At 38.8% G+C, this 72,089-nt stretch overlaps 1 protein-coding gene, 1 non-coding gene and 1 pseudogene across 2 annotated transcripts; 2 read left to right on the top strand and 1 right to left on the bottom strand.

Annotated features, from left to right (window-relative positions):
- Positions 1-22,400: 22,400 nt before the first annotated feature.
- Positions 22,401-22,507, bottom strand: LOC117275542 (small nucleolar RNA R71). The gene has a single exon (XR_004505716.1). It is a non-coding gene; the product is annotated as a small nucleolar RNA R71 (small nucleolar RNA).
- Positions 22,508-52,870: 30,363 nt separating this feature from the next.
- Positions 52,871-52,969, top strand: LOC117275543 (small nucleolar RNA R71; annotated as a pseudogene).
- A 3,852-nt stretch (positions 52,970-56,821) lies between these two features.
- On the top strand, positions 56,822-68,154 carry LOC104091321 (calcium-dependent protein kinase 13-like). The gene is made up of 7 exons (XM_009596638.4): positions 56,822-57,950; positions 64,564-64,707; positions 64,841-64,993; positions 65,908-66,023; positions 66,108-66,275; positions 67,462-67,692; positions 67,785-68,154. The coding sequence occupies exons 1-7, from the start codon at positions 57,320-57,322 to the stop codon at positions 67,932-67,934; spliced, it is 1,593 nt and encodes a 530-aa protein (XP_009594933.1). The 5' UTR covers positions 56,822-57,319; the 3' UTR covers positions 67,935-68,154.
- The last annotated feature ends 3,935 nt before the right edge of the window (positions 68,155-72,089 follow it).

The following is a 72,089-nucleotide window of genomic DNA, read 5'->3' as shown; positions in this document are numbered from 1 at the left end:
TTCGAAAGAATTATATTAGAAAGATATTTATTTAAAATAATTATATTTTAAAGATATTTACTTGAGAGAAGTATATTTGAAACATATTTATTCGAAAGAATTATATTAGAAATATATTTATTTGAAATAATTATACTATAAAGATATTTACTTGAAAGAAGTATATTTGAAAGATATTTACTTGAAAGAATTATATTCGAAAGATATTTACTTGAAAGAATTATATTCGGAAATATATTTATTGAAAAGGATTATATTCGAGAGATTTTTATTGAATAACTTAGATAAAAGATGTATATTCTGAATGACCTAATTAATTGGTTGTACCTGTGTTTATTACTCGTTTGAGCAATATTTATGGTGTTCCTGTTACCTTGCTGTTTAGATCACTAGTTGATTGATGTTGTTATTACTGTTATTTGTTTTCTATTATTTTTGCATGCTATATTGCACATGTTATTAGACTAGTGAGTGTCTTGACCGTACCTCGTCTCTACTCCATTGAGATTAGTCTTGATACTTACTGGGTACCGACCGTGGTGTACTCATACTACACTTTTGCACATTTTTGTGCAGAACCAGGTATTGGAGATATCGGACTTGAGCAGAGTTAAAGCGGGATCGTAAGGATTTAAGTTAGAGCTACTTGGTCGTCGCAGTCCTTTGGAGTCTTTTCATTTCATTGTACTGTTAATTTTTAATCAAACAGTATTGTATATTCGGTCCTCGTGATCATTCCATGTATTCAGTTAGAGTTCGTGACTCAGTACTACCAGTCTTGGGAGGTTGTATATTCATATTTATTCCGCTGTTAGTTTTGGTTACTTATTTAATTCAAAAAAAAGGCTTCAAAATGTGATAGAAATCGGCTTACCTAGTCTTAGAGACTATGTGCCATCACGACGCCTGTGGTGGGATTTTGGATCGTGACAATTTCTAGACAGCTTTATTTTATTCACACCTTTATTTGTATTTATTCTAGAAGCTCGTGCACTTGTGACACCAATTCTGGGATGATATTTAGACACCGTTATTTTTATGGATTATTCACTATATTTCAAACTTTGCTTCTGCATTTGTTTCTTTAATTATTAATAATTTAAAAATTATTTAAAAATTAGTTAATATTATTCTAACGTTGTCTTACCTAGCAAGTGAAATATTAGGCACCATCACGGTCCGAAGGTGGAAATTTCGGGTCGTGACATTAATATTTCTATATAATAGTAGATATTATCCCTCAATTTCACATGTTTGAGCTGAAGTTTTTTCTATTTAAATTTTATCTGCTTTATAGTTATGTGTTATTTAATTTGTTAACATCTATCTATTTCGTACTACATATTAATTGTTACTAATTCTATAATCGAAAGAGGCGGAAGAGTAATATAGTTAATTTTGATATTGATATATGTTAATTTTTATTTAGTGACATCTAACTCTTATATGTTAAAATTAATTCTACACTTATTTGTAATCGAAAGAGGCGAATATTGTAGTAATCAGTTATAACAAGTAGGGTAACCGAAAGGGACTTACTAAAAAGAGCAAGTTTTATTTTAAGCATATATTTCTGGCTCTTTAATATTACTATTTTGATGATTAATTTGTATAACCGAGAGGATTGCAATTTATTGTTCAACTTAAGTAATAATATATAAATGTAATCGTGAGGTATTTATACATCTGTGAGAAATAGAAATTGAAGGATAATTTTGTCTATTATATAATAGAAATATTAAGTGAATTATGATCCCAACACCTTTTTATTATATTTGTGAAAAATAAAATATTTTCTATTGCTCTATTCATGCTTTTTTAGTTAGTTAATTCACAACTCAATTTTTCCTGGTTTTCTCAAATAGTAATTAAAACAAGAAACGTCTATAGAATTGCTAAACCAATCTCTATGGCTTCGACATCTTTCTATACTATAACTTAACAGAGTACGTGTTTAAATTTTATACACGCCAGACACTCGTTAAATTTTTGGCACTGTTGCCGGGGATTGGCAACATCTACTTCAGATTAATTATTTTATTATTAATTTGAGTATTATTTTTATTATTATTATTATTATCTTTGTTTTTTTTACTACTGTAACTATTGCTACTAGTAATGTCTTTCTAGTTTTTTCTTATTAACAATCTTACTACTTACTGTTTTCATATCGTTTACTTTCTTCATCTTTTAAATTTTTATTTTACTCTACAGTATCGTACATTGTTTCTAGGATCAGCTAGCTGTTTTTATTAAAATAAAATAAGGAAAATTACTTTAAGGATTCTAGGTAGTTTATGACCCACTCTTCTACAAAAGAGTTAGCAAGTTACGACCCAGAAATTAAAAAATCTCTTTGATTGTGCAGGAAAGGACAAACATCATCCCCTCAAAGCATTGCTTGTGAAGAAATGGAGAACGAATAACATAACAACAATCAAGTCACGCCACATCAAGTAGAAGAACAGTTTGATGAGGTAGCTCTACGACGTGATAGAATACTCAGAGATTATATAAGGCCAGATCATTTTGAAGGAGAATCAAGTGTGAGAAGACCGCCAATTGCAGTAAACTTTGAAATTTGCACATGCTTGATTCAAACCATTCAACAGTCATGTCAGTTTACCTGTGACGCAAGTGAAGATCCTCACACCCATCAAATTGATTTTCTTGAATTAGTTGAAACTTGCAGGTATAATGGTATCACAACCCAAAATCTCACCTGTCGTGATGGTGCCTATTTCAATATTAGGCAAGTCGACAATCTCAATAAAACACCATATCTTTTAAATTTGAAAACATAATATTTAAATTCAGCGGAAGAAATCTCACAAATATAGATATAAAGACTTAAGACTCTCAAAATCCGGTGTCACTAGGTACATGAGCATCTAATATGAATACCAAATCTGACTGATAAAACACTGTCTGAAAGTATAAAACAGTATAATAACTTAAGAAAAGAGAGTTAAGGTCAGCGGACGCCAGGCAGCTACCTTGATAGTCTCCAACTGATAGCACTCTGAGACTAACCTCTGGGCTGAAAGTAGTGACGAGCTAAAAGTAGTGACGAGCTTCGCAGGTACAGTCCAGTATATAAATACCGGTACAGAAATGTAGGCATGCTTTCAAGTTCAATAGATAAATCAATATTGCATGATATGAGGGATATGACATCTTAGTGGAAAAACCTCATGTACTACTGGTCACTAATTATTCGGTCACTCGGTACTGTTTATGGTCAATCCAGCCCAGGGATATTCCATTCCATATATATACACATCGACTAATAGTCAATCACTCAGTACCGTATAAGGTCAATCCAGCCCTGGGGTAATTTATCCCCAAATGTAAATGATACGGACAAGATCTATATCCAGAAAAAATTCATCACATTATAAATAAGTAAGGCAAGTCCATGCCATGGGAAGTCCATCCCGAATATATAGTCATTTACGCTCATTAGGGGTGTGTACAGACTCCGGAGGGGCTCCTTCAGCCCAAGCATGATATAAAGCCGATATGGCCTACTGCATGCGGGCAGTCCCGATCCGTATAATAATAAAACCTATAAGGCCTACTGCAGGTGGGTAATCCCGTTCCATATATTAATAATATATATAAAGCCAATATGGCATGCTGCAGGCGGGCAACCCCGATCCCATAAATATACTCACAATGGATGAACATGACTGAGTATGAAATATATATTTTAAAAAAAATTAAATTCAACAGTAACACGACCCTGTGGGTCCCAAAATATCGGCACGTAGCCCAATCATGATCTTTAATTCGAGTCTCAGTTCAATTTTTCTAACACGTGAAAAATGTTCGGATAATAATATGATTCCTTAATTTTACAACTTCACAAAATTTGTTCAAGTTACAATTTCTATGGTGCACGTCCACACGCTCGTCAACTATCGTGTGCATCACCTCCAAATAATTTATTTAATACAAAATTCGGGGATTCATATCCTCAGAACCAAGTTTAGAAGTATTACTTACCTCAAAACCACATAATTCTTTATTCCGCTATGTCTTTGCCTCGAGAATTGATCTCCGAAAGCCTCGTATCTATTCATAATTAATTCTATTTAGTCAATATAAATCATAGGAATTTATTCCATATAAAAATACTAATTTTCCAACAAAATCCGAAATTTAACTCAAAAATCGCCCGTAGGGCCCATGTCTTTGAACCCGACAAAGGTTACAAAATATGAACGCCCGTTCAACCACGAGTCTAACCCTACAAATTTTGCCAAATTCCGACATCAACTCGACCTCCAAATCATCAAATCTTATTTCCAAATCCCTAGGTCCAAATTCCCGATTTACACCTCAAATACACGTAATCTAGCCGGATTATTTGATGACAATTCAATATTATGGAGTAGAAATGATCACAAATGACTTACCTCAAGTATCCCATGAATTCTCTCTGAAAATCGTCCCAAAAACCGTGCTTGAAAATCCAAAAATGGCAAAAACTCGGAACGCCTTCGAATATATTCTGTCCAGGGCTTTTCGCACCTGCGACTCACTTAGCCACATCTCCTGTAACGACCCGATTAGTCGTTTTGAGTATTTGCACTTTACTTGGTAGTTTGGGGGCATGAGTAGCTCTGTATGATGTATTAGGACTTGTGTGCAAAATTTGAGTTCATTCTGAGTTGATTAGATATGTTTTAGCGCGAGTTTTTGGAAGTCGAAAGTTCGAAAGTTCATTAAGTTTGATTTGAGGTGTGTTTCATCATTTCGATGTTGTTATGCATGATTTGAGGCCTCGACTAAGTCCATGTTATGTTATGAGACTTTTTGGTATGTTCGTAAGGGGTCCCGAGGGGCTCGGGTGAGTTTTGGATAGAATTGGGTGGTGTTGCGCTCGTTTTTCTTATATTTCGACGTCGTTCTTCAATCATAAATGGTACCATATTGAACAAATGAGCTCCGATTTCTGTTTTGGTTTAAGCATTAGATCCGTATCGTAATTAAGGATCCGTAGCAAAAAGAATCATCGAATTTGGACATCGTATGAGAATTTTATGGTCATTTTACTAAGAATTGGGTTGCTAGATTTTTCAGATTAATTACGCAATTGCCACTCACTTCGTATTTAAAAATCTGCACTATTTTCAAATATTGAAACTAACATATCTCCTTCATTATAAGGTCAAATGGAATGATTCAAAAGCCTATCTTGGCTGACATTTCATAGGGAATCCATTGGAGGCATCAAAAGCAAGTTTTGGTATCGTTTGGCATGCAAAACGAGGTAGAACAACTGGGCAAAAGTACTTAATATCGAAGGTTTGTTCATTTGGTCATATTTTGAGTTGGGGAGCTCGGATTTGGACAATATTTGGAGTAGATTTTCACCATAAGGATTAGGGTAAGTGTTATATACTTGATTTTGGTTATATTTCATGAATGCATCTACATTTTTAACATTTGATTGATGATTTCAAAGTGAAATTTGGGGATTTTGTTTAAAATTTCATAATGTAAATTTTGAGTTTTGAACATCGATTCGGAGTCGGATTTGAGTGAAACTAGTATGGTTGGACTCATAATTAAATGAGTTGTCAGATTTTATGAGTTTTGTCGGGTTCTGAGGCGCGGACCCGGGTTGGGTTTTTTGGCCGATTTTGGGCTCTTGATTAAAGATTCGACCTTTTTCGATTTGGATTTTTTCCTTTGGCATTGTTTAATGTACTTGAGTTGTTTTTGGTTAGTTTCGATCCGTTCGGAGGTCGGAACAAGTGGGATGGCATTTTTGAAGCATCGCTTGGCTTGCTCGGTATTGGAATTGGCTTGTTCGAGGTAAGTAACTCTTCTTAACTTAGTGTTGAGGGTATGAAACCCCGAGTTGCATGCTATGTGATTGATGATAAGGTGACGCACATGTTAGGTGACGGGTGTGTGGACGTACACCAGGTGAATTGTGACTCCTTTGTTTTCATGGCACTGTTTAGTGGCCCTATTTTGTTGATATATGTGTTTTCACCACGTGATTAAGTAACTGAACTGTGAATTATGCTAGCTATGCTGTTTAGGACTTATTCTTATATTGTTAGGACCCATAGTGGTCGCTTCTTACTGTCATCGCACTGATTTCATTGATATTTCGTACTCAGTCATATTCATGCATCCATATCATATCTCAGTCTCAGTTGTTGTGTATTGATATGTCATATCATTGTTGTCGGGCTAGCTTCATGACATTGTGAGCCCGTGAGTGAGTTTGGAGAGAGTGATGACTGAGAGAGGCTGAGAGTCTGTTTATGAATAACAATTATGGGATCGGGTTGCACGCCGCAGTAGTTATATTGATGATTATGATAGCGCTTGGGTTGTAGGAGCCCCTCCGGAGTTTGTACACACCCCCAGTGAGCACGGATGATATTATTGAGGGATGGATTTCCTTGGACATGGATTTGTCTGAAGTACTTGATACCTGGAGATGGATTTCTCCATAGGGTTGGATTGCCCTTTTTCCTCGGTACTGGGTGAGTGACTTATAGTCAGTGTTGTATATGTTCTGGGATGGATTTTCCTGGGCCGTATGGGCCATATACAATGCCGAGTGGTTGAGCATGATGAGTGGAAAGTGTGAGACAGTGAGATTGAGTACTCTGAGAGTGTGAGTACATGATTCATCGATGAGATACATGGCATTGGCATGCACACATAACATATAGGCATAGAGATGCATTTTTCCTCATGTTGTACGATATCACGTCATTCATGAATTTTTATACATATTGATATGTGGGCATAGAGAGGTATTTCACACTTGCTATCTGGAAAGAAAACGAAACATCTAATTTATTGTGGAAAGGATTTTTGGAAAAATTTACGATTTTCAAATTATCTCATATTTTACGACGATTTCGGTAAAGGATTTAAGTTTTCACTGATATTCTTGAAAAGTGGAACTATTTTCAAAAAACTGTGAAAATCCTGAGCATTTTTATCGTTGAGTTACTTTCTTATTTATATGCTCTACGTTGTTATGAACTGCTATTGGTTATTGGTGTTGGACCCGACCTATGTTCCAGCTCGTCACTGCTTTCAACCTAATGTTAGGTTTGTTACTTACTCAGTACATGGGGTCGGTTGTACTGATACTACACTTCTGCACATTGCGTGCAGATATTGGCTGATGATGTTGATGTGATCGATGGTCGCCGGATTTGAAGATGTACCTGCGTTCCTATTGTAACTGCCTCTTGTTCATGGTAGCCTTAGATTTATAGAAACTCTGTTTATGTACTTTTCAATGTATTTACTTCATATCAGCTTTGTAAAATCTATTCTTAAAAGCTTATGATTTGTACTACCAGTCCTTGGGAAAGGTTTATGATTCAGAAAACTCCTTTGTTTAATTGTCTTATCACTATTATTGAAATTGGACAGTTATTAGTTGGCTTACCTAGTGGGTTGGGTTAGGTGCCATCGCAACTAGCGAATTTTTGGTCATGACAGATTGGTATCTTAGCTCTAGGTTCATAGGTTCTACAAGTCATGAGCAAGTGTCTAGTAGAGTCTTGCGGATCGGTATGATGATGTCCATACCTATCTTCGAGAGGCTACAGGACATTTAGGATATACTTCCCATCTTTCTCTCCTTATCGTGCGATATTGATTCAGCTTGAAGTGTAACTCTTTGAATTCCTTCCACGCATTCGTATGCGCATGTGAGTGCTTAGTATCAGCTGTGCATCGACGACTTGTGATTCCATGGTTGAGGTGCAAAATATGATTTTGGTGTGCTGATGATGGGCCAGTTTGGAGGAATTGAGGCCGAGTTTTGAGTGTAGCTTGAGCACGGAGATTTCGATTGTGTGAGCACGTGCTTTTGGGAGTTATATGTCTGGTGGTGTCCCTATTAGTGGGATTTGTGATTGGATGACTATGTGGCGAGTATGATGCGACTGTGGAAAGTGTTCAGATCGTTCGAATATGACAAAAAGAGTTTGATTGAGATGTAAATTTAGTGCTTGATTTTCGTCTTGATTTGACGTATAGTCTCGAGATATGGGTGTGTAGAAGGATCCTTTCATGTTTTTTAGTTGAGGAGTGAAGTAGATTTTCATGTGGTGATATGAGTTCAGACTCATAAAAATTAAGTGATTGCGTAATAGTTATGACTATGGAAGGGTATAAAGAGATGTTAGTTTGAGGCGAAGCAGGTGGTTATCTCCTGCGGGGTGTCCTGATGTTTGAGTGATCCCTATGTTGTTTTATAGCAAGTTCGCTTTTACCAGTGAATTATATATTGAGCATTTTGAGTTTGGATCGCTTATGGACGTTGGCTTGGCTATTACGAGAATGAATGCGAGATTTACAGATGATTTGAGATATTAGATGGTTTGTTGTTACATGAACTTATGAAGAATTTAGTTGAAGTTCAGTGCGAAATTTTTGCAGTAACAGAGTATGGGCATTATGAGTTATTTTGTGCTTTGATCTATGGCTTGGAGCCAAGTGGGGGAATCTGCTATGGATAAGTTGATTGCATGGTTATGTGCTGTATTGGTTTCAATTTGAGGTATATTGGTGAATCAGTTATGACTGGCAGAGGTTGAGTTCGAAGAGGACTCGAGTAAAGAAATTTCTGGATACGAGTTGTATTATGTTTGTAGGTATATGGGAAACACTGAATGATTGAGTTGTTATCCGTAAAGAATGTACTGTGCATGGAGTAGGGAATTCACTCAGCTGCTTAGAAGTATGGATTACTTCTTAGGGTGTTGGTGTGCAAATGGGGCACAGGTCGTTTAGTCTGTTTGATCAGTTTAATTGAGATTTGAGTAGAGTGGATGACTCTCGAGAATGGTTCTAATGGATTCTAGATTTATATGTAACAATTGGGAATCTTCAGGATGTGTATTTGGTTAGAAACTGAGATTTATATTGGAGGGTGTCAAGACTTGTGGCACTTCTATATCATTATGGATTCTACATTTCAGTATCAGGAAAGGGGAAAGAATCGACTTTAGATTCACGAAAGGTCTCTTCAGAGTAGGTATCTTAGTTGTGGTACTTTTGGGGTGCTTAAGAGGAAATTCAGCGGCTTATGAGCCTTAGGGCGGTGTGGTTCCATGCTAGAGTTTGTAGGGCATGTTTGGTTAAGGATCGTAGTGTTCTAGCAAGGAGAAGTATCAATTTGAAAGGCAATTCGGGAAGGACTCGAAGAATTAGGACAACTTGTTAGTAGGTTGTATCAGCACAGTAATGGATATAATCGGTTCTTTGGGTGCTTATGATATGGTGGGTTTCTACAGGTGCTTCATGGCAATGCTTTTGGGTTTTGGCAGCCTGTGTGGCTTGGTTGAGATAGAGAGATTTAGTTCTGATGGCTTGATTATGTGCAAATGAGTTTTGAAGAGCTTTCAATGGTTACTACCATGGTTCGAGGTGTATATTTCATACCGGTGTGTGGAACATGCTGCGAATAGGGATTTTCTCCTAGATGAGATCAAATGGAAGGTTTCTAACTAGTTGAGTATATAGTTTACTGTGACTCGGAGTGGATTATGAGATTTTCGTACTTTTCATACGATGGCATGGTATATGCGGTGTGTTGTGTGGGATTGAGATTTGCATGAGCAAGGTCACGGTGTATTCTTAGGCAGCATGGACGGTTTCATATGACTAGGTGAATGATATTACTATTTGGTATGGCTGGATGAAATTATACATTTTAGAAGGGGCAATGTGTTTTGATTTATGGATACTTCATTGGTATTGCGGAACTCCTAGTTGATCGACTGTTGATATTCAAATTTTGCTATGTGGCACGGAAGAATTATAGAAGTATTCCTCGTGGGATGATCGTGTATGAGAGATGTGTTAGACATTCAGGCGGTGGAGATGGGATTATGGTGATTCGTGTGTTCTATGGATTTGGAGACTGGGAGTTCTCAGGAGCATATTGTATCATGGTTGTGGACTGTGAAGTCATGGCCGAAGCTAGCTAGATGATAGTATGTGTTATGATTCAGTCATTGTGGAACATTAGGGGGTTATTTATCTATTTGTGGGTGACTAAAGCTGATTTGGGGTCTATTAGTAGGCCCAATTAGGATGTGTATTCTACACCGAGTCGGATTGGTTGGCTCCATACTGCTATTATTGAGGGATGTGCCATTCGGTTGTTATTGAGCTTATTCGTGTTCTGAAATGATCTGTAGGTTACTCTTCTATACTACGAGGAGTTGTGAATTGTGGGTTATAAGCACACATGGTGCGGTTCTATTGGGGCCTTATAACGGAATTTGAGCGAGATGAGTATTTGAGTATTGCATGATTGATGTCGTATTGGTTATGTTCTTTTGGGGTTTGTATGGCACTGTGTCATTTGCCTCTCCGTGATTATGGTAATGCACTTTGAGTACTTGATGCCGAATTGCGTGTGGTTATTGATTTTGAGCAGGGTTGCTTGAGGTATATGTCATGGATCAGTGTTTGGATGGGGCACGCATTGCAGCGAAATTATGTTGAGGTATGAACCTTTGTGTTAGATTCGTATGATGGTCCTACGGGGTGTGATGGATTTTCAGTATTTCGTTGTGGTAGTACTTGTTAAGCTAGCAGGACAGTTCTCTCGTTTGAGTCATTTTTTCATGATTTGAGTACATTTCGATTGTTGCTTATTGGTGCACGGATTGCGCGGTTTGTGGCTTTATATTATGTTGATGTGGCATGTCACTAGAATGATTGTGTTGGATGAGATGAGATCATTGGACCTAGAATAGATACTATCGTAATTGATTACAGCATAGTTAGAAGGATAATATCAGAAGTCGGCTTAGAAATCGGCTATAGTTCTTGTCAAAGGAGGGAGAGTTCCATGACTTGTTGGTTTGATAAGTGGTTACGAGTTTCTGCGTGTTTCTTTCATCATTGGCTATGTACAAAGGTTTAGAATATGATTTTAGTTGATATGAGGTTCGTTACCGGTGTCGAGTTGGTTATCGAGCAGCTATTGCGGTCGAAAGTTATCGCTATGAGTATTTGAGTTGTGTGGTATATCCTGTGATTGTGTCGTGGGTCGGTTATGGCTTGATACAGCTTGTTCAGACTTATACAGTGTGTATATGCAAAGTTCGGGTCTTGTAGTAATTCTGAATGTTGGAAATTGGATATTGCGGTTTACAGACTAAGGATGGAGTAATGATATTCAGTTGTATGGTGTGGTCGGGCCTAGTTGAAATAGGGTGACGTGGGATCAGTCCCGAGTATGTGCATGGTAAAGTTATACGGCGGTTTGATGGCCGTGGGAACAACTCTTGGCACGTTCAAGGACGAACGTATATTTAAGTGGGGGAGAATGTAACGACCTGAACGGTCGTTTTAAGCATTTGCACTTTGCTTGGTAGTTTGGGGGCATGAGTAGCTCCGTATAAAGTATTAGGACTTGTGTTCAAATTTTGAGTTCATTCTGAGTTGATTTGATATGTTTCGGCGCGAGTTTTTGGAAGTCGAAAGTTCGAAAGTTCATTAAGTTTGATATGAGGTGTGTTTAATCGTTTCGATATTGTTATGCATGATTTGAGGCCTCGAGTAAGTCCGTGTTATGTTATGTGACTTTTTGGTATGCTCGTACGGGGTCCCGAGGGGCTCGGGTGAGTTTTGGATAGAATTGGGTTGTGTTGCGCTCGTTTGTCTTATGTTTCGACGTCGTTTCTTCAAGCATAAATGGTACCACATTGAACAAATGAGCTTCGATTTCTGTTTTGGTTTAAGCATTAGATCCGTATTGTAATTACAGATCCGTAGCAAAAAGAATCGTCAAATTTGGACATCGTATGAGGATTTTATGGTCATTTTACTAAGAATTAGGTTGCCAGATTTTTCAGATTAATTACGCAATTGCCACTCACTTCGTATTTAAAAATCTGCACTATTTCTAAATATTGAAACCAACATATCTCCTTCATTATAAGGTCAAATGGAGTGATTCAAAAGCCTATCTTGACTGAAATTTCCCAAAACATCTATTGGAGGCATCAAAAGCAAGTTTTGGGATCATTTGGCATGCAAAACGAGGTAGAACAACTGGGCAAAAGTACTTAATATCGAAGGTTTGTTCATTTGTTCATATTTTGAGTTGGGGAGCTCGGATTTGGCCAATTTTTGGAGGATATTTTCATCATATAGATTGGGGTAAGTGTTATATACTTGATTTTGGTTATATTTCATGAATTCATTTTCGTTTTTAGCATTTGATTGCTGATTTCAAAGTGAAATTTGGGGATTTTGTTTAAAATTTCATAAAGTGAATTTTGAGTTTTGAACATCGATTCGGAGTCGGATTTGAGTGAAACTAGTATGGTAGGACTCGTAATTAAATAAATTATCGGATTTTATGAGTTTTGTTGGGTTCCGAGGTGCGGGCCCGGGTTGGGCTTTTTGGCTGATTTTGGGCTTTTGTTTAAAGATTCGACCTTTTTCGATTGGAATTGGTTCCTTTAGCATTATTTGATGTATTTGAGTTGTTTTTGGTTAGTTTCGAGCCGTTCGGAGGTCGGAACGCGCAGGATGGCATTTTTGGAGCATTACTTGGCTTGCTCTGTATTGGAATTGGCTTGTTCGAGGTAAGTAACTCTTCTAAACTTAGTGCTGAGGGTATCAAACCCCGAGTTACGTGCTATGTGATTGATGATGAGGTGACGCACATGCTAGGTGACGGGCGTGTGGGCGTGCACCCCATGAATTGTGACTCCTTTGTTTTCATGGCACTATTTAGTGGCCCTATTTTGTTGATATCTGTGTTTTCACCACGTGATTAAGTAACTGAACTGTGAATCATGCTAGCTATCCTGTTTAGGCCTTATGCTTATATTGTTACAACCCATAGTGGTCGCTTCTTACTATCATCTCACTGATTTTATTGATATTTCGTACTCATTCATATTCATGCATTCATATCATATCTCATTCTCAGTTGTTGTGTATTGATACATCATATCATTGTTGTTGGGCTAGTTTCATGACATTGTGAGCCCGTGAGTGAGACTGGAGAGAGTGATGATTGAGAAAGGCTGAGAGCCTGTTTATGAGTGACAATTATGGGATCGGGCTGCACGCCGCAACGGTTATATTGATGATTATCATAGCGCTTGGGTTGTAGGAGCCCCTCCGGAGTCTGTACACACCCCTAGTGAGCGCGAATGATATTACTGAGGGATGGATTTCACTGGACATGGATTTGTCCAAAGTACTTGATACCTGGAGATGGGTTTTTTCCACAGGGTTGGATTGCCCTTTTTCCTCGGTACTGGGTGACTTACAGTCAGTGTTGTATATATTCTTGGATGGATTTCCCTGGGCCATATACAGTACCGAGTGGTTGAGCATGATGAGTAGAAAGTGTGAGACAGTGAGATTGAGTACTCTAAGAGTGTGAATACTTGATTCATCTCTAAGATACATGGCATTGGCATGCACACATGACATACATGCATAGAGATGCATTTTTTCTCATGTTTTACGGTATCACGTCATTCATGAATTTTTACACACATTGATATGTCGGCATAGAGAGGTATTTCACACTTGCTATCTGAAAAGAAAATGAAACATCTAATTTATTGTGGAAAGGAGTTTTGGAAAAATTTACGGTTTTCAAATTATTTCATATTTTATGACGATTTAGGTAAAGTATTTAAGTTTTCATTGATATTCTTCAGAAGTGGAACTATTTTCAGAAAACTGTGAAAAGGCTGAGCATTTGTATCGTTGAGTTACTTTCTTATTTATATGCTCTACGTTGTTATGAACTATTATTGGTTATTGGTGTTGGACCTGACTTATGTTCCAGCTCGTCACTGCTTTCAACCTAAGGTTAGGTTTGTTACTTACTCAATACATGGGGTCGGTTGTACTGATACTACACTTTTCCACATTGCGTGCAGATGTTGGTTGTTGTTGTTGCTGTGCTCGATGGTTGCCGGATTTGAAGATGTACCTGCGTTCCTATTGTAGCTGCCTTTTGTTCATGGTAGCCTTAGATTTATAAAAACTCTGTTTATGTACTTTTCAAACAGAAGATGTATTTACTTCATATCAGCTTTGTTAATTCTATTCTTAGAAGCTCATGATTTATACTACCAGTCTTTGGGAAAGGTTTATGATTCAGAAAATTCCTTTGTTTGATTGACTTATCACTATTATTGAAATTGGACAGTTATTAGTTGGCTTACCTAGCGGGTTGGGTTAGGTGCATTCGCGACTAGCAAATTTTGGGCTGTGACATCTGCGGTCTCGCAAGTGCGGCCCAAAACTCCGCTTCTGCGGCTTCCTATGTGGTTGCCTTCGCTTCTGCACTGAGCCAAGCGCAGATGTGACTCCGCATCTGCGGATAAACATTTGCACCTCCGTTGCCCGGCTTCCTTACCATTTTCCGCTTATGCGCCCCTCCCTTCGCACGTGCGGGCAAATTCATCGCACCTGCGAGCACTGCCCAGTTCCACTCTTGGCCGCTTCTGCGATGGCTTGTGTGCATATGCGGCTTCACAACTGCGATCAAAAGCTTCACAGGTGCGGTCACACCAGTAGGCACCAGTTCCAGCAATGCTTCAAGTTGAATTTTTTTGATCCGTTAACCATCCGGAACTCACTCAAGGCCCTGCGGATGTCAACCAAATACACCAACAAGTCCTAAAACATCATACAAACTTAGTCGAAACTTCAAATCACATCAAACAATGCTAAAACCATGAATCATACCCCAATTCAAGCCTAATGAAACTAAGAATTTTCAACTTTTATATTCAACGCCAAAACCTATCAAATCAAGTCCGATTGATCTCAAATTTTGCACACAAGTCATAAATGACATAACGGGCCTATTCCAATTTCCAAAATCGGATTCCGGCCTCGATATCAAAAAGTCAACTCCCCGGTTAAACTTCCAAACTTAAATTTCTATTTTAGCTATTTCAAACCTAATTTAACTACGGACTTCCAAATAATTTTTCGGACATGCTCCTAAGTCCAAAATCACCGTACGGAGCTATTGGAATCATTAAAATTCTATTCTGGAGTCGTTTACACATAGTCAATATCCGGTTAACTATTTTAACTTAAATTTTAAAACTTGAAACTAAGTGTTCCAATTCATTCCAAAACCTTACCGGACCCAAACCAATTACCCTGAAAAGTCATATAACAACTGTAAGGCACAAATTGAGCCGTAAATGGGGGAACGGGGTTGTAACACTCAAAATGACCAGCCGGGTTGTTACATTATCCCCCACTTAAACATACGTTCATCCTCGAACGTACCAAGAGTTGTTTCCAAGCCATCAAATCACTATTCCATATTGCCACGCACGTACCCGGGGGTGATCCCACGCCACCCTATTCCATATAGGCCTGACAATACAGCATAATTGAAGATTATTACTTTAACTTTAGTCCGTAAAACTTAGAACCCAAATTTCCAACATCCAAAATTCTTTTTAAGACACGAATCTCACATCTACACACTGTATGAGTCTGATCAAGCTGTATCAAGCCATAACCATTACCCCAGATATAATGACGTAACATACTACACAACTCGCATACTCGCAGCAGCATTCTCGATCACAGTAACTACTCCAAACTAACCCAGTACTAGTATTAAACCCCATATCAAGCCAAACCTCGTTCCAAAACCTTCGTACACTGCTGATAACAAAAGAAACACGCGGAGTCTCATAACCCCTTATCAGATCAACAAGTCATGGAGCTCTCTCGCCCCAACCAGAACCATAATCTCTTTCTAAGACAACTTTCAATATTATCCTCCCAATATACCATAATAAAATCTGATAGTACCTATTCTTGGTCCAATGACCATATATATTATTAAACACAACTATCCCACTGACATGCCACACCAATACAACTCAAGCCACAACTACGCAACCTTGTACCCAAAATGGAAGATGCATCAAAGTAGAGAACCGTATTGCAAGTTCAACAAGCACCGCCATAACTGCAATGCTATAAGCTCATATATATATTAGAACCAAGACACACGAATTTAATAACAGTAACCAGTTGTGCTAGAGCTCACATTAACATCACTCACATGGACAACTCACGAGCTATAGTATCAATATCTGGACCCGCACGGACAACTCACGTGCTAATAATATTAGTATATGGATCCGCACGGACAACTCACGTGCCAATAATATAATCCGCCTGGCATGGTCAAAGGCCTCCAGTCCAAACATATCATACATGAGCAATCAAATAAGTACACATGTATATGATAAATGAATTAAGATTCTCATGCTCCTGGACTGGTATAAATAACACGACATAGAGTAGACAGGTGCAAAGTGTGCTATCACCACTCAAATTGGCAAGTTAACGCAGAAATAGTAACTACCCAATTTATTCATGGAATTAGCCTCTTTGTAACCTCAAGTGTAGCCCAGATAGTTCTCGACAAAGGTATGAATATGAGAAACGTTATAACTTTACGCTTAACAGTCAACTCTAGGCATATCTTTGCCTAAGCATTCTTTCGAGTATGAATACTTGCCCCGATGCCCGCACGTGGCTCAAACCTCACATAAGTACGCACTCGTAGCGCGCAGCTATCACAAATAATTAACGCAATTTGTGCCTCCACTGAGTTTAAATAAAATACTCACCTCAAACAGGCCGCAACCCTGAAACAATTTGCTTCTGAGAACTCCCAGTCCCCCAAATTCATAGAACACATGAACCATTGTAACTGATCACAACTCCAGCACTCGAATGACTATCACATCCTTCATGTACGATCATCCCACTAGGAATACTTCCATAATTCTTTCGTGCCACATAGAAATAATTTAAATATCAGCAGTCTATCAACTAGGTGAGTACCACAAAACCAATGAACATCCGTAAGTCAAAACACAATGCGCTTTCTGGCATGCGCACACTTCTCAGGAATTACCGAGAAGTTATAACATTCATCTAAATATCTGAAACTGAACATGTTGTCCAAAATTCGGGACCTTCCCTTCAAGACTGAACTGCCACCTTGTACATGTAAATTTTAATCCCGCACAACACACCGCATCTATCATGCAATCACGTGAAAAGCACGAGAATCTCATTATCAACTCTGAGTCACCAGCAAGTTACATACCCGGTTAGTTAGAAACCTTCCATTTGCTCTCATCCAGGAGGAAATCACGATACACAACATGTCCCCCACACCGGTAGAAAATATCTAGTTCGAACCATGGTAGAAACCATCAAGAACACTTTAAAATCCATTTGAACATAATCAATCTATCAGAACTGAATTCCTCTAACTCGACCAAGCCACGCAAGTCACCAAACCCAAGAATATTTCCACCAAAGCATTTGTAAAGTCTCCACATCATAATTACCCAAAAGAACTGAGCATACCATTACCATACTGGTCTATCCTACTACCAGTTGTCCTATTTACTTCGAGTTTCTTCTGAATTACCCTCAAGTTGACACTTCTCCTTGTCAGAACTCCACGATCCTTACCCAAAGCTCACTACAAGACATCCTAACATAAAACCACGCCGCCCTAAAGCCCATAAGCCATTGTATTCTTCTTAAGCACCTCCATAAATACCACAACTGTAACACTCACTCTGAAAATACCTTATGTGAATTTAAAATTGATCCTCTTACCTTTCTTATACTAAAATGTAGAATCCATAGTCATACAGAATTACCGCAAGTCCTGGCACCATTAAATATAAATCTCAGATTCTATCCATACACAAATCCGGAAAAATTCTCGACTGCTATATATAAATCTCAAACCCATTAGAACTTTCTCGGGAGTCACCCACTTTGCTCAAATCTAAATTGCACCGCCCAAACGGGCTGAAAGAGACGTGACCCATTAGCACAATAACACTCAAAGAGGTAACCCTGCCTTAACACCACCGATCAAATTCATACTCCGTGCACACTATATCCTTCACAAATAACAACTCACTCATCCCATGATTTTCATATACTCATAAAGTGCAATATAACCTGTATTAAGGAATTTCAATACTCGAGTCATCCTCGATCTCAACCTCTACAAGTCATAACTAATCCACAAGTATGCCTCAGACCAAAACTAAAATTTAACATATAACCATGAAATTGAATTGTCAATAGCAGGCTCCCCCACTTGGCACAAAGCCATATATTAAAACACTCGATAACTCACAATACTCATACTCTATTACTGCCATAATACCGCAGTCAGTTCAACGAAAATTCTTCTCAAGCTTATGCAACGCCAACCATAAAAATACCTCAATCATCCGCTAAGCTCGCATTCATTCTCTTGACACTCAAGTCAACTTTATCAACTAGATTCAAATTCAAATCTCAACACCTACACCCCACTGGCAGAAAAGAAACTCTCAACTAAACATTATAAGGAACACACCTACGTAGATTACTCCGCAGGGGATAACCCACCTACTTAGCCTCAAATTGGCATCTTGTTATACCCTTTCGCAGTCACAATTACTATGCAATCACTTAATCTTTCTGAGTTTGAACTCATTAACACGACATGAAAATCTACTCCGCTTCACAATTAAACAGCATGACAGATCCCTCAATGCACTTAAAACTCAAGACTGTACGTCACATTAAAACATGAATCAAGTACCCCAATACAAACTCTTAAGTCACAAGTAAACTTTATTCGTCTCATTCAACCCACCTGAACACATCCCGCATTCACATCATACTCATCATATAGTCATTCAACCGCCCATCGACCCACAAATTCCACTCATAGGGATATTACTGATGCATAAGTCCAAACGCACAAGTTCTCACATCCGAAACTACCGAGCTTAAGCTGCGGTCTAACCTTGGCCTCAAGTTCTCCAGACTGGCCCATCACCAAAACACAGAATACTCATCTCGAACCTCGTTCATGGAATCACAATGGGCACAAAGGGTGCCTGAGCTGGCCCCGCCGGCTCAACTATATCTGGAATTCGCTCCTGCACTGGAGCAACTGGTGGTGCTACAAGTGCTACTCCAACTGTTGTACGAGCTACACCTCGACCTCTACCACAGCCCCGGCCTCTCGCGGCCCTAATTGGTGGCAATGGTGCCGACCGTCCAATCCGGTAGTACATGTCCTCACCATTTTAAGAGAATAGAATCACAGAAATTTAGTTTCCAGAACCAAAAATTTCATATGACAGCCTCTCGAAGATAAGTACAGACGTCTCCGTACCGATCCGCAAGACTCTACTAAACCTGCTTATGACTCGTGAGACCTATGTAACCTAGGCTCTGATACCAACTTGTCACGACCCAAAATCTCACCTATCGTGATGGCACCTATCTCAATACTAGGTAAGCCGTCAATCTCAATAAAACACCATATCTTTTAAATTTGAAAGCATAATATTTAAATTCAGCGAAAAAATCTCACAAATATAGATATAAACACTCCCAAAACCCGGTGTCACTGAGTACATGAGCATCTAATATGAATACCAAGTCTGACTGATAAAACACTGTCTGAAAGTATAGAACAGTACAATAACTGAAGGAAAGAGAGTCAAGGTCAGCGGACGCCAGGCAGCTACCTTGATAGTCTCATCCTGATAGCACTCTGAGATCTAACAGTCACCGTGTCCGGAAGCACCTGGATCTGCACACGAGGTGCAGAGTGAAGTATGAGTACAACCAACTCAATAAGTAACAAGACTAACCTCTGGGATAAAAGTAGTGACAAGCTCCGCAGGTACAGTCCAGTATATAAATAACGATACATAAATGTAGGCATGCTTTCAAGTTCAACAGTTAAACTCAGTACAAGTAAGATAGATCAATATTGCATGATATGAGGGATATGACATCTCAGTGGAAAAACCTTATGTACTACTGGTCACTAATCATTGGGTCACTCGGTACTGTTTATGACCAATCCAGCCCAGGGATATTCCATCTCGTATATATATATACATCGACTGACAGTCAGTCACTCAGTACCGTATAAGACCAATCCAGCCCTGGATAATTTATCCCCAAATGTAAATAATACGGACAAGATCCATGTCCAGGGAAAATTCATCACAATATAAATAAGTAAGGCAAGTACATGCCCTGGGAAGTACATCCCGAATATATAGTCATCTACACTCACGGGGAGTGTGTACAGACTCCGGAGGGGCTCCTTCAGCCCAAGCGTGATATAAAGCTGATATGGCCTACTGCAGGCGGGCAGTCCCGATCCGTATAATAATAAAGCCTATAAGGCCTGCTGCAGGCGGGAAACCCCATTCCATATAGTAATAATATATATAAAGCCAATATGGCCTGCTGTAGGCGGGCAGCCCCGATTCCATAAATATACTCACAATGGATGAACAAGACTGAGTATGACATATACATTTTTAAAACAATTAAATTCAATAGCAACACGATCCTGTGGGTCCCAAAATATCGGCACGTAGCCCAATCATGATCTTTAATTCGAGTCTCAGCTTAATTTTCCTAACACATGGATAATGTTCGGATAATAATATGATTCTTTAATTTTATAACTTCACAGAATTTGTTCAAGTCACAATTTCTATGGTGCACGTCCACATGCTCGTTAAGTATCATGTGCGTCACCTCCAAGAAATCTATATAACACCACATTCGGGGATTCATACCTTCATAACCAAGTTTAGAAGTGTTACTTAACTCACAACCGCATAATTCTTTATTCCGCTATGCCTTTGCCTCACGAATTGTCTCTAAAAGCCCCGTATCTAGTCACAATTAATTTGATTCAGTCAATACTAATCATAGGAATTTATTCCATATGAAAATACTAATTTTCCAACAAAATCCGAAATTTAACTCAAAAATCGCTCACGGGGCCCAAGTCTCGGAACCCGACAAAAGTTACAAAATATGAACCCGTTCAACCACGAGTCTAACCATATAAATTTTACAAAATTTCGACATCAACTTGACCTCCAAATCATCAAATCTTATTTCCAAATCCTTATGTCCGAATTCCCGATTTACACCTCAAAAACACGTAATCTAGTCGGATTATTCGATGATAATTTAATATTATGGATTAGAAATGATCACAAATGAATTACCTCGAGTTTCCCATGAATTCTCTCTGAATATTGTCCCAAAAACCGTTCTTGAAACTCCAAAAATGGCAAAAACTCGGAATGCCTTCGAATATATTCTGTCCATGGCTTTTCGCACCTGCGACTCACTTAGCCACATCTGCGGTCTCGCAGGTGCGGCCCAAAACTTCGCTTCTGTGGCGTCCCATATGGCGGCCTTCGCTTCTACGGTGAGCCAAGCGCAGATGTGACTCTGCATCTGCGGATAAAATTTCGCACCTCCGTTGCCCGGCTTCCTTACCATTTTCCGCTTTTGCGCCCCTCCCTTCGCACCTGCGGCCTCGCAGGTGCGGGAAAATTCATCACACCTGCGAGCACTGCCCAGTTCCACTCTTGGCCGCTTCTGCGATGGCTTGTATGCACATGCGGCTTCACACCTGTGATCAAAAGCTTCGGAGGTGTGGTCACACCAGTAGGCAGCAGTTCCAGCAATGCTTCAAGTTGAATTTGATTTTGATCCGTTAACCATCCGGAACTCACCCGAGGCCCTCGGGACCTCAACCAAATACACCACCAAGTCTTAAAATATCATACAAACTTAGTCGAAACCTCAAATCACATAAAACAATGCTAAAACCACGAATCATACCCCAATTCAAGCCTAATGAAACTAAGAATTTTCAACTTCTACATTCAATGCCGAAACCTATCAAATCAAGTCCGATTGACCTCAAATTTTGCATACAAGTCATAAATAACATAACAGACCTATTCTAATTTCCAAAATCGGATTTTGGCCCCGATATCAAAAAGTCAACTCCCTGGTCAAACTTCCAAACTTAAATTTCTATTTTAGCCATTTCAAGCCTAATTTAACTACGGACTTCCAACTAATTTTTCGGACACGCTCCTAAGTCCAAAATCACCGTACGGAACTACTGGAATCATCAAAATTTTATTCCGGAGTCGTTTATACATAGTCAACATCCGGTCAACTATTTCAACTTAAACTTTAAACCTTGGAACTAAGTGTTCCAATTCATTCCAAAACCTCATCGGACCTAAACCAATTACCCGACAAGTCATATAACAACTATAAGGCACAAATTGAGCAGTAAATGGAGGAACAGGGTTGTCATTACAAATGGAATCACAACAGACGCTATCAGGTTGGGGCTTTTTCCTTTTTCATTAAAAGTTGAAGCCAAAATGTGGTTGCGAAGTCTGCCGAGAGGTTCAATCACTACATGGGACCAAATGACTCAGAAATTTCTCAATAAATATTTTTCACCTGCCAAAACATTTAAAATGAAGCAAGAAATCAATAATTTTGTGTAGACAAATACTGAATCTGTATATCAAGCATGGGAACGATTAAAAGCAATATTAAAAAAATATCCACATCATGGTATCCAAGATCCTGACATCTTATATATTTTTTATCACGGTCTTAAACCCTCTGCTAGAAATGTTATTGATGCAGCATCAGGAGGATCCATAATGAGCAAAACCACTAAGAAGCCATGTAATTGCTCAATGAAATTTCAGAAAATATTGGTTAATAGCCCTCAAATAGAATGATTTTTAAGAAAGCAGCAGGAGTCAATCAAGTTGAAGCTTGGAACTCATTAGTACAACAAATTGCAACTCTGACACAAAAAGTTGAGACTTTTCAGGTAAATACTCAATCATCATCTCAACATGAGAACTGTGATGTTTGTGGAGGTAATCATCCCAATCATGAGTGTCAAGCTTCAACACAAAATGAAGAACAAGCAAATGCTATTGGTTATAGAACCAGTTACCTATTTAGTAGTCCCGTGGCACAAAAACACCCGGGATTCCAATGGAGTAACCCAAACGGTGCTGAAAATTCTTAAAGATTTTTTAATCAAAAGCAGTAGGTGCATGGATCACCTGGTTTTCAAAATCAAAACAAAGGGCAACAAGATTTTTAGCAATATCAATAACAGCCCCAAAAAGCTCATCAACAAAGCCTTGAAGACATGATGTACAAATTCATTAAGTCTACAGACGAGAAAGTTGAAAGTCAAAATTCAGCCATCAAGAATTTGGAAATCCAGATGAGCCAATTAGAAACCCTCATGTCTGGGCAAATAAAAGGTGCTCTACCAAGTAACACCGAGAAAAATCCAAATGAACACCTCAAAGTCATCTCTCTGCGGTCAGGTAAAACTCTTGATGATCCATATGCAGATAGACAAGGAACGCCACAAGAAGTGGAACAGGTAAATGAAGGTGAGAATAAAAGAGACTCTGAACTTCTAAAGAACAAAAAGATAAAGAAAAAAAAGGTACAAGAAAATGAATTGATGACAAATCCTTACTCTGTACCCCTCCCCTTTCCCCGAAAGCTAAAAAGAGAAAAGCTTGACAAACATTTCTCAAAGTTTCTAGAAATTTTAAAACAACTTTTCATTAATATACCTTTTACAGATGCTTTGAAGCAAATGCCGGCATATGCTAAATTTCTTAAAGAAATTTTGTCAAGTAAAAGAAAATTGGAAGAAGTTTCACTAGTTAAGCTTACAGAAAAATGTAGTGCTATACTTCAAAATAAGCTTCCACAAAAACTTGGTGATCCGGGCAGTTTTACAATTCCTTGTACGTTGAGAGGTGCTCACTTTGAAAAAGCATTATGTGATTCGGGTGCTTCAATAAATCTAATGCCTTTTTTAATTTTCAGGAAATTAGAACTTGGTGAAATGAAGGACACTAGTGTGTCTCTACAATTGGCTGATCAAAGTACTAAAAAACCGAAATGAATACTTGAAAATGTCCTTGTTAGAGTTGATAAATTTATATTCCTGGTAGATTTTATAGTACTTGAAATAGAAGAAGATACTAAGGTACCATTGATTTTAGGTAGACCATTTCTTGCAACAGGAAGAGAAATAATTGATGTCCATCAAGGATAATTAATTTTGCGAGTTGATGAGGAAAGAGTGATTTTTGATATGCAGAAAATAATGAAATGTCCTGAGGATGAGTCATCATCATCTTGTTTTCAAGTTGATTTGTTGAATGACTGTGCAGATGAATATAAAGATGATAAGGTGATTACTGATTCATTCGAAAGATGTTTGGCAAAGTCAGGTACCACAACGGATAATGATATCACAATTAGAAAAGAAGCTGAAATACTGGAAAAAGATTCTGAAAATGAGAAAGTTTCACTAGAAGAAGTTCAACCAAAAGTTGAACTCAAAACTCTTCCTTCTCATTTGAAATATATTTTTCTTGAACCTGATTTCCAGTAATTATTTCATCATTTTTGAATGCAAAACAGGAAATAAAACTAATGGAGGTGTTAAGAGAGCACAAAAAAGCCTTAGGATGGACTATAGCTGACATCAAAGGAATCAGTCCAGTTATTTGCACGCATAGGATCCTTATGGAGGATAATTACAAGCCAATAGGCCAATCCCAGAGGAGACTGAACCCAACAATGCAAGAAGTCGTCAAGAAAAAGTAGTGAAACTTCTAGCGGCAGGTATTATTTATCCGATATCTGACAGCTCTTGGGTAAGTCCTTTGCAGGTAGTACCAAAGAAAGGAGGTATGACCGTAATAAAAATAAAAATAATGAACCCATACCTACTAGAACAGTCACATGATGGAGAGTCTATATTGATTATAGACGACTTAATGATGCCACAAGGAAAGATCATTTTCCTTTGCCTTTTATTGATCAAATGCTTGAAAGAGTTGCAAGCCATGGTTTTTACTATTTTCTTGACGGATATTCAGGTATAAGCAGATACCAATTACTCCAAAAGATCAAGAGAAAACTACATTCACACTCCCCCGAGGTACGTATGCTTACCGAAGAATGCCATTTGGACTATGCAATGCTCCAGCTACATTTCAGAGTTGCATGTCCGCAATTTTCTCAAATATGACTGAAAAGTTTCTTGAAATCTTTATGGATGATTTCACACTTTTTGGTAAGACATTTGAAGATTGTTTCTATCATTTAACTTTGGTGCTTAAAAGATGTGAAGAGACAAATTTAGTTCTTAATTGGAAAAAATGTCACTTCATGGTAACAGAGCGAATTGTTTTAGGACATAAAATTTCTGCTAAAGGAATAGAAGTTGATAAGGCTAAAATTGATCTTATAGCAGGATTACCCCCTCCTACCACTGTTAAAGGCATTAGAAGTTTCTTAGGGCATGCAGGTTTTTATAGAAGGTTTATAAAAGATTATTCAAAAATTTCAAAACCTCTGACTAACCTACTGATGAAAGATGTGAAGTTTGAATTTTCAGATAATTCCAGGAAAGCATTTGAGATTCTCAAGGAACATTTAACTAATGCTCCAATTGTTATTTCTCCTGATTGGAGCGAACCATTTGAAATAAAGTGTGATGCAAGTGATATAGCAGTTGGAGCGATATTGGGACAAAAGAGAGACAAGACTTTCAGGCCTATTTACTACGCCAATAGAACCCTCAATGAAGCTCAAAAGAATTATGCCACAACTGAGAAGGAGCTACTTGCAGTAGTATTTGCATTTGACAAATTTCGTTCTTATTTGATAGGAACGAAGGTTACAGTATTCACTGATCATGCTGCTTTAAATTACCTCTTAGCAAAGAAAGATGCTAGACCCAGATTGCTAAGATGGATACTTCTTTTGCAAGAATTTGATCTTGAAATAAAAGATAGGAGAGGTTCAGAAAATCAGGTAACTGACCATTTATCACGTTTGAAAAATCCTCCAACGGAGACAACAGATATCAAGGAGGAATTTCCTGATGAGTATGTCTATACAATCACAACAATTGCAAATCAACCACCTTGGTTTGCTGACATTACGAACTACTTGGTTGGAGGGTGGATCCCAAAAGATTTGTCTTACGAACAATGAAAAAAACTCAAAAAAGAAATAAGATATTATTTTTGGGAAGATCCATGTTTAAATTTTGTGCAGATGGCATGATCAGGAGATGTGTACCAGAAATAGAGATGAACAATATCCTAAGACACTGTCATGATGGAGCTGTAGGAGGACACTATGGAGGAAGATGAACAGCCACAAAAGTGCTTGAAGCTGGTTTTTTCTGGCCCACTTTATTTAGAGATGCGAGGAATTATGTCGCCACTTGCGACAAATGCCAGAGAAGCGGTAACATTTCAAAAAAGGATGAGATGCCTCTTAACTCTATCCTTGTGTGTGAAATATTTAATGTTTAAGGCATTGATTTTATGGGTCCTTTTCCCCCTTCAAATGGATGTGAATATATTTTAGTTACTGTTGACTATGTTTCAAAATAGGTAGAAGTAATGGCTACTAAAAAAATGATGCTCATGTTGTTTGTGCTTTTCTCAAGAAAAATATATTTTCTAGATTTGGAACTCCACGAGTTATCATATGCGATTAGGGAACTCATTTTGTAAATAAACAATTTGCTAGTTTGTTGTGAAGATATGGAGTAACTCATAAAACAGGAACTCCATATCATGCTCAAACAAGCGGGAAAGTTGAAGTATCCAATAGAGAATTAAAAAGAATTTTATAAAAAACTATTGGTTCTTCTCAAAAAGATTGGTCTTTAAAGGTAGATGTTGCTTTATGGGCATACAGAACTGCTTTCAAAACTCTCATAGGTATATATTCTTATAGACTAGTTTTTGGAAAAGCTTGTCATTTACCTATGGAACTAGAACATAAAGCATATTGGGCATATTGGGCTATAAAGTTGTTAAATCTAAATTTTCCAGATGCAGGTAAAAATCTGTCACGACCCAAAACCAACCGTCATGATGGCGCTTATCGTGGAACTAGGCAAGCCAACTACTCAACCATTTCAACCAAGTAAAAGCTTTGAAAATTAAACGGAAGCAGTTATATTTAAGAAAACCCTTTTAAAAACCGAATTTAAAACCACAACGAAATACAAATCTCTCCTAAAATTCGGGGTGTCAACGAGTGCTCAATACCAGGATACAACATATTACAATGTCTGAGGAATAAGAACTGAAATACAAATAAAGATAATGAAGGAGGGTCAAGGCCTGCGAACGCCATGCAGCTACCTCGATAGTCTCCGAGATCTCGACTCCTCACTTAGCAGTCGCCATAACCGGAAGCACCTGGATCTGCACACGAGGTGCAGGGTGTAGCGTGAGTACAACCAACTCAATAAGTAACAAATCCAAACTGTGGACTGAAAGTAGTGACGAACTCAACCGGCACAGTTCAATATAGAAAATAATAGTGCAGAAATGTAGACATGCTTTCAAGTTCGATAGATATCTCAAAACAGTAAAATGGATCAAATCTAAATGATATGAAGAATATAACTCCTCTACTTCTACAATGCCAATACACATGTTGTGTGTGACGCACCATGCTGACAGCTTCATGTGCTCACACTCTCAAATGCTCAATCACTCGGTATTGTATATGGCCCATACGGCCCAGGGAAGATCCATCTCATAATATATACATCACTAACAATCAGTCACCCAGTACCGAGTAGGGCCAATCCAGCCTGTGGAGAAGATCCATCTCTAGGTATATAATGCTTCGGACAAGATCCATGTCCGGGGAAGATCCATCCATCAATAATATCAACCGCGCTCACTGGGGGGTGTGCAGACTCCGGAGGGGCTCCTTCAGCCCAAGCACTATAATAAATTAGTATAACCGGAGTGGCGTGCAGCTCGATCCCATAAATATCACTCATATTCAAGCCCTCAACCTCACTCAGTCATCAATCTCTCCAGTCTCTCTCTCATGGGCTCACAATGTCATGATATTAGCACTGAAACAATGATATGATGTATAAACAATAACAGAGACTGAGATATGATATGAAACAAATGAATATAACTGAGTACGAAATATCAATGAAATCAATAAGACAACAACAAGAAACGACCACTATAGACCCTAACAGTACCAGCATAAAGCCTAAACATGATATCTAGCATGAGTGACAGCTCAATTACTTTATCACATGATGAAAACACGGATATCAACAAGGTAGAACCACTATACAGTGCCATGGAATCGACCAGGTCACAATTCTCACGGTGCACGTCCGTCACTTGGCATGTGCGTCAACTCAATACCAATCACATAACACATACATTCGGGGTTTCGAACACTCAGAACCAAGTTTAGAAGTGTTACTTACCTCAATCCGAGCAAATCCCTACTCCAATATGCCTTTGTCTCGCAAATCAGCCTCCAAATGACCCGAATCTAGCCACAAGCAGTACAATACAATCAATAAGGGCTAAAGGAATCAATTCTACAAGAAATTACTAAGATATAACTCAAAATCCGAAATTGGTTCAAAACCGCCCCCCGAGCCCACGTCTCGGAATCCAAAACAACTCACAAAATCTGAAAGCACATCCAACCATGAGTCTAGTCATACCAAATTCATCAACATCCGACACCAATCGGTCATTCAAATCCCCAAAATCAACTCTCCAAATCCCTAGCCTCAAACCCCCAAATTACACCTCAAAACACACCAACTACATGAAAAATCAGTGGGGAAACATAATTATTGAAGAAAAATGAATACATGGAACTTACCTTAAGAATTCCCTTAAAAATCCTCTCAAAATCCGAGCTCAAAATGTTAGAAAATGAAGAAAATCGCGAACCCTTATCTTTATATGTTCTGCCCAGTCAAACCACACCTGCGGTCCCAAAAACCGCTTCTACGGTCCCGCTCTTGTGGTAAAATCTCCGCATTTGCCAAACTCACTTACCCAGCGTGCCTTCGCTTCTACGATGCCCAGTCCACTTCTGCGATGCCCAGTCCGCTTCTGCGGACACGCTCCTGTGAAGGCCATCTGCTTTTGCGAAGTTGCCTCACCAAGTGCCCATGCGCTTCTGCGATCCAACACCCGTATCTGGGACACGCAGGTGCGGAAAGGACCTCGCACCTGCGAACTCTCCAGCCTCCTTCTTGACCGCTTCTGCGGCCCTTTCCTCGCTTCTGCGAGCTCACATCTGCGGTTCCTTATCCGGAGGTGCGATTACACCAGTAGTTGCAAATCTTCAGCAATTCTTCAAGTTCAAACCTTGGTCCCTTAACCACCTGAAATCAACCCGAGACCCCGGGGACCTCAACCAAACATACCAACAAGTCTTAAAACATCATATGAACATAGTCAAACCCTCAAACAACATCAAAAACATGAATCGCACCCCAATTCAAGCCTAATAAACTTTGAAATTTTCAAGTTCTACAAACGACGCCGAAACCTATCGAATCACCTCCGATTGACCTCAAACTTTGCACACAAGTCACAAATGACACCACGAACCTACTCCAACTTTCGGAATCGGAATCCGACCCCGATATCAAAAAGTCCACTCCCGGTCAAACTTTCCAAAATTTCAACTTTCGCCATTTCAAGCCTAATTCTACTACGGACCTCCAAATCACAATCCGGACGTGCTCCTAAGTCCAAATTCACCTAATGGAGCTAACAGAACTATCAAAATTCAAATCCGAGGTCATTTACATATATGTCAACATCCGATCAACTTTTTCCAACTTAAGCTTTCCATTATGAGACTAAATGTCTCAATCCATTCCGAAATCTCTCGGGAATTGAACCAGCTAACCCGATAAGTCATATAACTAGTATAAAGCACAAATGGATCAGTAAATGAGGGAACAGGGCTACAACTCTCGAAATGAACGGTCGGGTCGTTACATCCCCCCTCTTAAACAAACGTTCGTCCTCGAACGGGTCTAGAAACATACCTGGAGTCTCGAATAGGCATGGATATCTTCTCCGCATCTCCCGCTCGGTCTCCCAAGTAGCCTTCTCCACGCGCTGACCTCTCCACTGCACCTTCACTAAAGCTATATCCTTTGCCTCAACTTTCGAACCTGTCGATCCAAAATGGCCACTGACTCCACATCATAAGTCAAATCACCATCCAACTGAACTGTGCTGAAATCTAAAACATGAGACGGATCGCCGACATACTTCCGGAGCATAGAAACATGAAATACCAATTGCACACTTGACAAGCTAGGTGGCAAGGCAAGCTTACAAGCCACCTCTCCAATCCTCTGAAGTACCTCAAAAGGTCCAATGAACCGAGGGCTCAACTTGCCCTTCTTCCCGAATCTCATAACACCCTTCATGGGTGAAACCTTCAGTAAAACCTTCTCCCCAACCATGTAAGTAACATCACGGACCTTCCTGTTGGCATAACTCTTCTGTCTGGACTGTGCCGTGCAAAGCCGCTCCTGAATCTATTTAACCTTGTCCAATGCATCCTGAACCAAGTTAGTACCCAATAGCCTAGCCTCCCCCTGCTCGAACCAACCCACTGGATATCTACATTGTCTCCCATACAAAGCCTCATACAGAGCCATTTGAATGCTCGACTGGTAGCTATTGTTGTAGGCAAACTCCGCGAGTGGCAGAAACTGATCCCAAGAACCCCAAAATCAATGACACAAGCGCGCAGCATGTCCTCCAATATCTGAATAGTACACTTGGACTGTCCGTCAATCTAAGGGTGAAATGTTGTGCTCAACTCAACCTGGGTGCCCAACTCTCGATGTACTGATCTACAAAACTGTGATGTAAATTGCGTGCTTCGATCTGAAATGATGGACACTGGCACACCGTGAATGCAGACGATCTCTCGGATGTAAATCTCAGCCAACCGCTCTGAAGAATAAGTAGTACCTACTGGAATGAAGTGCGCGGACTTGGTCAGCCAATCCACAATCACCCAAATAGCATCGAACTTACTCGAAGTCCGTGGGAGCCCAACTACGAAATCCATGGTGATCTGCTCCCACTTCCATTCTGGAATCTCTAACCTCTAAAGCAATCCACCTTATCTCTGATGCTCATACTTCACTGTTGACAGTTAAGGAACCAAGCTACAAACCACACTATATCCTTCTTCATTCTCCTCCACCAATAGTCCTGATACATCTTTGCGGCACCCGGATGAATGGAATACCGCGAACGGTGGGCCTCAAGAATCAACTTACGTAGCCCATCCACGTTGAGCACACAAATCCGACCCTGCATCTCCAATACCCCTTCATCCCCAATAGTCACATATCTGGCATCACCGTACTGAATCGTGTCCTTAAGGACAAGCAAATGGGGATCATCATACTGGCACTCTCTGATGCGATCATATAAGGAAGACCAAAAAACCACACAAGCTAAAAGCCGACTGGGCTCCGAAATATCCAATCTCATGAACTGGTTGGCCAAATCCTAAACATCAACTGCAAGAGGTCTCTCCCCAATGGGAATGAATGCAAGACTACCCATACTCACCGCCTTTCTACTTAAGGCATCGGCCGCCACATTGGCTTTCCCGGGATGATACAGAATGGTGATATCATAGTCCTTTAGCAGCTCCAACAATCTTCGCTGCCTCAAATTTAGATCCTTTTGTTTGAACAAGTGATGGAGACTCTGATGATCCGCAAACACCTCACAAGACACACCGTAGATAGAATGCCTCCAAATCTTCAACACATGAACGATGGCAGCTAACTCCAAAAATCATGAACAGGGTAATTCTTCTTATGAGGCTTCAACTGGCGCGAAGCATAAGCAATCACCAATCACTCTACCCTCCTGCATCAAGACACACCCAATACTGATCCGTGAAGCATCACAATATACTGTATAAGAGCCTGAAGCTGAAGGCAAAACTAGAACTTGAGTTGTGGTCAAGGCAATCTTGAGCTTCTGAAAGCTCTCCTCACACTCATCCGACCACCTGAAAGGAGCACCCTTTAGGCTCAATTTGGTCAAGGGCGATGCAATAGATGAGAAGCCCTCTACGAAGCGACAATAATAACCGGTCAAGCCAAGAAATCTCTGAATCTCTGTAACTGAGGATAGCCTGGGCCAACTCTGAACCGCCTCTATCTTCTTCGGATCCACCTGAATACCCTCATTGGACACCACGTGCCCCAAGAATGCCACTGAACTGAGCCAAAACGCACACTTGGAGAACTTGGCATAAAGCGTCTCCTCCCTCAATCGTTGCAACACAATCTTCAAATGCTGGGCATGCTCCTCCTGGCTACGACAGCACCAGGATATCATCAATGAACACTATAACAAACGAGTCGAGATAAGGCTAAAACGCACTGTTCATTAGATGCATGAACGTTGTTGGGGCATTGGTCAGCCCAAAATACATCACAATGAACTCATAATGACCATAACGGGTCCTGAAGGCTATCTTTAGAATATCTGACTCCGGAATCTTCAACTGGTAATACCCAGACCTCAAATCAATCTTGGAGAACACCCTCGCTCCCTGAAGCTGGTCAAACTAATCATCAATACGCGGCAAAGGATACTTATTCTTGATTGTAACTTTGTTCAACTGCCTATAATCAATGTACATCCTCATAGTACCATCCTTCTTCTTCACAAACAGAACTGGTGCACCCCAAGGTGACACACTAAGCCTAATAAACCCCTTATTAAAGAGTTCCTGAAGTTGCTCCTTTAATTCCTTCAACTCAGCCGGTGCCATGCGATATGGTGGAATGGAAATGGGCTGAGTGCCCGGCACCAAGTCAATACCGAAGTTAATATCCCTGTCGGGTGGCATGCCGGGCAAGTCTGCAGGAAACACATCCGGAAACTCCTGCATCACCGAAACATAATCAATAGTAGGAGCATCAACACTAACATCCCTATAAATGCCAAATAAGATAAACAACCCTTCCCAACCATCCACTTGGCCTTCAAATATGAAATCACTCTACTGGGAATATAGTCTGGAGAACCTCTCCACTTAATCCTCGGCAACCCCAGCATCACCAACATTACTGACTTAGCGTGATAATGTAGAACAACATGACATGGAGACAATCAATCCATACCCAAGATCATGTCAAAATCAACCATACTAAGCAACAAGAGATCAACTCTAGTATCCAGGCTCTCAATGTTCACTACACACGACCGATATACATGGTCCACGATAATAGTATAGCCCACCGGCGTAAAGATATGAACAGATGAAACTAAGGACTCACGGGGCATATCCAGATAATGAGCAAAATATGATGAGACATAAGAATAAGTTAAACCAGGGTCAAATAATACAGAGGCCTCCCTGTGGCAAACTGAGACAATACCTGTGATCACTGCGTCTGAAGCAATAACATCTGGTCTGGCAGGAATAGCATAGAATCGGGCCTGACCGCCACCTGATCGACCTCCCCCTCCAGGGTGACCCCTAGCTGACTAAGCTCAACCCCGAGCTGGCTGGGCGGGTGGTGAAGTAATGGGTGCTGAAGTCGTAGGCTGACTCCTCTACTGAGATGGACCTCCCATAAGGCGGGGACAATACCTCTTGATATGACCCATATCTCCACACTCAAAACAACCCCACCCTGCGAATGGCGATGGGGACTGAAGGGAACCTCGAGCACCAGAATACCCACTAGAAGAACCCGGTGCCGATAAGCCCTGAACCGAAGATGCATGGGACAAACTCTGAGCTGGAAGGGCACTGGGAGATGACTGGCCCTGATGTGTACTGTATGAACCATAGCCGGATAATGCACCATGATGAATTAGATGAGCCGTCTGAGCATGCCTATAAGGACGACCCCTGTCGTGGTAGAACTGACCTCCAGAAGGAACACCACTAAAACCTCCTGACCCACAGGCCTCTTGGCCTCTCTCTCAACCCGCTCTTGACTGCGGACCACCTCTATCTATCGGGCAATATCGACAACCTCATCAAAAGTAGCACCAGATACCCTATCCCTAGTCATAAGCAACCGCAACTGATATATGAGGCCATCGATGAACCTCTAAATCCTCTCCCTATCAGTGGGAACTAGCCAAACTGCATGACGAGCCAACTCAGAAAATCTCATCTCGTACTGCGTCACAGACATGCCATCCTAACGAAGCTGCTCAAACTGCCTGCGCAGCTCCTCTCTGTGAGACTGCGGCACGAACTTCTCCAAGAAGAGAACAGAGAACTCCTGCCATGTAAGTGGTGCTGCACCGACCGACCTGCGCCTCTTATAAGCCTCCCACCATCTGAAGGCAGCCCCAAAAAACTGTAAAGTAATGAGCGAGACCCCACTAGTCTCCAGAATACTCGTTGTCCGAAGCATCTGCTCGCACCTATCCAGAAAGCCCTGAGCATCCTATGACTCAGCACCGCTAAATGATGGAGGTCGAAGCCTCCCAAATCTCACAAGCCTCCTCTGCTCATCATCATCCATAACGGGGACTACCGGGGCTTGAGCAGCTGCAACCGGCTGGGCTGGTAGTGCCCCCGGTATTTGAAGTCCCTATGCTACCTGCTCTGTAGTACAGGCAACAGGGGTATGAGTTCCTCCCCCGTCCTAAGAAGTGGCAGGTGTGGCTTGAGCCGAAACCACTTGAGCAAGGCCAGTGCAAACTATCAATATCTCGGCCAAAGCCTCCTAAAGTCCTAGAATCACAATGGGCACAATTGGTGCCTGAGCTGGCCCCACTGGATCAACTGTATCAGGTACCTGCTCCTGAGCTGGAGCGATTGGTAAGCTTGGAGGTGTTGCCCTAGCTGTTGTGCGAGCTACACCCCTGCCCCTACCACGACCTCGGCCTCTCTCGGCCCTAGCTGGTGGCACTGGTGGATGCCCATCCTGCCCAGTAATACGTGTCCTCACCATCTATGAGATAATAGAATAATAGAAGTTAAGTTACCAAAATCAACAAATCTGCACGATAAGAATACAAGAATATGAAATTTCCTAGGGTTCGGTAGCCTCTTGAAGATAAGTACAGACGTCTCTGTACTGATCCGCAAGACTCTACTAAACCTGCTCATGACTCGTGAGACCTATGTAACCTAGGCTCTAATACCAACTTATCACGACCCAAAAGAAACCGCCGTGATGGCGCATATCGTGAAACTAGGCAAGCCAACTACTCAACCAATTCAACCAAGTAAAAGCTTTGAAAATTAAACGGAAGTAGTTAATATTTAAGAAAACCCTTTTAAAAACCGAATTTAAAACCACAACACAATACAAATCTCTCCCAAAAATCAGGGTGTCACCGAGTACATAAGCATCTATACCAGGATACACCCTATTACAATGTCTGAGGAATAAGAACTGAAATACAAATAAAGATAATGAAGGAGGGTCAAGGCCTGCGAACGCCATGCAGCTACCTCGATAGTCTCCGAGATATCGACTCCTCACTCAGCATTCGCCGTAACCAGAAGCACCTGGATATGCATACGAGGTGCAGGGTGTAGCGTGAGTACAACCAACTTAACAAGTAGCAAATCCAAACTGTGGACTAAAAGTAGTGATGAACTCAACCGGCACAGTTCAATATAGAAAATAATAGTGCAGAAACGTAGACATGCTTTCGAGTTCGATAGATATCTCAAAACAATAAAATGGATCAAATCTGAATGATATGAAGAATATAACTCCTCTACTTCTACAATGCCAATACACATGTTGTATGTGACGCACTATGCTGACATCCTCATGTGCTCACACTATCAAATGCTCAATCACTCGGTATTGTATATGGCCCATACGGCCCAGGGAAGATCCATCCCGTAATATATACATCACTGACCATCAGTCACCCAGTACCGAGTAGGGCCAATCCAGCCCGTGAAGAAGATCCATCTCTAGGTATATAATGCTTCGGACAAGATCCATGTCCAGGGAAGATCCATCCCTCAATAATATCAATCGCGCTCACTGGGGGTGTGTGCAGACTCCGGAGGGGCTCCTTCAGCACAAGCGCTATCATAAATCAATAAAACCGATACGGCCTGCAGCCCCATCTCATAAATGCCACTCATATTCAAGCCATCGGCCTTACTCAGTCATCAATCTGTCCAGTCTCTCTCTCATGGGATCATAATGTCATTATATTAGCCCGGAAATAATGATATGATGTATCAATAAATAACAACAGAGATTGAGATATGATATGAAATGAATGAATATGACTACGTACGAAATATCAAGAAATCAGCAAGACAACAACAAGAAAGGACCATTATGGGCCCTAACAGTATTGGCATAAAGCCTAAACATAAAATCTAGCATGAGTGATAGAGCTCAATTACATTATCACATGATGAAAAAATGGATATCAATAAGGTAGAACCATTATACAGTGCCATGGAATCGACCAGGTCACAATTCTCACGGTGTACGCCCCACGTCCGTCACTTGGCATGTGCGTCACCTCAATACCAATCACATAACACATAAATTCGGGGTTTCGAATCCTCATAACTAAGTTCATAAGTGTTACTTACCTCAATCCGAGCAAATCCCTACTCCAATACGCCTTTGTCTCGCAAATCGGCCTCCAAATGACCTGAATCTATCCACAAGCAGTACAATACAATCAATACGGGCTAAAGAAATCAATTCTACAAGAAATTACTAAGTTATAACTCAAAATCCGAAATTGGTTCAAAACCATCCCCGGGCTCACATCTCGAAATCCAACAAAACTCACAAAATCCAAAAGCCCATCCAACCACGAGTCTATTCATATCAAATTCATCAAAACCCGACACCAATTGGTCATTCAAATCCCCAAATTCAACTCTCCAAATCTCTAGCCTCAAATCACCAAATTATACCTCAAAACACACCAACTAGGTGGAAAATCAATGGGGAAACATAATTACTTAAGAAAAATGAACACAAGGAACTTACCTCAAGAATACCCTTGAAAATCCTCTCAAAATCCTCTCAAAATCCGAGAATAAAATGTTAGAAAATGAAGAAAATCGCGAACCCTTATGTTTATATGTTCTGCCTAGTCAAACCGCACATGCAGTCCCAAAAGCCACTTCTACGGTCCCTCTCTTGTAGTGAAATCTTCGTATTTTGCGGAATTCACTTACCCAGCGTGCCTTCGCTTCTGCGATGCCCAGTCTGCTCCTGCGGACATGCTCTTGCGAAGGGCCATCCGCTTCTGCGAAGCTGCCTCACCAAGCGCTCATGCGCCTCTGCGATCCAACACCCGCATTTGCGGACACGCAGGTGCGGAAAGGACCTCACACCTGCGACCTCTGCCAGCCTCCTTCTTCACCGCTTCTGTGGCCCTTTCCTCGCTTCTGCAAGCTCGCATCTGTGGTTCCCAATCTGCAGGTGGGATTACACCAGTAGCTGCAAATCTTCAGCAATTCTTCACCTTCAAACCTTGGTTCGTTAACCGCCCCCGGGCCCACATCTCAAAATCCAACAAAACTCATAAAATCCGAAAGCCCATCCAGGCCGCTGTCTATTCATATCAAATTCATCAAAACCCGACACTAATTGGTCATTCGAATCCCCAAATTCAACTCTCCAAATCTCTAGCCTCAAACCACTAAATTACACCTCAAAACGCACCAACTAGGTGGAAAATCAATGGAGAAACATAATTACTGAAGAAAAATGAACACAAGGAACTTACCTCAAGAATACCCTTGAAAATCCTCTCAAAATCCTCCAAAATCCGAGCATAAAATGTTAGAAAATGAAGAAAATCGCGAACCCTTATGTTTATATGTTCTGCCTAGTCAAACCGCACATGCGGTCCCAAAAACCACTTCTACGGTCCCGCTCTTGTAGTGAAATCTTCGTATTTTGCAGAATTCACTTACCCAGCATGCCTTCGCTTCTGCGACGCCCAGTCTGCTCCTGCGGACATGCTCCTGCGAAGGGCTATCTGCTTCTGCAAAGCTGCCTCACCAAGCGCCCATGCGCCTCTGTGATCCAACACCCGCATTTGCAGACACGCAGGTGCAGAAAGGACCTCACACCTGCGACCTCTACCAGCCTCCTTCTTGACCGCTTCTGTGGCCTTTTCCTCGCTTCTGCAAGCTCGCATCTGTGGTTCCTAATCTGCAGGTGCGATTACACCAGTAGCTGCAAATCTGCAGCAATTCTTCACCTTCAAACCTTGGTCTGTTAACCGCCCCCGGGCCCACATCTCGAAATCCAACAAAACTCACAAAATCTGAAAGCCCATCCAACCACGAGTCTATTCACATCAAATTCATCAAAACCCGACACCAATTGGTCATTCAAATCCCCAAATTCAACTCTCCAAATCTCTAGCCTCAAACCACCAAATTACACCTCAAAACACAACAACTAGGTGGAAAATCAATGGGGAAACATAATTACTGAAGAAAAATGAACACAAGGAACTTACCTCAAGAATACCCTTGAAAATCCTCCCAAATCCTCCAAAATTCGAGCATAAAATGTTAGAAAATGAAGAAAATCGCGAACCCTTATGTTTATATGTTCTGCCTAGTCAAACCGCACATGCGGTCCCAAAAACCACTTCTACGGTCCCGCTCTTGTAGTGAAATCTTCGTATTTTGCAGAATTCACTTACCCAGTGTGCCTTCGCTTCTGCGACGCCCAGTCTGCTCCTACGGACATGCTCCTGCGAAGGGCCATCCGCTTCTGCGAAGCTGCCTCACCAAGCGCCCATGCGCCTCTGCGATCCAACACCCGCATTTGCGGACACGCAGGTGCAGAAAGGACCTCACACCTGCGACCTCTACCAGCCTCCTTCTTGACCACTTCTGCGGCCCTTTCCTCGCTTCTGCAAGCTCGCATCTGTGGTTCCCAATCTGCAGGTGCGATTACACCAGTAGCTGCAAATCTTCAGCAATTCTTCACCTTCAAACCTTGGTCCGTTAACCACCCGAAATCAACCCGAGTCCCCGGGGACCTCAACAAAGCATACCAACAAGTCTTAAAATATCATACGAACTTAGTCGAACCCTCGAACAACATAAAAACATGAATCGCACCGCAATTCAAGCCTAATGAACTTTGAAATTTCAAAGTTCTACAAACGACTCCGAAACCTATCGAATCACGTCGGATTGACCTCAAACTTTGCACACAAGTCACAAATGACACTACGAACCTATTCCAACTTCCGTAATCAGAATCTGACCCCGATATCAAAAAGTCCACTCCCGGTCAAACTTTTCAAAATTCCAAGTTTCGCCATTTCAAGCCTAATTCTACTACGGACCTCCAAATCACAATCCGGACACGCTCTTAAGTCCAAAATTATCTAACAGAGCTAACGAATCTATCAAAATTCAAATCCGAGGTCGTTTACACATAAGTCAATATCCGGTCAATATTTTCCAACTTAAGCTTTTCATTTTGAGACTAAGTGTCTCAATTCATTCCGAAATCTCTTAGGACCCGAACCAACTAACCCGATAAGTCATATAACTACTATAAAGCAAAAATGGAGCAGTAAATGGGAGAACGGGGCTGCAACTCTCGAAACGACCGGCCGGGCCGTTACAAAATCGTCTGTTGCAGCTTGATGAACTGGAAGAGTTCAGACTTGAAGCATATGAAAATGCTAAATTATACAAAGAAAAGACAAAAAAAGGCATGATAACTTCATTCGCCATAAGGAGTTTACAGTTGGAGACCAAGTTCTTTTGTACAATAGCCGGTTGAGATTATTTTCGGGAAAATTCAAGTCACGTTGGTCAGGACCGTACATTGTAACAGAAGTGACCCTTATGGTTCCATTGAAATACAACGTACAGATGGGGGAGATAAATTCAAAGTAAACGGTCATCGTTTGAAGTCTTATATCAGCAGATTCTTCGACAAACAGGCTTCAACAATCCTTTTTGCCTAATTCTTAAAATAAGTCGAGCTGGCGACGTTGAACTCAGAACTATTTTCTCTCCTCTCTTTAATCTTTTAAGTAATTATTAGTAGTAACATATAATATTTTCTTTCTAGTAAATATATATAATAAAATTAGTTTTTTAAAAATAAAATAATAAATAAAAGTAAAAATAATTAATAATTGCATGTTTGTATTATATTATATATATGTGTGTGTATGTAATATGTATTAATATATTTTGCCATGATAAAAAATCACCCCCGTGATTTCGACAATGAAAGTTTTCTCCTATCATGAAAAAGAATATTTTTTTTACCATAATATTGTCTTTGTTATATGAGAAAAACCTTGAGAAGCCAAGAAAAAGGAAATGATGACAAAATCGAAAAAAATTAAGGAAGCTCCTTTATCTCCTTTTATTTTTAATTTGTTTATCATGAAGACATGATATTAATTAAGCTTGGTGGTAGAGGAATATGTTTGTTATATATGTGTTTCTTTAAAAAATAATTCTCTGTTAAAGCAAAAGGTGTGTGTATATATATATATATATATATATGCTACAACTAAAATTATTTTAAAAAAAACTGAAAAAATTTGATAAAATTTGAGTTGCCTTACTCCTAAGGCAACTTTTCTCATGTACTTTAATGGATTTCTTATTCGGTTCTTTGCCATGGTCGTAATATTTTGAACCGGACATTTTATTTAGGACTTTTAGTTGTTTAATTTATTTTGGTAAATAAGTTGGCTAAACTTGATTTGACTTGAAAAGCATGAGACTTAAAAAAAAAGACGAATTTGATTAAGTACCATTCATGGGTTTTATGATTACCTTTCTAAGCTCATACTTACTTATTGGTGATTGAAATCATAATTTTCGTAGGTTTCAAGTGTATTGTGCGGTTAGCTTATATTGTCTAGTTCTCCTACTTATTTGAAAATCTAGAATTTTCCTTGAATGTGATTTGAAACGAAATTCTAGGTAAATCTTTGAGTTGAGAAATGAAAGTAGGCCTTCTTTGTTGAGCCGCAACCTAAATTAACCTACCTTGATGATCTTTATCCCTAGTTAGCCCAGTTGAGCCTAAATAAATTATCTCTTCTTTGGTCGCCAAGCTTTAACCCTTAGCTTGTTTGTTGTTACGACTTGTTATTTATTCACCCAATTCCCTTTAGGCACTTTAAGAGTTGATCTAAATGTAAAAAAATAGGGATGAGATGTAATTGATTAAAGAACAATTATTTGAGCTTGTTGATCTCTTGAAATATTTTTTGAGAAGAAAAAAACAAAAATAGTTGCTTCTGAAATTCTGGAAAAAAATTACAAAAGAAAAGGAAATAACGAAGAGATATTGTCATCTCCATTCAATTAAAAAAAATGAAATTTGTGAATGGGTTACAAAAAAAAAAAAAAGATGTCGATTGCTTAAAGAAATATGGAAGACAATCGTGCTTGAGCGATAAAGTAAAGTGTAGAGCCTACAGGGAATTTAAGTCACTATTATCCATATGTATTCTTCCGATCCCTAAGCCTTTATTACAACCTTATAAAACTCCTACATGATCTCAACTCATAGACTCCTATATTAATAGAGAACCACATAATAGTAAAGCTTATGGCAATTTTCAGTAGCTTGAGATACGTTTTTTGTTGAGAGTGAGGGAATTTTTCTATTCATGCCATTTTTTGTTCTTTATCTATATATTATGTGATATATGAGCATCTCTTTTCATCTAGTGAGACACACTTGGGATTAGAAAATATTATGATTTCGATACAATAGGTGAATATGAGTACAGTTAAAAGTTGTTTGAACTCATGGATTGGTCTTAGTTAATTCTTCTCTGTCAAAACTTCTCATGATTACACTTAAAGTGTTTAGCTACAATGTTTATTTGATTTTGTTTTTTGCTCGAGGACAAGCAAATATTTAAGTGTGAGAGAATTTGATAAGAGAAAAATATCATGCATAAGTTGAGTTGAAATCTAATTTTTAGTACTAATATTTTTTCTTTCATTGTAGGAAATAATTAAACTAATAAGAAAAAGGAACAAGGAGAAGAAAAAGTTCACTTTCCAAATTTGCAAAGAAGAACTATAATGCTGAAAATTCAAAAGTAAAGTGGTGTATGCAACTTTACAAATGATGAAAGTATTTGTTCACATGAAAAGATCCAAGCAAATGACCCACTTGCCGATTTGGAGGATTACATTTCAGCAAACTTTATAACTACAAGCACATACAAGTTGCCAACTTGAAAAAATATATGTGAGAAATCAATGTACATGATATATTTTTCCATCTATAAATAGCACTACATTGAGCTTCTCATGACACACAGAAAATTAAGAGGAGAGCTTCTTCTTTTCCTTGCTTCTTTCAGTACTTTCTTTTCTTCTTTTAGCTAGTACAGTGTCTTCATTTCTAGTTCTGAATAAATTATAATGTTGAAAATTACTCTAGCACCTATTTTTAATTAAATAGGGGGAATTATTCTCTTGAATATTTATTTCTATTTTCTTATTTAATTGGCAAGAATATTTCCGTTGTCAGTACTAACTCCCTTATGGAGTCATTTTTCTTGTGTTGGGAGAATGACGGATCTTAATATTTCTATATAATAGTAGATATTATTCCTCAATTTCACATATTTGAGCTGAAGTTTTTTCCATTTAAATTTTATCTGCTTTATAGTGATGTGTTATTTAATTTGTTAACATCAATCTATTTCGTATTACATATTAACTACTTACTAATTCTGTAAACAAAAGAGGCGGAAGAGTAATATAGTTAATTTTAGTATTGATAGATGTTAACTTTTATTTAGTGACATCTAACTCTTATATGTTAAAATTGATTCTACACTTATTTATAATCGAAAGAGGAGAATATTGTAGTAATCAGTTATAACAAGTAGGGTAACCGAAAGGGACTTATTTAAAAGAGCAAGTTTTAATTTAAGCATATATTTCTGGCTCTTTAATATTACTATTTTGACGATTAATTTGTATAACCGAGAGGATTGCAATTAATTGTTCAACTTAAGTAATAATATATAAATGTAATCATGAGAGGCATTTATACATTTGTGAGAAATAAAAATTGAAGGATAATTTTATCTATTATATAATAGAAATATTAAGTGAAATTATGATCCCAACATCTTTTTATTATATTTGTGAAAAATAAAATATATTTTATTGCTCTATTCATGCATTTTTAGTTAGTTAATTCACAACTCAACTCTTCCTGATTTTTTCAAATAGTAATTAAAACAAGAAACATCTGTAGAATAGATAAACCAATCTCTGTGGGTTCGACATCTTTCTATACTATAATTTGACAGAGTACGTGTTTAAATTTTATACACGCCAAACACTCGTCACTAGCGTACAAGAACTTGACAAAGTCAAGCACATACAACCCCCATTACCACCAAACATCAAATCCACCAAGGATGACACAACTGGGTCCATCATCCTCAGCCAAGAACAAAAGAACAGACTCTACCACCCATGGCATTTCTCACTAATCGTTAACATCTTTGGGGAAAATATTCCCCATCACCTATTGAAATTAAAATTACAACATCTATGGAATTCCAGCGAACATCTAACACTAATAGATCTAGGCTGATATTTATTTTGTGTTGAAATTTGGAAAAGAAGAGAACATGATGATTGCACTACACTGAGGCCCATGGTTCGTCATGGGACACTTTCTCTCCGTCAGAAATTGGGAACCGAAATTTGTTCCGGCGGAATCAAAAATACACGCCACCGCCATCTGGATCCAACCTCCGCAATTACCCACGGAGTTCTACGATAGACAGATCCTTGAAAGGGTGGGGAAAAGGATTGGTAGGCTGCTGAATCACCCTAAGAGGCAGATATGCATGGATCTGCATCCAAGTACCCATCGAGGTACTACTCCAAAGATGGTACTAATTGTCGAACATAAACAATCAATTGAGTATGAAGGAGGGGGAATCATATGTAAGAGGTGTGGGCAACTGGGCCATCTACTCAAGAAAGGCCCAAATCAACAACAGATAGGGGAAACGACACAACAGAAACACCGTCCGCAGGACACAGTACCAATGAGGATGACGACTGGAAAGTGGTGGAGTTCCTACAGAAAGAAAAATGTCAAGAGAGAACGGAGGGTTTCAAAGCCCTGTACGACTAGAGGTAACAGAGAACAAATCGGGGAGCGAAAAGCGGCCACTAGATTCAAGTAAGTTCTCCATCCTTAGTAACATTGATGATGGTGAGGGCGGTAGCAGGGTTGTGGAACATGGCAACGCTAGGACTGCGGGAAATATGAGTCAAATGAACCAGACCCAACAGATGCCACACGGGCCTCGTCTAACTAGCCCCCAATGGGATAGACAGCTTAGGCCATATGGGCCCAAAATATAACTGTCTGGGCCTCTAGCGCACAACCCAAACCAAATGCATAATTTACAGCCTGTGCCTAGTTTAGAACATACACTGGGCACATGCCCTTCTCTCCTCTCCACACACTCCTAACACCTCTCACGAGGCCCAAGGGAGGAAACACACACCCATATCGGGTATGGAAAATACCCAAAATGCAATTCCAAATCTGATACACAAGTCAACTTCTGGGTCCACTATGGGGCTAAGCACGACCTCTCAAACAATATTACTAATACTGTGCAAAGAGAGAAGGATTTAGTTACGATTTCTCACTCTCCCTCCGACACTATAACCAACCCTGTGTCCCATCATCACTCCCCCTCTACTGATTTGATTGACGCCATCGCCTCTCAAAGATTTTTAATAATGAGAAATCTCCATGCACGGAAACCCAACGGTGAAGGCCTTTGCTTAAAAGGAAAAGAATGCACAACTATTGAGGTAAACTCCACTACCAATCTAGACACTAATAATTGAGGGAAAACAAAACAACCCAACAAACAACAACAACAACATGCAGAGCCAGGGGGAGGCTCCAAATCAGATAAGGGTATCATTTACCCCACTCCCCATGGACAACATCCCAACCCCATGGTTGGAGATGTCACTGCAGGGTATTGATTTTTCCCTGAACTTCTCGATAGGGATAATACCCACCTCAGTGGTCATTCAAAACCCACACTACTTGGCCAAACTGGTCACAACCAGCCTGAACCATGCCTTGTTGAACTATGGTCACCAGCTGTGGTTGGCAACTCTCATGCAAGCTCAGTATGCACTGAGCCAACAAACAATGACTACAGACCAATTGAGACTTCTCATGCAGCATATAAGCCACAACCTCCCCTTCTTCCTACTAGTCTCCCCAGGGGAGGGGATCCTCTGCCCCCATTTCTCTCCATGGACACCAGTAAGGACAATGACCCCATCTACAATAACAAGATCAGAAAATATCCACGACCACCTAGACACCACCAACATAGAACTAGAGCAAATAATAGCAAGCTTGGGAGTGCCAAAGACTAAAGCTATGCTTCTACAACATGAGGAAATAATAGAATTCAGAAGGTCTGAGGGAGAAATGCTTATCGTACTATTCCCAAGAAGAATGGTAATGTGTGGAGTAAGCCTAAGATCAGCCTTAGAGCCAAACTCAGGAGACTCAACTGTGAACTTAAAACCAGTAATGGCCCAGTTAACTCCCCAGACTCCACCTGGGATGGAGAACCCAGAGAGTCAAACAGTGAGGGTGAAATCCAAATGCCTGAAAAGGAAGCCACAAATCAACCCAAGGTTACTAATAGATTTCATCATCTGGAATGTTAGGGGGGCTAACAGTGGGGAATTTAGGAGACATTGTGTATAGATGGTTAAGCTGCACAAGCCTGCCATGCTGGTCATCTTGGAAACCAGGATGACTGAGAAGAAGCACCTCATTCAGGAGTTGGGATTCATAGGGCAAATTCAAAAGGCTGTTGTAGGCCTGTCAGGAGACATTGTCATCATGTAGAAGGATGACATGCTGAAGATTGATGAAGTCTCCAACACTCCCAGGGCATCAATGTCATGGTCAAGGTAACTCTCTCTTTCACCCCTTGGCTCTTCACTGCAATTTATGCTAGCAACACCTATGCTAACAGAAGGGCTCTATGGGACCAGCTTAGAACTATATCTGATGGTTATAGGGGAGCTGGCTAGTAGGGGGACTTCAATGAAGTCTTAAGGGACAGAGATAAGTAGGGGGAAAACTGTATCTCTGCCCCAAGAGCAAACCTGTTCTAGCACTACCTGAATTACTGTAAGCTCATTGACTTAGGTTTTAAGGGAAGTAAATACACTTGGACTAACATGAGGTATAGGAATAGGAGTCATATAATCCTAGAAAGACTAGATAGGTTCTTTGCCAATGAAGAATGGATCCAAGATTACCCTTCTAGTAATGTGAGTCACCTCCCTAGAACACACTCTGATCACTGTCCTATGTTGATTAGCTTGTGGCCCAATGCTTCTAATAGTACATCCAAACCTTTTAGGTTTGAACCTATGTGGTATAGTTACCCATCCTTCTCCAACATGGTCCAGCAGGCCTATGAAGGGTGTGGTAGTCTTGAAAGAGGCAATGCCCAGTTCCAGTCCCAAGTGCGAATCTAGAACATGACTGTGTTTGATAATATATTCCATAAGAAGAAATAAATTATTTCCAGACTTGGGGGTATCCAGAAATCTAATGCCTACCTCTTCAGCACCTTTCTTCAGAATCTAGAAGGTCAACTTCTGGAGGAATATTTCTCTATTCTCAAATGTGAAGATGTCTTTTGAAAGCCTAAGTCTAGGATTAATTGGTTGATGGAGGGTGATGATAATACTAGATTATTCCATACATCTACCCTCAATAGGAGGAGAAGGAAAATAATTATGGCCCTGCAAGATTAAGTAGGGAACTGGATTGAGGACCAGCAGGAAATCTAGAACACCATCTACCACTACTACTCTAATGTTTTCACCACTGAACACCTAGGCTCACCCACTCCCTGGAAAAGCATAGGCTATAATGCCCATACTCTCTCCAATAGGGAGCAAGCTACTCTAAATTCTCCCCTAAGGAGTAGTGAAATAAAGGTGGCCATGTACTCTTTAAAACCTACAAAGGACCCTAGACCTGATGGTCTACACCATCTCTTTTACCAAAGATATTGGAATATCCCAGAGAGCAAAATAACTCAATTCTATAACCAGACTTTTAATAAGCTAGAAATGAAGCCTGAAATTAATGCAACCTACCTCTGTCTGGTCCCTATGTGTGCCAGTGCCACAATCCATAAGAATTTCAGACCTATTGGGCAATGCAACACAATGTACAAGTTGATTACTAAAATAAGTGTCAACAGAATCAAGCATGTCCTCCCATCCATCATAGTTCAGGAATACATCAGTCACTTCACAAAGATGAAAGGGAAAAATGCCAACATGATCCTCAAAATTGACTAGCATTTGACATATTAGAATAGTCCTTCATCAGAGACACTTTGGTATCATTTGGTTTTCCCCATAATATGACCAAATTAATCATGTCCTGCATTTCTTCAAGCTCTATTTCTGTCCTGGTAAATGGGTGTAGGACTGATTTCTTCCAACCTAGTAGGGGTATCAGATAAGGAGACCCTATGTCCACTTACATTTTCATCATGTGTATGGAAAGGTTATCCAGAAGCGTTGAGGCTCGGGTGCAACAGGGTGATTGGTTTCCCATCAAAATTAGCCACACTGGGCTAAAAATCTCCCACCTATTCTTTGCATATGACCTAACCCGGTTTACTAGGGCAAACACCAAGAATTGTGCCATCATCATGGATACTCTACACCATTTGAGTAGCTTATCTGGTCAAAGGGTAAATACCCTAAAGTCCAAAGCTATCTTCTCCAAAAACTGCCATCAGGATACACTAGATAACTTAGCAAGGACTTTGAATATCAAGCCCAGTACTTCCTTTGGTAAATACTTAGGCTTTTCAATCTTCCACAAGAGACCAACTAATAGAGATTTCCAGTTCATCATTGATAGCATGCAAACTAAGCTAGCTGGCTGGAAAACTAATTTCATGAACATGGCTGGGACAACTACCTTAGCAAAGTCATCATTGGGATGCATCCCTGGCCATGTCATGTAGTACATTAGGTTACATGCCCTGGTGTGCAACCAAATAGATAGGATTCAGAGGAATTTCATATGGGGATCTACTGTTGTTAAGAAGAAAATGCATCTGATTAAGTGGGGTATCATTACTAAGCCTAGAGAAGTAGGGGGTCTTGGTGTGCATAGAGCTGACCTTAGGAATACTACTAGCCATGCTAGTTTGGCATGGAGGATGTACAACAATACTCAGGCCCTGTGGGCCAGAGTGTTGTTTCACAAGCACTGCACTAGCAATCACCATAGCAAGCTCATTACCTATAGAACCTGGATTAGCATCAGAAATGGGGTGGAAAGTGTGTACATATACTAATAGGTGGATAGTGCATAAGGGTGATAGAATCAACCTCTATAATGACAGATGGATCCAAAACTTAGAACCTTTTATAGCTTTAATCAGTGGACCCCTAAACAGGGGAGAGGAGTGACGAGCTTGATACACACACTTAAATTATGCTCGCTAATCAAATATATTATAGTTTAATATCGTATCCACAGGGATTAAATTTAAACAATATTCTTATAATTTCTAGCTTGATTGCTATCCAAGATGATCAACACTTGAGATTTATATGACTTCTAACTAAAATTAACTAAGAATCTAAAGCTATTGACTAATGACTATCGAAATAAGGAATAAGCAAAGAAAGTTATCAATGGGAGAAGATAGGGTTTTGATAGGATAGGTGCAAGATAATTGTTCGAGATCTAACTCTAGATAATTCACTTCTATTGTTCAAGTGAGACTCTCAAATTTACTCAATTATTAGTTCAAACATTCAGTAAAAACTCCTCTCTCGATTAAGTCTTAACCTTACGAGCTGAACCAATTTAAGCACGTGAAGATATGCAAGAATGCGTAGTGAATTGGTATTTAGGAAAACCTCTTTCTATTATTCTCCTATCTAGGTTTAATCACTGATTCAACTAGCCTCTTTTGATTAGTAAGAAGAATTAATGAACTCAACCAATAATATAATGCAAAGATATAACAAGTTATGCCACTCTCGATTACATGAACAAGTAAATATAGATGCAATATTTAAATCATCCAAAAATGATTCAATATATAAATCTAGAGTTATAATCCACAAACATTCATCAATACACCAAATCCATCAAACCCTAAAGAGAACTACTCCATATATATGGAGAAAATCATCGCAAATAAAGTAAAAGTATAGGAAAACATAAATTCAATCTAAACTTGGGTCTTGAGTAAGGAAGGAATGTTGAAATTATTGTGCTCTTGCTCCTTCAACTCCTCATTGGCTTCCTTAGGTCTAAAGTATGTCAAAAGTTCAGAAAATAACATTTTCCATGTATTTATACCAAGTAAGGTCGGGCCCAAACGAAAACACCCTTTCCTAGCCGAAATAGGAGAACTTGCAAACTTAATGCTTTTCATGCGTCGCACTATGCTACGCCCAGTGCGTCGCATGAGTGCAATTTTCTCGGTCGTAAACTCTCTAAACTTAGCTTGTCTGACAAAATTTTGTACTGATGCTACGCATTATACCACGCACTATGCCTAGCATTAGTGTATTTTTCTGTCATACCCAAAAATTACAAGTCTCTGAACTTCTCAAATTTCTGACGCACATTTGCACTGATGTGTCGCACAGTGCTACGCATGGTGCATCGCATTAGTGTATTTCCTCGGAGTGTTTCTTCTTCCTTGATTTTTGATGTCCATAAGTGATCGTCGACCCCCGAACACGATCCCGGCTTAATCCCTTAGGCTTTTACTCAGACTTCAAAACTCCAATTATTTGATTTAGCTCCACAATATCTACATAGCTCAGAATCTCTCCTACAAGGCATAAAACACACAATAAGTACAAAGCACTATCAATTAAAGCTCAAACACAAATAAAGTACAGTGAATTAGAGTGCAATAAGCGACTAAAAAACGTGATTATAGCCTACCATCAACACCCCACACTTAAACCATTATTCGTCCTCGAGCAATCAAACTACACTTCATATAGACACGACCTTTTTAAACACCTCTCCTAACTCATCACACCAAGAATAATTTAAACAGATTAAGCACTCTAATGTAACATCCTCGCCTCAAGATTTGACTCAAAAGCACCACGCAATTATAACCCATTCACTTACTCTAACATAGAGCTAAACGACATTACCTTTCCTTCGTGAATCAAGTACCCTCACACAACAATAGAGAGTAGTTCCATACACAATAAAATTTAAGAATAATCAGGAACTCAAGATAGAAAGAATTCACTCACTCTCAGAAACAATATTCATATGCCACAAAAGACATACCATAAGCTTGCCCGTAGTGTAATACTCTATTAATTGAGCTCATTCAGTCAAGGAGCAAGTAGGACTTTAATTATTTGTAATGTAGGTTGAGGGAAGGGTAGGATACATTTAGATATAAGAGTGACTACACCTCCCTAAGCACTTTAATACATATATTTAACCATTCAAAACCCCACACTTATGTCAAACCATAACTCCACCTTCACATCAATATATATTAACCCCCTACTTCTTTAAGTACAATTACATCAAGAGTCACCACTATCAAAGAATATTTTGCACAACAATACAACATTTTTTTCTTTTCTCTTTCAATTCAAGTGGCTCTTACTTTTTCAATAAAGTGCACCTTTCTCCTTAATTCATTAGTTCCACTCAAAAGCCAAACCAACCACCCCGCACTTCAACTTTTACAAAGTTCATACCAAATTCAAGTGCTCACGAGAGGTACAAGATTTAAATAGATGGTCAATTCGAACAAATGAGTAAGGTTTGTATGCTTGCCAAAGAAATAAGATTACAGGCTAAAAGGGGTTAACTGTGATACATAACAATTAGGTGGGTAAAAACATATAACTGGCTCAACAAAAAAATGCCTATATCACTTCCAAGACAGAATACAACTACTATTTCTCTTTGCAAACACACGAGGCAAGTTCTAGACATCAAATGCAATGCACAGAATACACAAAACCTCACACACACACATAGTACATAACTCACTCAGGATCAGACTCATCAAGATACTCTAGTCAAAGCAGTTAAGCAAAGTTAAAATCATACAGTTTAAGGTACTTACACAAGAATCAAAAACTGAGCCTAAGCGTCACAACTAAAGCACTCACTATTCTCAAGGCATAATAAAGTCAAGAGATATTGCTTTCAAATCAAATCATAGCACAAGGTTTCCTACTCCTAAAAAAAATAAAACTAACTACACCCGGTTAAAATAAAACCCTTAGAAAAGAACACAACACAAAAAAAAATCAAGGGAGAATTATTACACTACATAAAAAAGAAAATTTTTTTGTCTTTTTCTTTCGATTTTAATCCCACAAGAAACATGTCGAATGATATCCATCGTCGGGAAAAATTGAAAAATTTTCAAATTTTTATGGTTTTTCTTTCAATTCTTTTCTATCTCTAACTACTACAACTAACAAAAAAAAAACTTAAATACATACATACATATAAATATCCCCCACCCCACACTTTTTGGTGTGGAATATCCCCATGATCCTCCGTATTCGCCACTATAAAGTCTACAAGAAATACGAACTTATCCACCCGAACTAATACATCTTCCACTATTCTCTCGGGTATTAAAGTCGTCTGGTCCGCCAGCTGCAAAGATATTGGTACCAACCTTATCTTTCCAATCTCCTTCTCCAGTTTCTTGTAAATAGATAGAGGCATTAAATTAATTGAGGCACCAGAATCACATAATGATTTATCAAAATGAATAGTTCCTACAGAGCAAGGTATAGTAAAACTCCCTGGATCTCCACACTTTTGTGGGAGTTTGTTTTGCAATATCGCACTGTAATGCTCTATGAGCTTGACCATTGAGGTCTCCTCGTTGTTCCTCTTCTTTGTAAGGATCTCCTTTAAGAATTTAGCATAAGCAGGCATTTGTGAGAGCACTTCTGTAAATGGTAAGTTTACATGAACCTGTTTCAGCACATCCAGAAATTTTCCAAATTGCTTGTCCAGCTTTTCTCTACATAGCTTTTGAGGGAAAGGTAAAGCAAGCATATGTTTGCTCTCCTCATGTTCCTCCCTTTTTTCTTTTTTCTTCCTTCTTCTTCTTCTCAGTTTCATTCTTCAGTTGCTCCCCACTTTCTTTTTCAAGTATCACCTCTTTTTGGATCGGGGTGGGATCTTCCAACACTCGCTCACTGCTCAGAGTTACAACATTCACTGTTTATTTGGGATTTTTTTCAGTGTCAGCTGGGAGAGTGCCTGGAATCCTCTCAGATAATATTATTGCAATCTGTCCCACTTGTCTCTCTAGGTTTCGTAAACTAGTGCCCAATTCTTTAATAGTTGCTCCATGAACGTCCAGCCTCTCATCTGTCTTGATAATGAAAGCCTTCATTAGATCCTCTAAACCAGGATGAATGGGCTGTTGAGGCTGAAATTACTGCCTCTGCTAATTTTGGTATGCTGGATCTCCTTGTCCATGCGGTCTACAGTTATTTTGCTGCCAAGCATTCGTAGTACCTCCAGGTGAACTCCATGAAAAACTGGGGTGCCTTTGACCCATTGCATTGAAATTGTAATTTCCCACAACATTTACTTCCTCAGTTGAGGCTTGACACTCATGAGTAGGGTGTCCTCTTCCACATATATCACAAGCTGTGTGAGTCTCATTTTGTATTGAGTCTAAGGTCAGCTTCTGTATTTCTTTAGCCATAGCATCAAGCTGTACCTGCACAGATGTGTTAGCATCAACCTGGTGAACACTAGTTGATTTTCTTCTTTCAGCACTCTCAGAGGGCCACTAATTAGCATCTTCAGATAACTCATCAAGAATTGTAACTATCTCCTCTGGAGTCTTCTTCATCAGCGGGTCTCCAACTGCATTACTCAATGTTCTACATGAGGCCGGTGTTAATCCATCCCAAAAGTCCTGGAGTTGCATCCATAGTTAATTCCTCTATGTTGACAATTTCGAACAATCTCCTTAAACCTCTCTCATGCTTCAAAAACAGTTTTAGTATCTTTCTGGCATAAGTAATGGATTTCTCTTCTAAACTTGCCCGTTTTAGTTGAGGAGAAATATTTATCAAGGAACTTTCTGGTCATTTCCTCCCATGTTCTAATCGAACCTGCAGGTAAGCTTCAAAGCCACTACTTTGTATCATCTTTAAGAGAAAAGGGGAATGCCCTTAAATACACCGCATCTTGTGACACACCATTGTATTGAAAGGTGTTCATAATCTCCTCGAAGTCCATTAGATGTGTGTTTGGATCTTCGTTTGGCTTCCCTATGAAGACACAACAATTCTGAAGGGTTTGTAGCAACCCTTGCTTTAACTCGAAATTGTTTTCTGCAATTGGAGGTGGTCTCACACTTGATAAACCTTGATTGTAGACCGGTCTAGCATAATCGCCAAGTGGTCTCCTAGGTATGAGAGCTATATTTCCGAACTGGTCTGCACCCAATGATTGATTTTGAGCAATTCTACGACCCCTCTCTTCTTCGTAGATAAGCTGTGCATCTCTAATAGTTGCTTTCTCAGCATCCCGTGTAGCTTGTTTTCTTCTTTGAGGTGCTTCTCTCGTAGCCAAATCTACACCCAACCTTTTCTAATGTCTCAGTGAGATTTCTTTCCTTTCTCAGTTGTCGCAGTTATTTTTCAATTTTTAGCTCGTATGGCAGCACTTCCTTCGCAGAAGTTTGAGTCATGCACCAATCTTAACCGGTAACCTGCGCACAATCAAATAACACCAACTGTAAAAAGAGAAAAATAAAAAGAAAAATTCCTAAATTAGCAGTACAAACTATTTCAAACACTATTGATTGCTAATCCCCAACAATGACCCCAAAATTTGACGAGCTCGATACACACACTTAAATTATGCTCGCTAATCAAATATAGTATAGTATAATATCGTATCCACAGGGATTGGATATAAACAATATTCTTATAGTTTCTAGCTTGATTGCTATCCAAGATGATCAATACTTGACATTTATATGACTTCTAACTAAAATTAACTAAGAATCTAAAGCTATTGACTAATTACTATCGAAACAAGGAATAAGCAAAGAAAGTTATCAATGGGAGAAGATAGGGTTTTGATAGAATAGGTGCAAGATAATTATTCGGGATCTAACTCTAGATAATTCATTTCTAATGTTCAAGTGAGTCTCTCGAATTTACTTAATTATTAGTTCAAACGTTCAGTAAAAACTTCTCTCTCGATTAAGTCTTAACCTTACGAGCTGAACCAATTTAAGCACGTGAAGATATGCAAGAATGCGTAGTCGATTGGTCTTTAGGAAAACCTCTTTCGATTATTCTCCTAACTATGTTTAATCACTGATTCAACTAGCCTCTTTCGATTACTAAGAAGAATTAATAAACTCAACCAACAATATAATGCAAAGATATCACAAGTTATGCCTCTCTCGATTACATGAACAAGTGAATATAGATGCAATAATTAAATCATCCAAAAATGATTCAATACATAAAACTAGAGTTATAATCCACAAAAACTAATCAATACACCAAATCCATTAAACCCTAAAGATATATATGGAGAAATTCATCACAAATAAAGTTAAAGTATAGGAAAATATAAATTCAATCCAAATTCGGGTCTTGAATAAGGAATGAATGATGAAATCCTTGTGCTCTTGCTCCTCCAACTCCTCATTGGCTTCCTTAGGATTAAAGTATCAAAAGTCCGAAAAATAATATTTTTCCATGTATTTATACCAAGTAAGGTCGGGCCCAAATGAAATCACCCTTTCTTAGCTGAAATAGGAAAATTTACAAACTTAATGTTTTTTATGCATCGCACTATGCTACGCCCAGTGCGTCGCATTAGTGCAATTTTCTCTGTCGTAAACTCTCTGAACTTAGCTTGTCTGACAAAATTTGTATTGATGCTACACACTATGCCACACACTATGCCTATCATTAATGTATGTTTCTGTCAGACCCAAAAAATATAAGTCTCTGAACTTCTCGAATTTCTGACGCACATTTGCAGTGATGCGTCGCACAGTGCTACGCATAGTGCGTCGCATTAGTGCATTTCCTCAGAGTGTTGCTTTTTCCTTGATTTTTGATGTCCAGAAGTGATCCTCGACCCTCCAACACGATCCCGACTTAATTCCTTAGGCTTTTACTCATATTTCAAAGCTCCAATTATTTGATTTAACTCCACAATATTTACTTCGCTCGGAATCACTCCTACAAGGCATAAAACACATAATAAGTGCAAAACACTATCAGTTAAAGATCAAACACATGTAAAGTGCATGAATTAGAGTGCAATAAGCGACTAAAACACGTGATTAGAGCCTACCATCAAGGAAAACAGAACTTTGTCCACCTGTCTCCTAAATGGCCAACTCATCCCTAACAGCCTTTTCTTCAACCTACCTGGCCGTGTGCTTTCTAGTATAAACTCCACCATTTGTAATGCTAACCCTCTTAGTATAGACAAAATGGTGTGGAACAGGACAACACTGGACTTTTCTCTACCAAATCTGCCTACTCCATGATCCTAGATCAATATGATAATCTGTACCAAAGTCCAGAGATGAATTTCAATTGGATTTGGTCAAGAAGGTACCTAACAAGATAAAAAACTTCTTGTGGTTGATGACCCATGAAAGACTCCCTACTACCAAGCACTTGCAACACAGGGGGATCATTCTGAACCCCAGGTGTTTCTTCTGTGACAAAGAGGATGAATCAATTGAGCATGTCATAGTTAGCTATGAAAATGCCAAGCTATTCTAGGACAACCTATCCCACATGAGCTTAAATAAGGATAACATCACCACAATCTTGAATAAGCAGAACAACTGGGGATGCATCATCAACACAATTCACAACAAAAAATTTAATTCACTCCTTAAATGGGGGGAGTTGATCCTATTCTGCCTATGGGAGATTTGGCTCACTAGAAACATCAATTGTTTCAATGGGAAGGGAGAGTCAGTCTCCTATAAGAAAGTCATAGCTAAAGCTGTTGAGTTCATTCATGTGGCTGGAATAAGCACTGACATCACTATTAATGTCCTATATATCAAGTGACATCCTCCAAGGAAAGGTCACTATAAACTCAACACAAACAGAGCAACCCTTCAAAATGGGCTTATAGGTAGAGTAGGAGGGGTAATCCGAAACAGCAATGGGGATTGGGTGATGAGATTCATGGGGAAAAAATATTATATTAATACTCTACACTCTGAACTAACTGCTCTAATGTAGGGACTAAAAATGACAGTCTCGAACAACTTCATGCCTTTGGAGGTTACCATATACTCAACTGAGGTAATATACAATATCAACAAAGGCAATCCTATTTATGAGACTATTGTATGTGAATACAGGTCACTCCTAATAGCACTGGGGCATCCTCCAGTAAATCACAGCTACATGGAAGCCAATATATAGGGTGGCAGATAAGCTGGCCAATGAAGCAAGCAAGATGAACGAAGTAACAATAAAATTTTTGGTAGTTCCTCCGGTATTTGCCAATGAAGCAATAGGAGCATATATATCCTAGGAACTATTTTTGGAAAAAAAAATAAGGGGTTGTAATATTTATAATGTAACGATAAATTACAATCTTTTTGTGGAGGCTGAGACCTCTCCGAAAGCTTATCTGTAACAAACAACCAAGTAGCAACAACAACAACAACAACCCAGTATAATTTCACTAGTGGGGTATATGGAAGGTAGTGTGTACGCAGACCTTACCCCTACCCTAGGGTAGAGAGACTACTTCCGATAGACCCTCGGCTCCCTCCCTCAAAGAACTCGTGGAGAATGCTTACCACTAGAGCAACCAAGTTTTTATATATATATATATATATATATATATATATATATATATATATATTAAAAAAAATAGAAACAACACAAAAACCCAAACCCCCCTATTGCTTCTTCTGCTCCCTCTCCGTCCCGTTCCGACCGTTCAGTTAGCCGACAAAAATCACACCTAACAAGATATACACACTCCATCCAATACATTATCACCGTTAATTAAATCCATGTCAGTTGCATTTTCATTTTCATTGTATATTCTTACCAATTAGAAAAAAATTGAATCAGCTTTCACATTACTAAAGCTTCTGAACCGTTACCGTACAGCACCCCACCGTAATCTTCTATCCCCAGAAATCACTCCACCATTCACATTTTCTACTCTCAGTGGCCGATTTTAAGGAGTTTATGTGGATTTTGTCACAATTTATAGCTTCAAAATATAGGTACAGATTGAACTTATATATACAATTTAGAATCATGGATCGAGCATTGGCTACTATTGTACTTGCTTTGAGCTCATAGGGTTTGGGTTTTACACTTGAATTATGTGAAACCCTATCTTGAAAAAGGTTAAATTTGATTGCAAATGGGGAACTGCTGTAGATCTCCGGCAGCTGTAGCTAGAGAAGATGTAAAGTCATCTAACTACTCCGGCAACGATCACGGCCGGAAAGAGAAGTCCGGCAACAAGCAGAAGCAGAAGCAGATCACTGTGTTAACTGATATAAAGAAGGAGAATATCGAGGAGAGGTATATAATTGATAGAGAATTAGGCAGGGGTGAATTTGGAGTGACTTACCTTTGCATCGATCGTAGCAGTAGAGACGAATTGGCTTGCAAGTCGATTTCGAAGAGGAAGCTGAGGACGGCTGTGGATGTGGAGGATGTAAGGCGAGAAGTGGCAATTATGAAGCATTTGCCAAGGGATTCGAGTATAGTGAGGTTAAAGGAGGCGTGTGAGGATGAGAATGCGGTGCATTTGGTTATGGAGTTGTGTGAGGGTGGGGAGCTGTTTGATAGGATCGTGGCTCGGGGGCATTACACGGAGCGAGCTGCTGCTGCTGTCACGCGGACGATTATGGAGGTCGTGCAGCTCTGCCATAAGCATGGGGTGATCCATAGAGACTTGAAGCCTGAGAACTTTTTGTATGCTAATAAAAAGGAGAATTCACCTTTGAAAGCTATTGATTTTGGATTATCGATTTTCTACAAGCCTGGTAAGTAGGAAGCTTTTAATTGGCGCGCGGTTAGGAAAATGTATGTTTGAATTGTTATGCCTTTTGTTTGGTAATTGAGTGAAATTTTTGCTCAGGATTTTATTTTATGATGTTAATGTCAATTAATCAGACCTAGAAAGTGGTGATTTTTTTATCTAATGTGTGGTGAGAAGAAGAACTCTTAGGATTCAATTCCTTCTTGATGCTTTTTATGAGATGTTGCTTTTTCAAAGTGAGGATAGAAGAGGTAATACATTACTTGAGTGATGGGTTGGTTTAATGAAAATGAAAAAGGAATGTTGGTTAGTTTGACTAAAATGTTATTGCAGTAGCACGCTTGCGACTAGCAATTTTGGCTGCATTAGTTAGAAGCTGTGTTGTATGATGTTCATCGCTTGGTGTCTTCTCAGTTTTGATGACTTTTGTGCTAACTAAAAGGCTCATCGTTAATTGAATAGGTGAAATTAAAAAACTGAAATCATAGCAGACAATTGATACAATTTTGCATGGAAATGGTAATAAGGTTGTCTATCAAGTATTGAATGCTACATGTACATGCTAAAGTGTAGATGAGTTCAGCTGTTAGTGCCCCGTAATTGTGTCCTTTTTTCTTGTAAGTGTTGAAATGCGTGACCATTTCATCTAAAAACTTAAACTGTTAAAGAGTGCACACTTTAATTACTTAATTATGTTTTTAACTTACCTCCTCACATGCAGGCCTTTTTGTTTTTAATGAGTCAAGGACGTGAAAATTCGTTTTGCTAATGAGTGGCGGTTAGACATCACAACTTTAATTACTTAATTATGTCTTCAACAGTAAGCATTGATAGTTCTATGTGACTTGGTTGACCATTGGTAACACATTGACATCAACAATGAACTGAGCCTAGTGTAACAATCCACGATAAACTAGTTCACCTGGAACCAAGGTGACAACTCTGAATGTGCTTCTAGAATAGACAGATTTCTTTTCTCTATGGAGTGGGATGAGGAATTTAGTTTTATTAGACAGAGCCTTCTCCCAAAGGTAATATCTGATCATACACCAATCTCTTTGAAATGTGGGGAATGGGAACTCAACAAATCTTATTTTAAATTTGAAAATTGGTGGTTATATGTTGAAGAGTTTCCCTCAAAAGTGCAAACTTGGTGGAATTCCTTTGTGATTGTTGGTAGGCCAGATTTTGTGCTAGCCACCAAATTAAAACTCCTCAAAACGAAGCTAAAAGAGTGGAATAAGGAAGAGCATGGCAGTCTAGAGAAAAGGAAGAAGACAATTCTCAGTAACATCTCAGTATTTGATCAGATTCAAGAAAACAGAAAGCTCACTGAAGGAGAATTACTGGAAAAGGCTGGCCTCATGCTAGAAATTCAGGAGTTAGCTAAGCATGAAAAGACAGCATGGAGGCAAAGGTCCAGATCCTTATGGCTGAAACAAGGGGACAAGAATACGAAGTTCTTCCACAAAATGGCTAATGCACATAGGAGATATAATCACATTGATAAGCTGGAGGTGCAAGGGCAAACGACCACAAACTCTGTAGAAATCAAGAATGAAATCATAGACTTCTATCAGAAGTTGTACGCTGAACCTGAAATATGGAGGCCAAACTATAATCTTGATAGGGGGAACTTACTAACAGAAGAGGAACGTTTATGGTTACAAAGAGAGTTTGAAGAACAGGAAGTGGTGGAATGCCTCAAGTCCTGTGTTTCAGACAAAGCACCTGGACCTGATGGCTTCACCATGGTTTTTTTCCAGAAATGCTGGCCAACAGTCAAGGAAGATGTCATGTTGACCCTGAAGAATTTTCACTCTAATGAATACTTTGAAAAGAGCTTAAATGCATCCTATGTGGCTCTTATCCCAAAGAAGAATGAGGCTAGAGAACTTAAAGATTTTAGGCCAATTAGCTTGATTGGAAGTGTTTACAAGATTATAGCCAAAGTCTTAACTGAGAGGCTAAAGACTGTAATTAACAAGTTCATTGGAGGTCATCAAATGGCTTTCATAAAAGGAAGATAAATCATGGATGCTTCTCTTATTACTAATGTGGTGGTTGACTCTAGACTCAAAAGCAAAATTCCAGGTGTTCTATGCAAGCTGGATATAGAGAAGGCCTACGACCATGTCAACTGGAAGTTCCTCCTGAGATTAATGTCTGATGTGGGCTTTGGAACTAAGTGGATTAACTGGATCCGTTTCTGTGTTAGCACTGTAAAATTCTCTATCTTGATTAATGGCTCACCACAAGGTTTTTTCTCTTCAGAAAGGGGGTTAAGGCAAGGGGATCCTTTATCCCCCTTTTTGTTTCTGATGGCAATGGAAGGGTTGAATCAGATGATCAACACTGCAAAGTCAAATGGTTGGATCAAGGGTTTCAAGGTGTCTAACAGACCAAATTGCAGCCTAGAGATTTCACATCTCCTGTATGCAGACGACTCTATCATTTTCATGGGAACTCAACCAGAAGAGATGCTTCATCTCAGACTGATATTAACAACCTTTGAAGTTGTTGTAGGCTTACATGTTAACTGGGGAAAGAGTAAGCTATATCAGGTAAATGAAGTTCCAAACATATAAAATTTGGCTAATATTTTGGAATGTGGAACAGAGAACCTACCTACTAAATATCTAGGCCTTCCTTTGGGCTCCAAAAACAAGTCGCAAGAAATCTGGCAAGGGGTGATTGAAAGGAGTGAAAAAAGACATTCAAGATGGAAGAGTCAATACTTGTCACTTGGAGGCAGGGTGACTCTGGTGAATAGTGTCTTAGATGCACTACCTTCCGATGTGATGTCCTTATTCCTAATACCAAGTAAGGTGAGGAAAAAGATTGATTCTCTAAGAAGAAATTTTATCTGGCAAGGAAATAGTGAGAAAAAGGCTATTCACTTAGTCAAATGGGATACTCTTTTGTGTTCTGAGCAGGCAGGCGGTTTAGGTATTAGAAACCTAAAGGCACAGAACAACAATCTCCTTGCAAAATGGTTATGGAGGTATAATTTGGAGGAAACAGCTTTATGGAGAAGGGTGATACAAGAGAAGTATGGCCATGGAGGACCTTGGTGCACCAAACCAGTATCATCCCCATATGGAGTCTGTATATGGAAAACAATTAGGGACAATGGAGGTTCATTGCTGATCATTCTAGTATCAAGGTTGGAAATGGAAGAAGAGTTCTCTTCTGGTGTGACACATGGTTTGGGCACACTCCTCTGAATGATCAGTTTCCAGACTTATATAACATTGCTGCGAACCCAAGAATTTCAGTAGCAGAAGCAAAATCCACACATGGGTGGAATATTATTTTCAGAAGGAACTTAAATGACTAGAAGTTGCAAAGTGTAGTAGAATTCTGGGAAACCTTAGAAGCCTTCCAAGGTCTCACAGAAGAGGAAGATGTTTTAATGTGGAAAGGTCACAAATCAGGAGCATTTTCAGTGAAATCTGCTTATCATTTCTTCAACACTATTACTAATCCTACTCAAGGATGGCCATGGAAACAAATTTGGAGGGTCAGGGTGCCCACAAAAGTCTTATGTTTCACACGGTTAGTAGCAAGGGAAGCTGTTCTAACCCAGGATAATCTTATTAGGAGAGGAATTCAGCTACAAGCTAGGTGTAGTCTTTGCGGCAAAGATGGGGAGTCAGCATCCCATCTCTTTATACACTGTCCAGTCACTATTCAACTTTGGCATTTCTAAATTTGGCCGGAATCTCATGGACAATGCCCAATAACACTACATTTCTTCTAAGTAGCTGGAACAATGGAGGTGCAAATATTAAGCAGAAGAAATGGTGGAAAGTAGTTCCTGCTTGCATCTGGTGGATCATATGGAAGGAAAGGAATGCCAGGATTTTTGAAGATAGGCCTAGCTCTTACCAGAAAATTAAGCTTAATTATTTTTTGTTATTTCATTTTTGGTGTAAAGAGAGCTATAGGGAGGATGTACACTCTTTACTAGATTTGCTAGAAGAAATGTAATTGAACAGAATAGGCTACGCAGTCTCTGATCTTTTGGGGTCTGAATGTGGCTCACACAATCTCTTGTAAATATTTTACTCTTTTATAAAATTTGTTACCATTATCAAAAAAAAATGATGAACCTGTATTAATTTAATGTCTTTTGATAAGTTGATGCTGTGAACAAAAACTTTCTCCCTTTTTTTTGTCCTCTAGTGTTGAACTAGCTAACCAGCGAACAGCTTAACAGCGGAAAAATGCTAAAGTGATGTTTGTCTGATGGAAATCTATGGTTGAATGGAGATATAGTGTGCTATGACGGGAATTGGATTAGTTAGGAAAGGGGATACTTTTAACAAACAAATGAAAGCCTAATGGTTGGCCTAACTGTTTATCATGAAGATAGAGGGTTGTGCTTCTTTCAATTGTAATGAGGCTCTTTTGAGGCCTGAGATTGATTGTATTATGTTGGACGAATTGGGCTTGCTGTGATATGATGCATTGGGCTTGCCTTTGACATTTCAAATTTATGCATTAGAATTTGGAGCTTACTGTGATTTCTCTTATTCAGTTTGTGTTGATAGGATTGTGCTAGTTGCAAAATGTTTAGAAAATACTTTCATAGCAAGTTTCTTGGTCTCCAATTTGTGAGAAGTGCTTGATACAGGTTACATTGAAGAATTGCATATCAGCTAAGTTTCAATACAGCATGCTTTTTCGTTGATTGGCTGCTTGATGCTAAGGCCATATAAAAGAATCAGGCTCATGCCAACTTGCACCTGTCTGGTCCCTTCTATCAACTTATAGTTCCTCTGGCTATTTATTTTTAATACCATCATATATGATGACGGTTGAAGCTTATTCTGCCTATTGCCTCCAAAAGTTATTATAAAAGCCTAAACTACTACTCCCTCCGTCCTAATTTATGTGACACTCTTTCCTTTTTAGTTTGTCCCAAAAAGAATGTCATCTTAAAATATTTAGAACAATTTAACTTAAAAGTTTCCATTGTACCCTTAATAAGATGATTTGTAGCCACACAAATATCTAAGGCTTGTTTTAGACCACAAGTTTCAAAAATTTTCATTTTTTTATTAAACTCCGTGCCAAGTCAAATGGTGCCACATAAATTGGGACGGAGGGAGTATATATTTAACCAAAAGTCAAAACGTTGTAGAAATACTGTTGTCTTTGTTGTCTTTGTGCAGGATTGGGAAACTCTTGTCTGCTTGCATCTTACTGCTAGAAGCTCTTAGTGATGCGAAGAAGTTATTGATGTCTATGGCTTACGTTAATGTATGTTTGCATCACTGATTTAAGAAATGATCAGGTTGAGAGTGCACTTTATAGATGCACCTTCATTTGAATTATGGCATACTTCTGATGCTTGGTTATTCAGAAGCAGCCTTGTCGAATGTATTGAACTACAGTTTTATGTGATGGGGCGAACATTTGTAAAATTTAAGAATAGAAAGATATCATTGTTCTCTATCCTGTATTTCTGTTCTCTGATTTTGGATAGTGAATGGCCTATTAAACAGCATTGCGCAATTGGTGATGACTTGATTTACCATATCGTGAGACCTATGCTTGCACGATTGCTGATTGCATGAGTTGCCATATTGTGTTCCCTATGCATTATAGACAACATGGAATACATGCAATTATTGATAAGATATGGACCTTGAGCTTAAACCAACCCCAAAAGTTAGCTTATGAGCTGAGGATTGCCAAAGACCATATATGAAGACCTCCATCCATAGCCGATGTGGGACTTATGACACCCCCCGGCCCAATACCGGACATCTGGAGCATGGGCAATATAGCACGGGGACCCAACATCGCGTAAATCAAGAATTGGGATGGGTAGGGCTCTAATACGATTATAAGAAATTGACTTTGGACCTAAGTCAACCCAAAAAGTTAGCTCATGAGGTGAGAACTACCCTAGACCATATAAGGAGATCAAATACTCCATTTATCGCTGATGTGGGACTTTTGTCAACTATTGATGTGGCCAAATTAATGTAGGAACCATCTCTTGGTTTTGGGGGGGTGGGGGTGGGTGTAGAAGTATGTGAAAGCTCAAGAGTTTGTTATTTTGGGCTTTGCGTGCAAGACTTCAGTTTGCAAACAGTAACATAGTAGTTCTTTCTCGTCACTTGAGTAGTATCTTTTTCTGGTTGTCTTTATAACATCCTCTTTTTTCCCCTATTTATGCTTAATATTGGGGAAGCAAGAGTCTAGACTACTAGCTAAATTCTAGGATAAAGTTTTTCACATTTTCTCTCTCCCAAATACAGAAGGTCGTGACTTTGTAATAGACATCTTTCCAATTACTTCTGAAGCGTAGTTCAGGCCTTTAAGATTTGTTCCAGGAATTAGTGTCTTTTTGCATGAAACATCCTTTGACATATTCTCTTGATTTCCTCCTTTAGCTAAGCTAACTTTTATGTGGAGTGGACACTCTCTTTCTCTGTTATCAAAATGACTTTTGTGGTTGCACCAATTGTTTGGTCCTATAGTCGAGTTGTTTTCTACCAAATCTTTGACTAGTGGAAGCATTTTTCATCTGTTAATTTGGGTAAGTTGTTATTTCTATAGCACTCAAATCATGTTTAATCTTGAAAGTTCTTTGGTTCTAGGTGAGAAGTTTTCTGAAATAGTAGGAAGCCCTTATTATATGGCTCCAGAAGTGCTCAAGCGGAACTATGGACCAGAAATAGATATATGGAGTGCAGGAGTCATTTTATATATTTTGTTATGTGGGGTTCCTCCATTTTGGGCCGGTAAATGCACTTCCAATATTTGATTATCCCTTCCCCTTTTCTTCTCAAAAAATTATTCCTTCCCCTTTTCCAATTCATCTGTATACTCTCACTTGCTTTCTCTCATTTGATTAAAGGGACTCTTCTGTTGCAGAATCTGAACAAGGAGTTGCCCAGGCCATCTTACGCGGGGCAATAGATTTCAAGCGTGAGCCCTGGCCAAGTATTTCAGACAGTGCTAAGAATCTTGTACGGCAAATGCTGGAGCCAGATCCAAAGCTACGACTGACTGCAAAAGAAGTACTTGGTAAGTTGGGCTTACATGTTGTTTATTCTCAAAGTGCTCTATGATCTTTGAGAAAACCTTGCCTCACCACAGGGGACAGATTTTTAAGAAGCATAATGAGGGAACATCTTTGGATTGTTCAGGCAAACATTCGTGGACTTTACATATTACCTGGGTCAAAGAGATGACTTGCTAAAATAACACATTTTGAGTTTGTACTAATAAGCCAGTTGGGAGGGTTCAGCAAGTGAGGTTGAGATCTCAGCAACCATTGAAATCGGACAATGGCAGAAACAGGCTAATTGCCATGTGATGAATGTCCTATACATTTTTCACATTGGTTTGACTATCTAAATTTGATATCTAAACTAAAATGTGGTACTTAAAAAAAACATATCTAAACTATTATGTGGTTCACTCAGATTTTTTAAGAGGTGCTCTTGGTACCTTGTGCTCTTGCTTGTACGCCATTATGTTTTGCCTCAATGAGGCTTAAAATGTTGGAGAAAATTAAGGAGATGTACTTTAAACCTCAAACAACCCGTGCAACTTCGGACAAAGAATGATGCGGAAGGAAAAAGAGGGGGAGGGGAAACTAGTGAACTTTCAGAAAACTTGTAACAAGGGGGTAGCTAAAACTGAGTAAGATCCTTAATCACAGTGAAATATAAACGTAAAGAAATAAATAGAATGTCATAGTTGTCTTGCAAACTACTTTAATTGGGACTTCCTGAGTTGTTTGTTTTGGTGAACTTTTGACTTTCTTAGTTCTATCTTATCCAACAACTAAAAAAATATAAATTATGGCTGCTGAGTTTTTCAATAAATAGACACTGCTGAATTTGATGAATTTGGAAAATTAGCAAATAACCTCCATTTTGAAGCTTGAATGTGGTTTTCTTGTATTTTGTGTAATGAACGTTTTTCCCTTGCAGAACATCATTGGCTTCTAAATGCTAAGAAGGCTCCAAATGTTCCTCTTGGGGATATGGTTAAGTCAAGACTTAAGCAGTTTGCACTGATGAATAGGTTTAAGAGGAAAGCTCTCAGGGTTAGTTTATTACTCGTATGATTTTTCGAACTATACTAACATTCGTGCTCTTAGAAACACTAAAAGGTGCGCTGTCAAATGCAGGTGATTGCTGATTTCTTGTCTAATGAAGAAGTTGAAGACCTCAAAGAAATGTTTAGCAAGATTGATACTGATAATGATGGTATTGTTTCTATTGAAGAACTGAAAGCTGGACTTCACAAGGTCAATTCACAGCTGGCGGAATCTGAAGTGAAGATGCTTATTGAAGCTGTGAGTACACCTGCCCGTTCCTTTTTGAAAAACATTTGTCTCAGTATCCCATTTTTGCCCTAGGTCAATGAATACATGAGCTTGCTTATTGTATCTGCAATCTTTATCATCTCACATATTGTTATAAAACCTCCTCCATAATGTGTATGTTGCCTGTTAGACTTCTATCTATTTGACCAACCTTGTTCTAGGATAGATTTATCCTGCTGAGAAATTTATATATTTGTCGTCTCTCATGGACAATTAGCAGAGTAAAACATGAGAAGTTTGGAACTAGAGGAGGAGGGAGAGAGACTTCATTTATCAGTAAAAAAGGGAAAAAGAAGGAATGGTTAGGAGAGGAGGGATGAGGAAAGAAAAATAAGTGGAAAAGAATTACACAATCTTCCTTTTGATTTTGGATTTCTTGGGGAAGTTTTACGGTCTTCTTTTCTATAGTTAGGGAGTTCATCTCTAAAAGGAACATAAGTTGACTTATCTCTAGATTAATGGATGACTTCTCTCACCCCCCCCCCCCCCCGATAAGGACAATGGATGACTACCTCTGTTCTGTCTGTGACCATTTCTTGAATTCTGTCTGTTTGATGTATGGCACTGTGATTTGATCCCTAAGCTCGTTTAAATGTTCCTCTTCAGCGCTGAGGTTTTATATTTATTAACTGGTATGGATTATTATGCTGTCCACTTATAATTTGTTGCTGGCATTATCATTAAAATGCAGCTAATGATCAAAATACTTGGAGCCCGTTTGGACATAAGAATTTTTTCACTTTTTTTCGAAACATTCTCACTTTTTTCGAAATCAGTGTTTGGCCATAAAATTTTCAATTTTCACTAGAAGATGAATTTTGGAATTTTTTGAAAATTTGAGAAACTCCAAAAAGCTGTTTTTCAAAATTTTCCCTCAGATCACTCACAAAACTTCAGAAACAACCCAAAATTATATTCATGTCCAAACACAACTCTAATTTTCAAATGCCATTTTCACTTGAAAATTTTTTTCACTTTTTTTTTGGAATTTTACAATTCTTATGGCCAAACGCCCACTTAATATAAAAGCAAGTAAAAGCTCTCCTCTTTCCCCTAATAGAACACGTGAAAAGGAACAATGGCAAAATGGAACGTAATTCGATAAAAATCAAGTAACAATGCCACAAATATTAATAAGGCAGGTATTTCCTAACAGATTGATACTAACGGGAAAGGGACTCTGGACTATGGCGAATTTATTGCTATTTCACTCCATCTTCAAAGGATGGCAAATGATGAACATCTGCACAGAGCTTTCTCCTTCTTTGACAAGGATAAAAATGGTTATATCGAACCAGACGAGCTTCGGGATGCATTGATGGAGGACGGATCAGAGGACTGTACCAATGTTGCTAATGACATATTCCTGGAAGTTGATACGGACAAGGTAAACAGACCAGCATACAAATCACCTAGCTACAACTAAATATGAATACAGAGTAGGATGATTTTTTTTATATTCTCTTTTCATATTTGCAGGATGGCCGCATCAGCTATGATGAATTTGCAGCCATGATGAAAACTGGGACAGATTGGAGAAAGGCTTCTCGACATTACTCAAGAGGGAGATTTAATAGTCTGAGTGTGAAGCTAATGAAGGATGGTTCACTTAACTTGGGGAATGAGTAAAGTTCATAGAGGCCACTCTTACATTCATCAAAATGTAGTTACTGTATCCGATGTGCATTTTTATCGTACTTCAGTATCTTGTTATTGTTTGTGGGGTTCGGTTTAGATTGTTTGTGAGTAAACCAATTAGTTTATAGCTGTTGGCTACACATATTGTATGATTCTTTCCTCTTCACTTATCTTGGTCACCAAATCAAAAACTTGGAAACTTAGTAGACCATAGTTTGTGTCTCTCTCTCAAGTTTTTTAATTTGTACTTTATTTTTAGTGTGTAGATCTTAATTTTTCTGTTCTGCTTTATGGTTTTAGATCAGGCTGCAGCTCTGCTATCTCGTTTGTTGATGGTTCCCGGTTTCTGGCAGACATGGGTCATTGGTGTGCTTTCTGTTTTAATATCTCGAACGAATTATTGCCTTCTACTCCATTGAAGATGAAACAGCAAATACAAAAATCGCTTAAACTAGCAAGTGGGAGGAATAATGAAATAAAAATTAGCATAGTAAGGCAATGTTAATTAAAGATAGTAAAATGGGAATTAACTGAATCAAATACAGTGCCACCCGAACAGCGGAAAAAAATTTTCAGCGGTAAAGAATGAAGGAACATATTACAACTGATTATTTGATCCTATATTTTTTTTTAAGATACTAGATTGGAAGCGAAAAATTTCCAAAGAGTACTAACTAAAACTTTTGATGATCTGGAACCACTTATTTGGCCAAGCTTCTCCAAACGCCAAAAATATTTTTTTTCCCAAAAATATTTTTTTTCTTAAGGTGTTTGGCCAAGTTTTTTTGGGGAAAAAAATGCTTTTGGGAAGAAGCAGAAGCAGTTTATGAGAAACAGAAAAAATAGCTTCCCAAAAGCAGAAGCAAATGCAGTTTTGACTTTTCTTCTTACCAAAAATACCCTAAACAAAATATAGTATATATCAAAATAACCGTTAAATCTAATACTTAGGATATTAAATGTATAAGTATTTCTTCTTATTTTTAGGATAGTTTTTTTAATATATAGTGACTTTAGGGGTGAATGCTTTTATATTTGTTGAATGATTTTTAATATATTTGAATAATATTAAAAGAATTAAAGTACTTTTTAATTTTATTTTCATATTTTACTTAAATAAAATAAAAATATTTAATTATTGCCTGTAATAATAATTTTTTGAGATTATTTATTTACTTATAATATTAACTATTAAGTAAATCTATTCATGCCCTTATTCGTAATTTGATACTTAAAAGCACTTTTTGAAAAGCTTGATCAAACACAAATTATTGTTCAAAAGTGCTTTTCAGAGTGATAGCCAAACACAAACTGCTTCTCTTCAAAAGTATATTTTTCAAAAGCACTTTTGAAAAAAACACTTCTCAAAATAAGTTTAACGCTATTATTTCCCGTGAGCATATCACGTAGATTTCTCTATTTACTATTTGATGTCAATTTGAAGCTTAAGAGTTAAGTCTAGATTAATAGTGTGCATATTTAATAAATTTTTAAAAATAAATATAGAGTTTGAATCAAAACTACTAGGTTCGGACGACCCGCAAACGTATGCACTAGCTCCGCCCATGATCACAAGTATTTGGTAGTGTCCATGACCTAGCTGACTAATTCGGAAGCACAGCAGAAATTTTAATCGTTTCCTACCAAAGAATATATACTTCATTCCCAAAGTCGAACCTGGTTATTGGGGGTAAAGAGAACTATCCTTTGACCATACCTTTTGATGTTTTTTTCTCCTTCAAGCATCCGATGTTGGAACCTTCTGACTAATAATAAAAGAAAATTTCATCAAGCTACTGAATACATTTATATGAGCTATCCTTTTTCTTCTTTGATTTGTCTCATTAGAGACTCCAATTTATTTAATGGAGTTAACAAGAGGTTTATTTCGCGTAAACACGTTCTTAAGAAAAAAACAACTATGACGAATGAGTAATTCGTCCTAATGTAATTTTGACGTTTAATGTCATATTTAACATTTTTATTTTATTGTTACTTCTTCAAAAGTCAGATGCAATTATCGTTTCGTCTTAATATTTCCGTCTCACGACAAATTCTGATATTTTATATTTCTTTTCATTAATGAACTTACACTTGCATATAGTAGTGATGTGATGAGTGTAAATATAATCATCTTGAAGTTGTTCAAAGCCAAATTAGCCGATATTGGATAAACACCGATACTCTTAACTTTATCTAGTGGAAAGCACATGCTTTTTATTGCACAAATCGTTATCAAGTTATCGTCGTCGTGTTCCTCTTCTTATTTTATTCATAGCATTCTATTTTTTTCTTCATTTTTCCGTGGCAAATTCATTTTTTACTGCTTTGGAAATGACTTTGAGGGTGTTCTCTGTCCATTCATATGCATGCATCCTTCAACATTTTACTCCTTTTCATGGGAATGGGAATATCATTAGAGTTTTCATCTATTAATAAATATATATGTATAGTTGACTGTAAAGTAAGGTTGAAAGTGCAAATTTGTTAGTGTCATTAGCGTGCATGGAACAATGAATATCCAGAAACACGAGTTCAAGTGATTTAGACATTCGTATTATTTGTCTTGATTAATGAATTAACTTTAATGATCTCCCAACATAACATAACATAACATGGGAAGGGTAACCCGTTACACTAAGTATTTCTTATTCATGCAATATTCAAGAAGGATCGCACCCCAAAGGAACTAATGTAGATAACCTATCATAATTGAGGCATTAATGGTTGCCTCCGTGACTCGAACCCTTAGCCGCCTCCCAGTATCACATGTCATTCATTGATTAATCTTTACAAAGAGAAAAGTAAATAGAACTTGGAAGTTTTCAGATAAGGGGAAGGGGGTTGAAAAATAGTACTATTAGATATTCAACATCCTCCTTTTATTCTTTACAACGGCACGATGCATCATATATATATATTGTGAGCTTTTAGCTAAGGGGCCTGTGAGCTAGTGATATACTTCCTCTTTTTTCATTTAGTTGCCACGTTTCGCTTCTCGAGAGTTAAATTATATGAACTTCTTAACATGTATATTTTTACCATATTGTGATACGAGGAGAATTACAAATTATAATACTTTTCATATAATTTTCAAATACGTAACTTTCAATTTTTAAATATTGAGATAATCTAATCTAATTTAACTTCAAATATTAGTTAAATGGACTATAGATAAACGAAACGTGACAAGTAATGGAGAACGGAGGGAGTACATTGTATTTGCTGTTAAGGTTTGTATGCAGAAGGAATTGACATTGATAATGAAAATCGTGGCTTGATATTGTGTTATGTTCGCCATCATGTGAAATATATGTTAATGCTTTGTTGAAAAGAAAAGAGTATTTTTTGTAACAATACGTATTCTTTATGATCAGAGAATTACATGTACAAAGGAGTAATTATAACGAATAAATACATAAAAAGACTAAGCTACCCTTGAGTACAATGAACGATATTTATCCCCCCCCCCACAACAACAAACGATGCGATATCTGGAAGAACACAGAGCTTGTCACGAAACATAAGTAACCTTGGTGATGGGAGAGCCTTTGTCAACAAATGAGCAAGTTGGTAATATAATAATTCAAAAGGAAAAGTAGTACAAGATGGAGACTCCATAAACGGAAGTTTATGGTGCTTGCCAAGCTGGCAAGCGTTTACATAGTGAAGCTAAACTATTTAAAGATGAACAAGAAAATTTATTATCTCTAACTAATCGAGCTAGAACTGCACGACTTGGATGTCCTAAACGTTGATGCTAAGGAATTGGAGGAAGACGAACAACAAAGGTTTTGGAAGCAACATCACCAATGAAAGAGGAGAGTGAATATAGGTCCGAGACTATTGCACCTGAGAAGAATTGTCTTCGTCTTGATGTCCTTAATAGAGAAACCACAAGAATCAAATTCAAATGGAACATTTATTATCTGTGGTAAACTTTCGAACAGTAAGTAAACTAGTAGAAAAATTAGGAACAATAAGAACATTATTAAGAGAAAAGGAGGAAGACGGAGTAGAGATATTACCATGACCAATAAATGCGATAGGAAGTTGAGAACCATTACCACAATAACTCTCAGAACCAATGTATGGAGTCACGGAGGAGAGATTGCTTGCATTTGGAGTCATATGGGATGAGGCACC

Source organism: Nicotiana tomentosiformis, chromosome 2 (assembly GCF_000390325.3).
Source record: "Nicotiana tomentosiformis chromosome 2, ASM39032v3, whole genome shotgun sequence".
Taxonomy (NCBI): domain Eukaryota; kingdom Viridiplantae; phylum Streptophyta; class Magnoliopsida; order Solanales; family Solanaceae; genus Nicotiana; species Nicotiana tomentosiformis.
The sequence above is the reverse complement of the archived record's forward strand: the minus strand, read 5'-3'. Positions and strand labels throughout refer to the sequence as shown.

Coding starts and splice junctions, on each gene's coding strand:
- LOC104091321 (XM_009596638.4), top strand. CDS start 57,320: ATGGGGAACTGCTGTAGATCTCCGGCAGCTGTAGCTAGAGAAGATGTA. Junction 64,708..64,840: donor GGTTCCTCCATTTTGGGCCG/GTAAATGCACTT, acceptor CTTCTGTTGCAG/AATCTGAACAAGGAGTTGCC. Junction 64,994..65,907: donor GACTGCAAAAGAAGTACTTG/GTAAGTTGGGCT, acceptor TTTCCCTTGCAG/AACATCATTGGCTTCTAAAT.